At 43.6% G+C, this 72089-nt stretch overlaps 1 protein-coding gene across 2 annotated transcripts; it reads right to left on the bottom strand.

Moving 5' to 3' along the window:
• Positions 1-21129: 21129 nt before the first annotated feature.
• Positions 21130-61099, bottom strand: LOC140466991 (ankyrin repeat and SOCS box protein 13-like). Of its 2 annotated transcripts, XM_072562944.1 has the most exons (6): positions 60968-61099; positions 46428-46615; positions 33802-33952; positions 31865-31999; positions 30883-31074; positions 21130-25294 (listed from the first exon to the last, which is right to left on the bottom strand). In XM_072562944.1, the coding sequence occupies exons 1-6, from the start codon at positions 61008-61010 to the stop codon at positions 25167-25169; spliced, it is 837 nt and encodes a 278-aa protein (XP_072419045.1). In that variant the 5' UTR covers positions 61011-61099; the 3' UTR covers positions 21130-25166. The 2 variants fall into 2 exon arrangements, with proteins under 2 accessions (XP_072419045.1, XP_072419048.1); XM_072562947.1 differs by lacking the exon at positions 30883-31074.
• Between the last annotated feature and the right edge of the window lie 10990 nt (positions 61100-72089).

The raw sequence follows: 72089 nt of genomic DNA, 5'->3' as shown, positions 1-72089 counted from the left end.
GATTTTGTAGAGTTTCAGCTCTTTCCCTTTTGTTTGAGATCTTGAAAATTCTCAGTTTTTTCCTCTTTAAACATCTGGGAAGTAGAGTTAAACTGACAGGGATTGCAGTGACATAGTGGTCACGTCATTGGACCAGTGATATAGAACTGAAAATGTGTTGCTGGAAAAGCGCAGCAGGTCAGGCAGCATCCAAGGAGCAGGAGAATCGACGTTTCGGGCATGAGCCCTTCTTCAGCTCTGATCTCCAGCATCTGCAGTCCTCACTTTCTCCTAGTGAGCTAGAACCACAGCCTCATGTTCTGGGGGCATGGAGTCAAGTCTCATTGTGGAGGTGGTGAAATTTGAAGTTGATAAAAATCTAGAATAGAAATTGCCATCAAAGTCCCATCTGGTTCACTAATGTTCTTTAGGGAAGGGTATTCTGCCACTCTTACCTGGTCTGGTCTACATGTGACTCCAGATCCAAAGCAATGTTGTTGACACTCTGTTGATCCTCTGGACAATAAATGCTGGCCTATCCAGTGACACCCTCAGCTCAGAGCTAGCAGGAAAGATGGGTCAAATGGCCTCCTTGTCTGCTGTATCGTCCTAGTGGTGAACATCCTTTCCAGAAGATGCTCACTCTGCCTACTCACAAACTTGTGACAGGACAAAACAGATGGACTACCCAGTCCCTGTAACCCAAACAAGGTGGAGAAACAAAGAAGGGAGCAAAATAGCATCGTAACCTGTTGAAGTCAGAATGTTCATTATTTCCGTTATCAATTAATGTATTATAAGAGCAGCAACTTGCACAATGCAAATATTTCCAAAACTGGACGTAGAAGGAGTGAAATTAATTTCTAAGAACTGACGAGCTGGGAGCAGAGTAGACCACTTGGCCCCTTCACTCTGTTCTGCCATTCAATTAAATCAGTTAATCTGTTAAAAAAATCACACAACACCAGGTTATGGTCCAACAGGTTTATTTGGAAGCACTAGCTTTCGGAGTGCTGCTCCTTCACCAGGTGGTGAAGAGGCGACCACCTGATGAAGGAGCAGCGCTCCGAAAGCTAGTGCTTCCAAATAAACCTATTGGACTATAACCTGGTGTTGTGTGATTTTTAACTTTGTACACCCCAGTCCAACATCGGCGTCTCCATATCACAGTTTATCTGATTAGGGATTCGATTGCACTTTCCTGCCTATACCTCATGACTACTGTAGATCAGAAATCTTGCGGTACCTTTAGCGAGTTGCATATCTCTGCTTCTGACATCAATTCCCTGGGACAGGGGCCAATCATATTGCTTAATCAAAGCTCCAGGTGAAATCATATATATGATCTCTTCCCAAATTCAGGGCAAAATCAACCAGCATTCATCATCATAGAATCCCCACAAAGTGGAAGCAGGCCATTCAACCCATCAAGTCCACACTATCAAAAAGCATTCCACCCAGACACACTCCAGTAACTCTGCATTCCCCATGGCTAATCCACCTAGCCTGCATATCCCTGGATACTATGGGCAATTTGGCATAGCCAATTCACCTAACCTACATATCGTTGGACTGTGGGAGGAAATCCATACAGGCACAGGTAGAATATCCAAACTCCATACAAACAGTTGTCCAATACTGTAATCAAACCCAGGTGCTGGCACTGTGAGGCAACAGTGCTAGCCATTGAGCCACTGTGTCATCCTTTGCCCATCTAGAAGCTGATGGTGAGAGATTGAATGGCTTGCTCGACCTTTTCAGAGGGTAGTTAAGAGTCAACCATGTCCCTGTGAGCCTGGAGCAACAGCTAGGTCAGAGCAGGCAATGACACAAGGCAATTTCCTTTCCCACAGAACACTAATAAATGAATTGAATTTCTGTGACATCTCTGGAAGTTTTACAATTCCTGTTATTAGCTTTCTATTCCAAATTTGTCCCCTATCTGGAGTCAATTTCCCATCTGCTGTGATACAAACCTATTTCTCTGAATCATTCACCCAAACTTAAGGATTACATGTTCAGTAACATCATTAGTATTACTTTATTGTAAACATATTGCTCTGTCATGTTTGCGAAGTAAGATCACGTGTTCTGCTTAAAATAGTTAAGACATTGTCTTAATGGAAATGGATGTGGGACCAAAGAGGAGGAGAGGTAATCTAATCGCTGAGTTGATTACCAGATGTTGAGTTTGCTGATGCCTGGGACAGAGCGAGGAATGCTTTAACTTTGACAATTCCATTCCATGACGTGGCACAGTAGCTCAGTGGTTAGCACTACCTCCTCAGAGCACCAGGGACTCAGGTTTCACTCCATCCTCGGGCAACAGTCTGTGTGGAGTTTGCACCTTCTCCCCATGTCTGTGAGGGTTTTCTCTGGTTTGTGTAAGCTAGGTGATTAAGAGTTACAGGTATGGGGTATGGGTCTGGGTGGAATGCTCTTTGGAAGGTTAGTGTGGGCTGAATGGCCTGCTTCCACACTGTAGGGATTGTATGATTCCATGAGAGCTCTGCCTGAAGTCAGTCAGGATTGTGGCTGCTCCTGTTTGACCCTGAATCGTTTTGCAGGGGGGGTGTGTTGCCAGGGCAGGACAAGTCAGCAAGCCCCAAGTCTACCTCATGAGTGAAACCTTGTGCTGTTGGTATCATTCTGAACTATGCTCGAGGTATGTAGCTAACTGAGCAAACAGGCTCCCTACCTTAATATTTTTCAAGATTTCATTTGTGAACTGGCTTCAGGCATTTGTCTGTAATCCAGTTCCCTCAACCTGATAGGATCGCAGACGCACAAAGAACCCAAGTCTAGGACATGAGCCAGCTTCACTAATGGAAAGTTAAAGAGATAGTCTCCCACATGCTAAACAAAGCAGTCCAATCTTGAGGTAGTTTTGGCTGCACACAATAATGCTTATGGAAGTGATTTGTGGAAAATGTGCTTTGGAACACACGCAATTTGTTTTGAACACAAATATGAATTAATGGGGATACTCCCAGGCTGTTCCAACCAGCTAGCACAAGCTTGGATGTTTCAATGTCAGCCTGACGTAAGCTAACTATTGATGAGACATTGCTGTATTTATCCACGCAGCCCGTTGTAGGCAATGGGTTTATCTCAGCAATAATCATTCTGTACACAGTATAAGGAGTGTTAAATGTTCCTATCAACATTGACAATAAGTTACACTTACAGAATCATTGCATGGCAAAACACCCTGAAGTCAGTTAATTCGTTTTGCTGGATGGTTGATTTACAATGTAGAGTAGTACCAATAGCCTGGGTTCAATACCCTCACCAGCTGAGATTCTCATACAGGTCCCAACTTTTCAACCTCACCTGAGGTGCAGTGATCCTCAGGTTAAACCATGACCAGTTGTCTCTCTCTCTCTCTCTTTAAGGAAAGAGCAGCTCTATGGTCTGTTCAGCCTATGGTGACTTTCCCATACCTGTTTTGGCACTTGCCCATACTTTCCAACTGATTGATGCAAACCTTTTTAAAGGTCATCTTTCCCATCTCTTCCCCCATCCATCTTTGTCTTGACCAATGATGGATTAACTTAATATCTTTATTAATTGTTTAGCTCTGACCTTTAATTTCCATGTTACTGCAAGAGTAACTGCCTCACTAATTCTTACTGAGAAAACAAAGAAAATATAAAATAATCAGAAAATAGACCTTTGTCCTTTTGAATTTGATTGTGTGATGGTACTTTTCAAAGCCCACACAAAATGAATGTCTTTTTGACCAATTTTGGAATCCTTATGGAAAACAGTACAGCAAGCTTGGAGTGTTTAAAGGTGGAAAAGCAGGTTGTGAGTAACAATAGGAGAGGTGATTGAAGGTGCACTGGTAAAGGGACTTTAAGGCAGAACGATTTGCACTTACATTCAACTGTTCATGACCACCGGCAATCTCAAAGTATTTTACAGCTAAGGAAGAACTTCTGAAGGCGATTAATCTAGCTAAACAGGAGATGTGGCAGCCAATTTACACACAGTTAAAAATCACACAACACCAGGTTATAGTCTAACAGGTTTAATTGGAAGCACTAGCTTTCGGAGCACTGTTCCTTCATCAGGTGGTTGTCCAATTTACACACAGTAAGCTTCCACAAACAGCATTGTGAATAACAACCAGAGAATCTGATTTGTGATGTTAGTTGGGGGATAAATATTAGCCTGAACAATGAGAAGAACTAACCCTGCTCTCTATGGGATCTTTTACAGTCACTGGAACAGATCAGTGCAGCCTTGGTTTCATATCTGCCTGAAAGAAAACGGGATGAGGGGTCAGCTGGAGGGGTTTAGGAAGATTTTCAGAAAGCAAGACCCAAATGGTTGAATGCTTCCTGCACTCCTGATGGTGAAAAATAGGGAGGGAAAGGCATACCAGTCAGAGGGTGGGGTGTGAGTGGTGTGTTGTAGGAGAATGGGATGGTTTCGGTGGAGAAGGTGGTTAGTTGCATTTGTGACAGAGCACAAGATACATGGGTGAGGGAGAGTGGCAAAGTCACCCCCCAAAAAAGTCCTGAAATTGTCCTGGCACATCATTAATTGGGGACAACCAATCAGAGAGAGGAGTGAGGAGAGACAGTGGACGAGGGAGCTGCTCTCCACTCAGACTGACTTTCTCTCTCTCTTGCTCGTCCCCCCACTCTGGCTCCACTAATCACAGATTTCCTCTCTCTCGCTCTTTTGCTGCTCCTCCCCAGAAACAGGTCGCTCAATTGGAGGAGTGGCAAGGGCTGAAGAGAGTGAATCTGTGATTGGATGGAGTGTTGCTATGGTTAGTCCCGAGGCCCACCATAAAGCAATGCTTCTGGAAGCTGGAGTGAGAGGCAAGGAGGCATGGGAGCAGGTCAGAACTGGGGGGGTGGTGAGGGGCATTGGTGCTAGGGGGAAACTGAGGGTGGGAGAAGAGGGATTGATTAACACGGGCTGCCATGTGGCTTTAGACAAAGAATCTGCAATGCTTTTAAACAATACATAGATGGCATGGTGGTTAGCACAGTGACCTCACAGCACCAAGGACCCAGGTTTGATTCCATCCTTGGGTGACATTGTGCTATTAAATGGGTCGAGGACAGAGGTCAGTCTTGAGGAGCCAATTGACAGATTCTTGCTGTCATGTTAGTATCATGTGAACCCTTCCAGGAATTAGACAATAGACAATAGATGCAGGAGTAGGCCATTCTGCCCTTCGAGCCTGCACCGCCATTCAATATGATCATGGCTGATCATTCCTAATTAGTATCCTGTTCCAGCCTTATCTCCATACCCCTTGACTCCACTATCTTTAAGAGCTCTATCCAATTCTTTCTTAAAAGAATCCAGAGACTGGGCCTCCACTGCCCTCTGGGGCAGAGCATTCCACACAGCCACCACTCTCTGTGTGAAGTAGTTTCTCCTCATCTCTGTCCTAAATGGTCTACCCCGTATTTTTAAGTTGTGTCCTCTGGTTCGGCACTCCCCCATCAACGGAAATATGTTCCCTCCTGCCAGAGTGTCCAGTCCTTTCATAAGCCTATACGTTTCAATCAGATCCCCTCTCAGTCTTCTAAACTCAAGGGTATACAAGCCCAGTCGCTTCAGTCTTTCCGTGTAAGGCAATCCTGCCATTCCAGGAATTGACCTCGTGAACCTACGCTGCACTCCCTCAATAGCCAGAATGTCTTTCCTCAAATTTGGAGACCAGAACTGTACACAGTACTCCAGGTGTGGTCTCACCAGGGCCCTGTACAGCTGCAGAAGCACCTCTTTGCTTCTATACTCAATCCCTCTTGTTATGAAGGCCAGCATGCTATTAGCCTTCTTCACGACCTGCTGTACCTGCATGCTTGCCTTCATTGACTGGTGGACAAGAACACCCAGATCTCTCTGAACAGCCCCTTTACCTAATTTGATACCATTGAGGTAGTAATCTGCCTTCCTGTTCTTGCCACCAAAGTGGATAACCAGACATTTATCCACATTAAACTGCATCTGCCATGCATCTGCCCACTCACCTAACTTGTCCAGGTCACCCTGTAATCCCCTAACATCCTCATCACATTTCACCCTACCACCTAGCTTTGTGTCATCAGCAAATTTGCTAATGTTAATTGCTGATACCATCTTCTATATCATTTACATATATTGTAAAAAGCTGCGGTCCCAGCACGGATCCCTGCGGTACCCCACTGGTCACTGCCTGCCATTTCGAAATGGAGCCGTTAATCACTACCCTTTGTTTCCTGTTAGCCAACCAATTCTCTATCCAATCTAGTACTTTGCCCCCAATCCCGTGCGCCCTAATTTTACTCTAATTGTGGGGGCAGAAAATACTTAAGCCTAAACTTGCATGTAAAATCCCAACTACTCAGGCCCAATGTGAGAAGCAAAAGCTTTGTCCTTCATTTAAAACTCAGCCTAGTGGATACCACCAGGTATGGCAGCACAGTGGCTCAGTGGTTAGCACTGCTGCCTCACAGCACCAGGGACCCAGGTTTGATTCCAGACCTGGATGACTGTCTGTGTGGAGTTTGCACATTCTCCCCATGTCTATGTGGGTTTCCTCCGGGTGCTGTGGTTTCCTCCCACAATCCAAGGATGTGCAAGTTAGGGTAGGTTGGCCATAGTGTCCAGGGCTGTGCAGACTAGGTGGATTGACCATGGGAAATGCAGGGTTACAGGGATTGGGTGTAGGGGTGGGTTTGGGTGGGATGCTCTTGGGAGGGTCAGTGCACACATGATGGGCCAAATGGCCCTGAAGGCATTCTATTCTATTCTACCCTAAATCCATGCACATGTAGAGATCCAAGCCCTCTGTGGCTCTTGAGTTTTCAAGAATGCTGAGCTCAAATTTAACTTCTTAGGTGAAGAATTCAAATTAACTCCAAACGATAGCTTTACAGCACCAGCTTAGGGGTCTTGATGGTCATATTGTAAAGTCATCGCATCTTGACACTGCACAGGGACGCAAAGCTTACCAAAGACATTCATGAATGAACCGTCAAGGGGAACTGGCTGAACAAATCTTCTCTAACAAGAAGCGTATCGACAAATTGTTTACGCTGAGGAAAAACGTTGCTGACCCTGAACCAAGGGAACTTCTGATTATTGCTAGTAGTTCTACACACGATTATATTGATTAACCCAGTGTGGTTGTCGGGGTTGGGGTGGGATGGTGGGGGCTGATTGCAATGTGTATGTGATCCCATCTTGGAAACAGAGAACGGGCATTTATTTATTATAATTTTTTTAAAGTTCAATGTTTTAAAAACATTGCATTCATAGATTCAAGTTAAACAATTTATTGATGCGGCAGTATCCGCATTATCCTGGTTTTCTAGATATCCCTAATAAAAATATGAAAACAATAGCACCATCTATCAAGGGAGTTAGCAAAAGTGAATAAAATAGACCCTGAAAATCCAAAAGGTCTCCTTGAGAACATCTCACCAAGAGCCCGTGGATAAAAATAGATTTTGACCTCCACTCTGTGCACTTCTACACATTCCACACTTGTTCTGGTATTTTCCCTCTTCACAGATAAGGTGGGGTTTGATAAAACTTGACCTACTCTTGGGAAATAAGGCAGGGCAAACTTGTGAGGAGATCTCAGCTATTTGTTAGAATAATAGGGTAGTTATGGTCGGGGATTTTAACTTTCCAAACATCGACTGGGACTGCCATAGTGTTAAAGGTTTAGATGGAGAGGAATTTCTTAAGTGTGTACAAGACAATTTTCTGATTCAGTATGTGGATGTACCTACTACAGAAGATGCAAAACTTGACCCACTCTTGGGAAATAAGGCAGGGCAGGTGACTGAGCTGTCAGTGGGGGAGCACTTTAGGGCCAGCGACCATAATTCTATTCGTTTTAAAATAGTGATGGAAAAGGATAGACCAGATCTAAAAGTTGAAGTTCTAAATTGGAAAAAAACCAATTTTGACGGGATTAGGCAAGAATTTTCGAAAGCTGATTGGAGGCAGATGTTCGCAGGTTTGTGAGCCCATTCAGTATTCTAACAACATTAGATTAGATTAGATTACTTACAGCATGGAAACAGGCCTTTCGGCCCAACAAGTCCACACTTGCGAAGCGCAACCCACCCATACCCCTACATTTACCCCTTACCTAGCACTACGGGCAATTTAGCATGGCCAATTCACCTGACCTACACATCTTTGGAGTGTGGGAGGAAACCAGAGCACCCGAAGGAAACCCACCCAGACACGGGGAGAATGTGCAAACTCCACACAGTCAGTCGGGAATTGACCCCAGGTCTCTGGCGCTGTGAGGCAGCATTGCTAACCAAGTAGGGTAGAAACTGTTTCGAAACTGGCTGGTGCATGTATTCAGGCTTCTGTACCTTCTCCCTGATGGTAGAGGTTGTAGAAAAGTATTGCCAGGATGGGATGGATCTTTGTGAATGCTGGCGGCCTTTCCTTGACAGCGGGCCTGGTAGATGGATTCTATAGATGGGAGGTTGGCCTTTGTGATTGTCCGGGCCGAGTTCACCACTCTCTGTAACTGTCTCCGATCTTAAATGGTACAGTTGCCATACCAGGTAGTGATACATCCAGACAGAATGCTTTCGATGGCGCACATATAAAAATTGGCAAGGATATTCACCATCATGCCAAATATCCTCAGCTGCCTGAGGAAGAAGAGACATTGTTGGGCCTTTGTAACCAGTGCGTCCACATGAAGAGTCCAAGAAAGCTTGTTGTGGATGACCACTCCCAGGAGCTTGACACTCTCCACTCGTTTCACCTCTGTGCTGTTAATGTGTAGGAGGGCCACGAGTAACATCCCGTCGAAAGTCAATAATGAGTTCCTTGGTTTTGCTGGCATTGAGATCTAGGTTGTTCTCAGTGCACCATTTTTTCAGGTCTTCCACCTCCTGTCTGTAGTCTGTTTCATCACCATCTGAGATTTGACCGACTATGGTGATGTCATCAGTAAACTTGTGAATGGCATTAGTTTGGTATTTGGTGATGCAGTCATGGGAATAAGTGAGTACAGCGGGGGGCTGAGTACGCACCCCTGGGGGAGCTCCAGTGTTGAGTGCTAGTGAGGATGAAATATTGTCCCCTTTCTTCACTGATTGTGGCCTGTGGGTCAGGAAACTGCAGATCCAGTTGCAGAGTGTGGGGCTTAGTCTGAGATCACTAAGAGAAGCAGGCCATTCAGCCCCTCGAAGCTGCCTCTTCATTCAATACGGTTACGGCTGATGTTAACTGAGTAACCGATCAGTGTTTTGCAGTATATTTATTCCTCACACCCTCTCTACTCCTGTCTACCAACTCAGTACAGTCCAGTAGTGCCCACAAAGCAATGTTGTGCAACATTTCTTCACTCTACGGGTTTAATCAGTTTAACTGCTGACCAAACTTCAAGTGATGGATTTTTTTCCCCCCAAATCCCCTTCTCATTCGCCTTAAATTCCCTTGAAACAAAGTCAGAAATCACTGCAGATCTGGCAGCATCTGTGGAGAGAAAGCAGAGTTAACGTTTCAGGTCCAGTGACCCTTCTCCAGAATTCGTTTTTTACTTCCTTTGACCAGACTTTGTACATTACTGCACCAATCTTACTGCGCCTGGCAGCTTATAGCTATCGAGTGACGTTAGGAAATTGGACTGTAGGAGGCATCACAATTACTCAAACTTGGGCTTCAGCCGAGGTGCACACACACAGGCACACACATACAAGCATACACACAAACACGCATACACATACACACACATGCATACATACATGCACTCATACACACAAACACACATACACACACTCATGCATGCATACACACAAACACGCACACACACACTCATACACGCATGCACACATACACACAAACACGCATACACACACACACACGCACACGTGCTTGCAATCAGGAGCACAAATTTTTGCTACTGATCTTCTCTTTCCTCCTCTCTTATAAACTACCTGATGTGAAATCAGGTGGTTCAGCTAAGGCTGGGAATCTTATCTGGGATCTTACTGAACAGAGATCTCACACTGCTGCTGCGTGTAATAAAAATGAAGCATTGTGTGACTGTGTGACTGTGCACGAACACTTTGTTAAATCTCACCAATGGAGTTCCTCCTTTTGCCTGTCCAGATAAAGCAATGAGACTAAACAGAACAGGTCAATCTGATAAAATGTGAGTGAAAGATAAGGCCCACATTAGGCTCGCTTGTTTGTCAGATTTCAATGAAAAGCTATTATTGTGTCAGTGAAACAGTCTGTAAGGGATTCTTCACCCTCATAAAAATATTTAAATGGAGACTCCCCTTTGGTTGAGAGTCAATTGCCCATAGCCCTCCACAGAACCCAACCTTTGTCTCTTAAAACTGCAGGTGGACAATTTGAGTTGGGGTGAATTTAGGTGTGAGATTTATTTACCACTTTACTTCCACATGAACCTTTTTTGGGCGGGGTTAACACTCCCCACTGTAAGGTTGTGATTATTTATGTTACATTGGCTTAATGCCAAGGTTGGGTCTACAGATCAGAAAGATTCCAGTATTAATGCCTTCCCTAAGTTAGTTGATTTCAGGTTATGTAGGGAGACAGCAAAACATTGAACAGGTTGCCAGCTCCTCATCGCCATCCAGTGGATACTGCTGGTAAATCCACATGTGTGGACCAGTAATTGGAGCAAATCCTAAATGACTTCGGTTTGTGCAGTGTGCAAACCCTCAGCAGACTGTCAGGAAGGTTCACAACATCATGTACACAGCACATGGAGTCTTTAAACATGAATTCTCCGAAAAGCAAATTACACATATTGGCAACTGTGAAATTATGGTGCACCTTCAAGCATTTCAGGAGAGGGTTGAAAAGCAGACAAGAAATGAACAGAAAGTGTTTGATGGGACAGTGCCAAAGGAGCTTTACTTTCGGTTTAAAAGAGTAGAGAGAGCTTTCCTCTGTATCCAACCCTGTGCCGTCCTTGCCCTGGGAGTGTTTGATGGCAACAGTGTGGAAGGAGCTTTACCTTCTATTTAAAATAGAAATTAGTAGAACTGTGTTTGTAGGCTGCCCTCAGTTGATTGTCAGCTGTAATCTCACTGGTACATTTGTCCAACTCAACTACAACATATAAGTCTGGAACCACATACAGCTCAATAAGGATTCATGTTCAGCTTCAGACCTTGAGTAAAGTTTTGAATCAATCTTATTTATGCAACTATTAATATGTCCATCTTCTGTTTTGGGCATTCGTTGCATCTTTAAAACTTTTTTTAGCCAACATAACACCTTCAGGTTTTTTGCTTTAAATACAATGACATTGCTACTAATTGCTAAAATGTGAATATAGAAGAACTCGGGGCAGGTGTAGGCAATTCAGCTCCTTGAGCCTGTTTTGCCATTTAATATGATCATGGCTGATCTCATTTTGGTCTCAATTTTAGCAACAAAACGCATGCAATATAAACATTTACAAACAAAAGATACATGCATCTATGTAATTCCATTCATCATCAGTGATATTTGAGCAGCAGACTGCATTTCCTCATGAACTGACAGGCTAGATTAGAGGCCACCACCACTGCAGGTTGTGTGTGGAGTGCACTTCATTGGCTGAATGACCCATAATTGCAAGAAAATGTTTCTGTCACATTGGATGACATAAACAATCTGTTTGCAACACTTTTGTATGATATTATCAAATGCCTACAATATGGAAGTAGGCCATTTGGCCCATCAAATCCGCATCAACCCTCCAAAGAGGGTCTCACCCAGACGTCCCTCCCCTCCGACCCTACCCCTGTCACTCTGCATTTCCTGTTGCTAATCCACCTACCTATACATCTTTGGAGTGTGGGAGGAAGCCCACATAGACACAGGGAGAATGTGCAAACTCCACACAGTCTGAGGGTGAGCGAGGCAGCGATGCTAACCACTGTGCCATCTGGTGAGCCTCAATAATAAGCACTCACTCTCCACATATTTCCATTCATAAGCAGGATGTTATGCATCTGTGCCTCATCATTTCAAAGTCACACCTCAGAACAGATGCCTAGAAGACTGATGTTTTTAATCAGCACGTCTAGAGATGTCATGAAACAGCTCTGGAGCAGGTGGGACTTGAGCCCAATTCTCCTGGTCCAGAGTTAAGGACATAACCATTATGCCACAGCCCATGTATATGATATCATAGTACTCCTGATTGTAACCACATGTAGACCTGAGTTGGATGCAGTTGTGATGGCTCCTATAGGCAAATTGCACTTAAAAGCTTTTGGCTGGTGGTGATACTTACTAGTCCTTGTTACTTGATTACAACCTCCAACAGCCTTCAAATCCGATGACGGTAAATTACTTTCACAGAGAGGGTACACAGAATTATGATCATACTTCCTTCATTTCTAGATTTTCACATCACGTTTTTAAAAAAATATATTTATATTGAATAAGATTTTTAAAAATATTACAACAAATGCGAAACAATCCAAAGGAAAAACACAAAAAATTTTTAAAAACCCAAAATGCCCTCATGTACAAATGTGTAAATATGTATAAAAATACATTAAAAAAACCCCAACTTAACTAAATAAATAAAAACTAACAACAGACTAATAAATAATATTAATACAGCTCAACAAAACAAAACACTAACTCTCAAATATAGAGAGCATTAGTTTTCACCTGTTCATACGTTCACAGTTCTCCCTCTCTGGAAATTGGACTCATAAAGCACAATTGTTACAGCTATATAAAAGTCCTTATTAAAGTGACAGACAAATCTGTGTCTAGGCATTCCAAAAAGGACCACCATGTCTTATAGAAATTCTCAGTTTTGTGGTGTACCATACTTGTAAGAAAATCCAAGGGGATATGCTCCATAACAATCTTACGCCAACCGACAGGCCCTGGGGATTTTCACACACCCAACCTAACAAGATATTCTTTCTTGCGCAGGAAGTGAGGATGTTGAAAAGTTTTTTCTTATGTGCCTCTACAGGGTACACACTGGGCAAGCCAAGAATAGAGATCGGGTCCTTTTCCACCCTTACACCCAAAGTCCCCTCCACTGCACCCAACATAGTGCTCCAGTATGTTTGAAGCCTACCACAGGACCAGAGACAATGGGTAAGAGTGCCTGATCCAGAGCCAAGTGGACCCTGTGGAGAATCTTCAACTGGAAAGCATGGGTCCTATTGCAAATTGACATCTTTCTTGCGTTTTCCCAACTATCTTCCCAACCCTCTGAGGAGACCTCAATGCCTGGCTCTCCCCCCACACCCTGCAGAATCAATCAAACTCATCTGATCAGTTGTTGATATAAAGTGCTGACAGAAAGTGTACTCTTAGCACTGAGCACCCTCTCCTCAATGTCGGATTTGTAGGTATCAGTCAGAAGTGTAGCCTTTTTTGAATAAAATCTCTAAAAAAAAATGCAAGAGGTCCCTGTTAGATAGCTTGTGTTTCCATGCTAACTGATCAAAAGACATCATTGTGTCTCCCTCAAATAAATCACCCATGCGAGACACACCCCTAGCTGCCCAATGTTTGAATCCTGAATCCATCATCGCCGGTTGAAAACCCAGCATACCCACAGTCGATGTAAGAAAAGATGTTTTGCCAATATTGCCTTCCCTCTGCCAAATTACCCTCCATGCTTTAACAGTATTGATAACCATTGGATTATGGCAATATTCCCTAATTGTCCTCATTTTGACCAAAAACATCAAACAAGTAAGGGGGCACCTTGCCTGAGAGGTTTCGATATCTAACCATATTGAAAGAGGGTCCCCACAAGCCCAATCACTCACGCAAGATAAAAGCGAGCTTAGTTGATAATTTTTAATGTCTGTGAGATCCACTCCCCCCAGTCTGTGAAGCAATTGCAGTTTAGCTAAATTAATAAGGAGCCACTTACGATGCCAAATAAAAGTGCTGAACCAGCTATTTAGTCTCCGGAACGTTTGCTTCTCAAAAACCGGGGGAGCATCTGTATAGGATACAACAAGCGGGGGAGAACATTCATTTAATAAGGACTATCTGACCTAACCACGAGTCCAGAAGCATCTCCCATCTTTGAAAGTCTTGTTTGATTTTGTCGAATAATTGAACAAAATTAGCTTTAAACAACCAATCAAGAACTGGTGTAATGAATATGCCCAAACACATAAAACCCCACCATGACTACTTAAATGGGAATCGAAATTTGCCCTCAAGACCTACCACCTTCGTAAGACCACCCATAGGTATAGCCTCTGATTTTGCAAAATTAATCTTGTACCCCGAATAATTACCAAACAAGCTGATGCATTGTACCAAGCGAGGAACCGAAACTGCTGGATTTGACAAAAAAATGAAGACATTGTCCGCGTACAACAAAATCTTATGTAATTTTGACCCCATTTCTGGAGCCGATATATTGGGATCCCTACGAATTAGATTAGATTAGATTACTTACAGTGTGGAAACAGGCCCTTCGGCCCAACAAGTCCACACCGCCCCGCCGAAGCGTAACCCACCCGTACCCCTACATCTACATCTACATCTACCCCTTACCTAATTTAGCATGGCCAATTCACCTGACCTGCACATCTTTGGACTGTGGGAGGAAACCGGAGCACCCGGAGGAAACCCACGCAGACACGGGGAGAACGTGCAAACTCCACACAGTCAGTCACCTGAGGCGGGAATTGAACCCGGGTCTCAGGTGCTGTGAGGCAGCAGTGCTAACCACTGTGCCACCGTGCCGCCGTGTCTTCCACCAATGGTTCAATCACCAAGGTGAAAAGCAATAATAAAAGGGGACAACCCTGCTGGCTGACCCCAAAAATATTTAAATTGCTTGATCGTACCCCATTGGTGATGACCGCAGCGAGACGGTCACTGCAGAGAACCTTTATCCATCTTATAAAGGTTTCGCCCAAGCCAAACCGCTCGAGAGTATAAGAAAGATACAGCCACTCAACTCGATCAAATGCCTTCTCTGCCTCTAGAGGAATCACTAATCTCTGTATTGACTGTTGTTGATACACTTGAATTACATTAAGCAGCCTCCTAACATTATTGGAGTATCTGCAGCTCTTTATGAAGCCCGTCTGGTCCTCTTTAACCATAGAAGGCAACACAGTCTCCAGCCTTAACGTAAAAGTCTTAGAGAGGATTTTAAAGTCAACATGTAAGATTGAAGTGGGCCTGTAAGAAGCACAGTCCTCCAGGACCTTCCCTTTTCAAAGAATAAGCGAAATATTGGTCTCTCTTGGAGATGGTGGGAGACCATCATGACTGTACAAGTCATTGAACATGTTGAGCATCGGGCCTGAAAATATGTTTATAAATTCCTTATAGAGTTCGCTGGGAAGTCTGTCCGGACCAGGTGCCTTTCCACTCTGAAGCTGCTTCACAGCCTCCTGCACCTATTGCTCTGATGAGGGGACATTGAGAAAAGACCTTTGCTCAGGAGTCACATCCAGGAGATCCAGATCCTTGAAAAAGGATACCATCTTGGCCCGCCCCTCCTCATAACCCTCAGACTGGTATAATTCAGAGTAAAATCTCTGGAATGCCGCATTAATTTTTTTGGAATCACACGTTAAGTTCCCAGACCCTTCGCTAATTGACATGATGGCTTGAGGGGCACTCTTTTTCCTGACAAGATATGTTAAGTGGTATGAAGATGTGGATGTACTATAAGAGAGCTAAAAGCAGCAGAACTACCGGATGCAGCACCAAGTGTTCTCAATAAGGCAGCAATGTTACACTTGCTCGAACAACTCAGTTAGCTGGTTGCCTGCAGCCAAAACAAATTTGAATTTGGCCAATCAGTTTAAGTTATATCCCGAGAAATATCAAACTCCAATCAAGTTTGAATTGAGTATATTGACAATCTTAAGAGCCCGTGACACAATCCAATGCTTTGCGGGTATAAGACTGGGGAAAATTGAACAGTTGAGAGGAGAACAGCCAAACCCAGCATATAAATAGATTGCCTGAAAAAATAACTCTCTTAAAAAGGTACCTTTTTGATCAGTAACCGGTGATGAAGAAATTCCTAAGAAGAAGAAAAGAAGACACAGGAAGATCTGAATAGATGAACGAAAGCTTTCTGGTTTTGAGATAAGTCTTGTTTTGTAAATCTTAATTAGGAGTTTTATCGGACTAGTATTATAGAAGAGAAGGTAACAGATAGGTTAGAGTAAGGAATGGTAAATAGTTGTTAGCTAATTATTCTCTGTTATATTTTAAGAAATAAAGTTGTTAATTTTTACTTTAAATAGTCCTTGGCCACTTGAAATTTGACAGATGACTACACAGAATAAATCTTTTCTGTGTTGTTGGTTTTAAATTAAGCAGGAGGGTTTACCCCATGTCATAACATTAAGTACTTGCCTGGTTTGTCACCATGCTCATACAACCTTTGCTTTGTGAATGTAAGCTCCTTCTTTGCTGTCTGTGTGAGGACAGAATTCAATGCAGACCGCAGTACTGTAATCCTCTGTAGCTTGGCCGATGAGGGCCTGTCAAAATAAGTCTTCTCGGCTGCCTTCAACCGTGCTTCAAGGAGACATTGCTGCTCACCCTTCTGCCGCTTCCTACTGGCAGAGTAGGAAATAATAGACTCTGGCAGTTCCCCAAAGGGCAGATGGACTACTAACCAAGTCTGAGTTAATGTCTAGGAAAGCTCGAAATTCCCTACAGAAATACTCCATAAAACCGTGATCCTTGAGGATAAAGGGATCTATTCGTCAGTGCCTCAAACCCCCTGTAACGTCCTTAATCTTAACCAACAGGTACACTGGAGCATGATCAGAGATGGTAATGTTACCAATCGTACAAGATGCCACCAAGTATAGGGTTTCCACGGGGGTCAGAAAAAAAAACAATCTTGGTGTGAGATCTGTGTGGATTGGAAAAATATGTAAAATCCCTGCCTCTAGGGTGATATGCCTCCAGATGTCCACCAACCCTAACTCCACACACAGGCCCACTTATTGTTTAGTTTGTACAGAGGGTATCGGGGGCCTTTGGGCAACCTGTCTACTATGGGATCCATAAGACAATTAAAATCTCCCCCTATAATGATATGCCGCGACTCGAGACTGATCAGTTTAGAGAATGCATCGCCAGAAATTTGAGGGGATGGGCCGGAGGCTATAGACTTTTAAAACATTATATTCTTCCCTTTTTATCAGGGCTTTGAGAATTACAAACCTCCTTTGAGAATTACAAACTTTAACACACTCTAGTAACTTAAATGGGTGATTTCTCCAACCAATATAGGCACTTTCCTACTTCTGGTATTAAAAGAGGAAAAGTAAACTCAATCAAAACCATTCTGCTGTAGTTTCAAATGCTCCCTATCATCCAAGTGTGTCTCCTGTAACAAAGCAATATCCACTTTTTACTTTCTACAACTTGAGAGTACCTGTTTCCTCTTAATTGGTGAGTAACTCCCCTTGATGTTCCAGGTACACTATTTAATCAAGTCATTAGCCATAACCTTCTGGAGTAACATTTAGATTCCAGAGAGGAGGAACTCAAACCACAAATCACCGAGCCTTAGTGTCACAAGATTGTTTGAACATAAAAACTACATAAACTAAACCCACTACAGTTAACAAGCCGACAAAGCTATTAAAGAATATATGCAACAAAAACCAAAAAAAACCAAATAAAACGCCAACAGCGCTGAATAGGGGAACTCACCCCCTGCCCAAAGGAGGCATCTACATATCCCAAAACACAACTTCCCATCCTGCTGCCAATTCTGCAGCCAGGGCATTTAAATACCTGAACTGGGCATAAACTGCCCGTAAGTAGGCATCCAGCCATCCCAACCATTTTCCCTCCTCTTAGCTCGAGCCACATTGCAAACACAAGCAGCAAAGAAAGAAAATACACAATGGAATGACAATGTGAACAAAGAATTTTTTTTTAAAATGGTAAGTACCCACCCAGCCTTTGGTATAACTTAACTTAGAAATTGAAAGCGCGCATCCCAACCACCCCTGAGCATAGTTTAGACCAGATTATTACTAGTAAAGGGAAAAGGAAGCCCCAATCTGACTTCCTCTTTTTTTTAAGGAAAAACAGAGACATACCCAAACAACATGACTATTTGTAAATGCTAAATTGGTCAGATTAAGGTAATTTGTCCACAAAGTCTTTTGCCTTCTCCGACGTGTCAAAGAGATGTCCAGATCATCTGAGGTGATCGAAACACTGCCGGATACCTCAGTGAGTACTGAATCCTGAGCTCCCTCAATCTTCTCTTGATGCCATCATAGGAATTCCTTTTCCAGATCACCGCTGCTGAGAAGTCCTGGAAGAACATGATCTTATAGGTCTTTTAAACTAGGGCCTTTGGTCCTTCCCCTGGATTCTGGAAGCTTCCACGATTCCCTCCTTATCTCTATCATGATGAAACTGCACCAAGATAGGATGAGGATGTTGACCCAGACCTGACCTCCACACCGTGACCTGGTGAGCCCTCTCAATCTTCAAGCCTCACATTCCAGCTTCCACCTTAAGGAACTTTGGCAACCAGTCATCAATAAATTTCACTGGTCGCTCGCCTTCCAGCAGGCCGACGATCTGAATATTTTTTCTCCTGACCCTGTTTTCGAGGTCATCAACCTGGTCAAGCAAATTACAGACCTGCATCTCCAGGACCTAGGTCCTACCCTTGGAGAAATCAGTATCAGCTTCCACCACTGTGACCCTGCTTTCTACTTAATTCATTCTTTACTCCAGGTCTCCCAGCTGCTGTTCATGCTTCTGCAGCAGGATAGAGTTTGGGGCCAGATTCTCCTTTGTTTGCTTGGCCAACATCTCGCTAGATTTTGTGAGCTCCTTCACCAGGACCTGGTAGGAAACCGTGTCTGAGAATCCTGCAGGCTGGGCCAGGGCCAGGCCTCAGACATACCTTCTCCCTTCAGTTGCTCTCTGACCGTTTCCTGGGCCTCCACAACCTTACCAGAATCCCAGGATCTGGTGGAAGTCTGGGTAGGGCAGGCTAGGACTCCATCCCACTTGTGATGCAGGGTGGAGCTCTGCAACGCAATCTTCCTACATACCGCCATCTTGGATTCCCCCTTCACATCAGATTTAGCCAAGCCTGATATGTCAACTCTCTCCCTATTTGTGTCTCTCATGTTCTGGCATCTGTGGTAATGGATCCTATTTTTTATTTCTTCTTTTGCTGCAACATCGCTAACTGGTTCCTGACTGCCTTTGAGAAAGTGGCGGTGATCTGTTTGCTTGAATCACTACAGTCTATGGGAGGTAAGGGCATCCAAACTGCTCTCAAGAAAGGTTCCAGGATTCGGATCCAGTGACAGTGAACGAGTGTCGGTACAATTTCATGCTCAGATGGTGAGCTTGCAGCTGGTAGTGTATCAATACATCCTTCATCCTTCTTGTCCCTGGCTTTGAAGTTGCATTTTTACTTTTATCCAAACTACAACCCCCTCAGATGTACGAGCAACAGCAAAATCAAGTGGGGAAGAGAAGACCAAGTCAGCTTTCTTTCTGCAGTAATTCCAACCCAAGGATTCCTGCTGTTGACCAACATCATTAGATACAGGTTAAGCAATAATTAGTTTAATTGGCAGTTGGCACGGTCGTGCACTATATAAGCATTGCTTACCTACCCTCCAACAGTCTCTGCTCTTCAAAACAGTTATTGGAATTAAAGAGCATTGAAGAGCAACTAGCATTGAAGAGCAATGAGACATATCTGCTGTGTGATGATGCTCCTTTAACAAGGTTACTCTGCCCTTGGGTTTTTTCAAGAGGGGTTGTAAAAGGCAGAGGTTCCGATTTGTCTGGGTTTTGGGATATTCGCTAATGGCTAACAGATACTGTCAAAGGCAACAATCAGGGAAAAGGCTTTTAGGTTTTTTAAAAGCAGTTGTACAGCGAAAGGGGAGTGGCCAGTTCTCCCAGTTCAGGGATTTTTCTGGTTTGGTGTAGTCTTAGCAGTTAGTTTTAGCTGGGGACAGAGAAGCTACTGCAGTGTAAAGAGGTTCCATGCTCCAGCACATGATCCCTGGCTGATCCTCTCTCTCTCTGACATCTCTCCTGTAAGAACCTGGTTTGAATTTACATTTTTGCCAAGGGTTGTGTTTATGGGATGCTGCAGGACATTGGAAAAGCTCTTTATTAAGTTGCGGGTGATATCACGTCTGTCAGTTTTTTCCAAATCATGGTTATTATAAATTCTGTTTTCTTTTGTTTGTGTTTCCATTGGTTTGCGTTGCCTTCAGTGATGTGTAAATAAATTCTGTTGTACTTGACCAGTTGCATCACTCCTGGGATATCCAGCTTACATCTGCCTGAAACTCAAAAAGTTAGGCTCTGGGCTTCCTTAAAATGTTTTGAGGGGTCTGGTCTGGCCTGGTCCATAACAGTTGTAACCAAGATTTATCTTTCAACTGATGCCAAAAGCAGTGAGTCCCTTTATGATGAGCCTCTGCTGATTACGAGACTTGTGGTTTATGTTGCCATCAGGCTTACAGTTATGTTCGGCCCAACAGAGAGATGGCTATCCTTGCTGATGCTGGCATTTCCAGCCAGTAACAGTTTCCCCTAAAGTGACTGCTGACCAACTCTCAACTTCTACAAACTCTTTCCTTACACTATTGTTCATAATACTACTGCCTGGATGTAAATCTCTCTCAAGTACAGGGTATAGGATGACACTGGTATCTGTGGAATAGTTTACCGCAGCCCGAACATATTATCAGGAACCTTCTGGAACTAGTTCAGAAGGTAAATTTCCAGTTTAAATGGATGGGCTCACACCTATCCGTAGTTTCTGGTTTCTGTGGTAGGTCTTGGAATGTATTTGCCGGGGGTGGGGGGGGAAGCTACTGTATACCATCCTTTCATTTTCATCTCTTTTACATGTCTCAAGTCACTGTAACATCATGGTATGCACCACTCTCATTACAATATCTATTTGCCTTATATGACATAAAAACAAAAAAACTGTAGATACTGGTTGTCAAACGAAACCAGTAATGGCTGGAGGAACTCAGCAGGTCTGGCAGTTTTTGCACGTTATATGTCAGTTTCATCTGATTTTCCATAGATGCAGTGAATGGTTTTTACCTTCACTGGGATGTGTGTACCTGAAGAATTGACACTTAGGTTAGCATCTCGTGTATAAAGAACTAGACATGAGCAACTTGCTACTGCAAGATTCAACAGATATTTATTACAGCCATTGGTATCTACATATATTACAGTTACAGACAGTTTCATGTCTGGGCTAGTGCTGAGCAATTCAGTTAAAATTTGTAGCACAACTCCTTCAGAGTGTCATTCTGCAAGTGGATCCAGTAAGATGGAGACGGAGACCTTTCTACTCTCAGGTCACATGCCATGCTATGGTGATGACATAATGAGCATGTCTCTTAGATACAAGGCATGCTAGCTGAGACACAACATAGCCAGCCTAAGTAGACAACTAGCACCTGAAGATTCAAAGGCAGCACTGTCCTTTTAGAAATAGTCTACTTCAGGTACAACTTACTTCGTGCCTAGAAATGGCAGGAAATTACAAAGCAGACAAAGAATTAGTTTGTCAGTTTCTAACATTTATGAGATGTCCTCTCAGTAGATTGCAACCCTCTATCGAAACATAGAGACCTGACTTTTTGGACAGGCCAGATTTTCATTTCTCGGAATGAGTGTGCAACAGAGTTCCTGGTGTAGCATCCTCTGACCGAATTTCCGGGGAAATTGAAGCTTTTACTGGACAGTTCCCCTATGCCTGGAATCCTCTGAAAGTATCCATTAAAATCAGAGGTCTTCTAAAGTCAAGTAAATGGTTACTCAGGACAACAACTGTCAAAGTGGTAATTTGTAATGCTGGACCTCAATTTACAGAACATACTGCTGGGAAAAAGGAGGCGTGACAAGGGCCCTGTCAGAATGGAAAGGGCACCTTCACATTCCTGAAGGAGCCAGGGTTGGGATCTTCCATCAGCAATAGGGAGTACTTCTGCTTTTGTTATATAAAAAAAATGGAATGGAAATCTTCCCAAGATTATCACTCGTCAGAGAATCCAGCTCAGAATGTGACCAGGACAAGGCAGGAATAAATGTACACAGCTTATCAAAGATTGGAGTTACAGTGACAGTGACTGACATCTTATTAGATTCCCTACAGTGTGGAAACAGGCCCTTCAGCCCGACCAGTCCACACCGACCCTCCGAAGAGTAACCCACCCAGACCCATTTCCCACTGACTAATACACCTAACACTATGGGCAATTTAGCATGACCAATCCACCTGACCTGCACATCTTTGGACTGTGGGAGGAAACCCATGCAGACATGGGGAGAATGTGCAAACTCCACACAGACAGTCACCCAAGGCTGGAATCGAACCCAGGGCCCTGGTGCTGTGAGGCAGCAGTGCTAACCATTGAGCCACTGTGCTGCCCCAAATTGTATTACAGATTGCAATTTTATATTCCCTGTCACACAAAACAAACCACACAAGCACCAGCCAGGGATTCCAAAGCAAGGAAACAAAATGCGTCCTTAAATGCTTTAAATACTTTCATTTCAGTTTGGAAAGTGTTCATCTGGAATTCCGGTAAGCCCAAATATTTTTGAAAAATGGTTTAATATGGGGCAGCACAATAGCTCAGTGGTTAGCACTGCAGCCTCTCAGCGCCAGGGACCTGTGTTCGCTTCCAGTCTCGGGTGACCATCTGTGTGGAGTTTGCACATTCTCCCAGTGTCTGCGTGGGTTTCCTCCGGGTGCTCCGGTTTCCTCCCACAGTCCAAAGATTTGCAGGTCAGGTGGATTGGCCACACTAAATTGCCCGTAGTGTTTAGGTGCATTAGTTAGAGGAAATGCAGAGAAATAAGGAAATGGTTCAGGGTGAGTTCTCGGCTCTCTTTGGAGGGTCAGTGTGGACTTGCTGGGCTGAAGGGTCTGTTTCCACACTGTAGGGATTTTAAGTATTGAATGGAAATGGAGTGGGAGGGGGTTGGTGTTTAGTTAACTGTTGTTATGATCATGACTACATAACACAAAAGTTTTATTAGGACTTTATTTCAACTGCCCTGGAGCTGACTTGTCCTCATTTTTCACAACATTAATCACAAACCTTCCTTCAGCAACCAGAAAGATTAAAAGATTGGTGGCGTGGAAACAACATACTGCAGGTGCTGGCAATCTGGAAACAGAAAATGCTGGAAATATTCGTCAGGTCTGGTAGCGTCTGTGGAGGGATAAATAAAGAACACTCCGCAAATTTAAGATACTGGAGATGCCAGAAATAGTTTCTGATGAAAGATCACAGCTCCAAAATATTTACCCTCCACATGTTGCTGAACCTTCTGTTTTCATTTAAAAATACTCTACGTAATATTGTACAGTTGTAAAAAATCTTACTCCACATCATGTAAGCCACTCTGACTCTCATCAGTCCTGTGAAACCACCAGTGAATATCCAACAGGAAATGACTGCAGATTACCATTGTGCGTTTACAAACCAGAATGGCCAGATGCTCCAGGAACACATTGAGGTTAATGGGCAGCAATACAACTATGCTCAAATGGTTCCGAATGGGATCGTCAGCCAAAACGAGCATTGATACAATTACCCTTGAGCTAAGCGGCTTGCTCATCCTTTTGTTTTTAAATTCATTCTTGGGATAAGGTCATCTCTGACTAGGCCTACATCTATTGCCCAGCCCCAATTACCCAGAGGGCAGATAATAGTTTACCACATTGCTGTGGGACTGGAATCTGAACTTTTGGATGCTGACTGATGGCAGTGCAATGCTAATGCCACTGGCTAGTAATCCAGAACCTCAGGCTAACGTTCTGTGGATACAGGCTCGAATCAAACCCTGGCAGATGGTGAAACTCAAAAAATGGAATTGAAAAACAAATCTCGAATAATGGCAACCATGCAAACACTGCAGATTGTTGTAAACACCCCATCAGGTTCATCAATGCCCTTTAGGGAGGAACTCCAGTTTATACTGCAGTTAGCTGGATGGCTGGTTTGTAATGCATTGCGGTGCCAACAGCGTGGGTTCAATTCCTGCACTGGTTGAGGTCACTATGAAGATTCCAGCTTCTCAACTCTGCCTCTTGCTTGAGGCATAGTCACCCTCAGGTTAACCCACCACCAGTCTTGTCTCTCTAATGAGACATGGGACTACGGTGACTCCAAGCAGAGAATGTGATACAGAAAACAAAACCCTGGGAAATCTATTATATTAGCAAGCTTTGAGAAGGTTGGTAACTCAGGTTGAGGTTCTGGATGTAGGTTTGCTTGTTAAGCTGAAGGTTCATTTTCAAATGTTTCATCACCCTACTAGGTAACATCTTCAACAAGCCTCCGAATGAAGCACTGGTGATGTAGCCTGCTTTCTATTTATATGTTGGAGTTTCCTAGGGTAGGTGATGTCATTTCCTGTGGTAACATCATTTCCTATAGCGATGTCATTTCCTGTTCTTTTTCTCAAGGGGTGGTAAATGGGATCTAAGTCAATGTGTTTGTTGATAGAGTTCTGGTTGGAATGCCACACTTCTAGGAATTCTCATGCATGTCTGTGTTTGGCTTGACCTTGGATGGATGTGTTGTCCCAGTCAAAATGGTGTCCTTCCTCATCCGTATGTAAGGATACTAGTGAGAGTGGGTCATTTCGTTTAGTGGCTAGTTGATGTTCATATATCCTGGTGGCTAGTTTTCTGCCTGTTTGTCCAATAGCGTGCAAAATACCGTGCAAGAACTGTAACAAACACTACATTGGACAAATGGGCAGAAACTAGCCACCAATAAGCTTAGGGTTGCTGCTGTAAACACTGTTGCTGTCAAACTTGCCTCGTTTCACACTTCCTGATGGAACACAGTGGTGTCCAACAGACAATCTGTATTCATACATGGGAGATTTCCATGGAGGTAAGCTTAAAAACAACCGAATTGTATAGATGGGGTTTAAATTTATCCCTGGGAACAAGTGGGTTAACAGGATGTTCTGTTGCCATCAGGAAAAGTTCAGCAACCTTCATAGCTGACAGTCACCATTTGCACTTGGAGGGAAATGTTGGAGGTTATTACCCAGTTTAATATATTTTGTAGTCTTCTGCTTCTTGTTGGCAGCAAATGTAAGTGTATTAAATGTGTTCATAAAAATCATCAATTGGGTGTTTACATAAATACATCAGATGTCCGTTAATATTTTGAGTTTCAGCTTCAATCATAGCAGAGATAGTTGATGAGTCTTGGAGCAATGTTCAACTGGTGAATCACATGCAATCTTTGAGGACCAAGAGCTTTCCTTAAGACCATTCTGCAGTGGTGTGATAAACTCAGCGGCATTCCTAAAGTAAAATAAAAATTTGTTTAAGAACAATTGCTAAAAGACAGATTGACAGACATGCATCATCCTCTCAAAATCCACAATATTTGGTAAGAACAAGAGTTAGAGTCATAGAGATGTACAGCATGGAAACAGACCCTTCGGTCCAACCCACCCATGCCAACCAGATATCCCAACCCAATCTAGTCCCACATGCCAGCACCTGGCCCATATCCCTCCAAACCCTTCCTATTCATATACCCATCCAAATGCCTCTTAAATGTTGCAATTGTACCAGCCTCCATCATATCCTCTGGCAGCTCATTCCACACACGTACCACCCTCTGCGTGAAAAAGTTGTCCCTTAGGTCTCTTTTATATCTTTCCCTTCTCACCCTTAACCTATGCCTCTATTTCTGGACCCCCCGACCCCAGGGAAGACTTTATCTATTTATCCTATCCATGCCCCTCATACTTTTGTAAACCTCTAAGGTCACCCATCAGCCTCTGACGCTCCAGGGAAAACAGCCCCAGCCTGTTCAGCCTCTCCGTGTAGCTCAAAATCATCCAACCCTGGCAACATCCTTGGAAATCTTTTCTGAACCCTTTCAAGTTTCACAACATCCCTCTGATAGGAAGGAGACCAGAATTGCATGCAATATTCCAATAGTGGCCTAACCAATGTCTTGTAGAGCCATAACATGACCTCCCAACTCCAGTACACAATACTCTGACCAATAAAGGAAAGCATACCAAACACCTTCTTCACTATCCTATCTACCTGCGACTCCACTTTCAAGGAGCTATGAACCTGCACTCCAAGGACCTTACCATTAAGTGTATAAGTCCTGCTAAGATTTGCTTTCCCAAAATGCAGCACCTCGCATTTATCTGAATTAAACTCCATCTGCCACTTCTCAGTCCATTGGCCCATCTGGTCCAGATCCTGTTGTAATCTGAGGTAACCATCTTCATTATTCACTACACCTCTAATTTTGGTGTCATCTGCAAACTTACTAACTGTACCTCTTATGCTCGCATCCAAATCATTTATGTAAATGACAAAAAGTAGAGAGCCCAGCACCGATCCTTGTGGCACTCCACTGGTCACAGGCCTCCAGTCTGAAAAACAACCCTCCGCCACCACCCTCTGTCTTCTACCTTTGAACCAGTCCTGGATCCAAATGGCTAGTTCTCCCTGTATTCCATGAGATCTAACCTTGTTGAATGCCTTATTGAAGTTACATATAGATCACATCTACTGCTCTGCCCTCATCAATCTTCTTTATTACTTCTTCAAAAAACTCAGTCAAGTTTGTGAGACATGATTTCCCACGCACAAAGCCACGTTGACTATCCCTAATCAGTTCTTGTCTTTCCAAATACATGTGCATTCTGTCTCTCAGGATTCCCTCCAACAACTTGCCCGCCACTGAGGTCAGGCTGACCGGTCTATAGTTCCCTGGCTTGTCTTTACCGCCCTTCTGAAACAGTGGCACCACATTGGCCAATCTCCAGTCTTTCGGCACCTCACCTGTGACTATCGATGATACAAAAGTCTCAGCAAGAAGCCCAAAATCACTTCTCTAGCTTCCCACAGAGTTCTCAGGTACACCTGATCAGGTCCTGGGGATTTATCCACCTTTAACCATTCCAAGACATCCAGCACTTCCTCCTCTGTAATCTGGACATTTTGCAAGATGTCACCATCTATTTCGCTACAGTAAATACTGATGCAAAATATTCATTTAGTATCTCCCCCATTTCCTGTGGCTCCACACAAAGGCTGCCTTGCTGATCTTTGAGGGGCCCTATTCTCTCCCTTGTAACCCTTTTGTCCTTAATGTATTTGTAAAAACCCTTTGGATTCTCCTTAATTCTATTTGCCAAAGCTATCTCATGTCCCCGTTTTGCTGTCCTAATTTCCCTCTTAAGTATACTCCTACTGTCTTTATACACTTCTAAGGATTCACTCGATCTATCCTGTCTATACTTTACATATGCTTCCTTCTTTTTCTTAAGCAAACCCTCAATTTCTTTAGTCATCCAGCATTCCCTATACCTACCAGCCTTCCCTTTCACCTGGACAGGAATATACTTTCTCTGGATTCTTGTTATCTCATTTCTGAAGGCTTCCCATTTTCTATCCCTCCATTTACCTGCGAACATCTGCCTCCAATCAGCTTTCGAAAGTTCTTGTCTAATACCGTCAAAATTGGCATTTCTCCAATTTAGAACGTCAACTTTTAGATCTGGTCTATCCTTTTCCATCCCTATTTTAAAACGAATAGAATTATGGTCACTGGCCCCAAAGTGGTCCCCCACTGACACCTCAGTCACCTGCCCTGCCTTATTTCCCAAGAGTAGGTCAAGTTTTGCACCTTCTCTAGTAGGTACATCCACATACTGAATCAGAAAATTGTCTTGTACACAATTAACAAATTCCTCTCCATCTCAACCTTTAACACTATGGCAGTCCCAGTCGATGTTTGGAAAGTTAAAATCCCCGACCATAACTACCCTATTATTCTTACAAATAGCTGAGATCTCCTCACAAGTTTGTTCTCAACTTCCCTCTGACTATTGGGGGGTCTATAATACAATCCCAATAAAGGCGATTATCTCTTTCTTATTTCTCAGTTCCACCCAAGTAACTTCCCTGCATGTATTTCCGGGAATATCCTCCCTCAGCACAGCTGTAATGCTATCCTTTATCAAAAATGCCACTCCCCCTCCTCTCTTGCCTCCCTTTCTATCCTTCCTATAGCATTTGTATCCTGGAACATTAAGCTGCCAGTCCTGCCCATCCCTGAGTCATGTTTCTGTAATTGCTATGATATCCCAGTCCTGTTCCTAACCATGCCCTGGGTTCATCTGCCTTCCCCGTTAGGCCCCTTACATTGAAATAAATGCAGTTTAATTTATTAGTCCTACCTTGTCCCTGCCTGCCCTGACTGTTTGACTCACTTCTGTTCTCAGCTGTACCCGTCTCAGATCGATCTCTTTCCTCACTCTCTCCCTGGGTCCCACCCTCCCCCACCCCCCCCCACCACCCACCACCGCCCCCCCCCCCCCAACCTTATTAGTTTAAATCCTCCCAAGCATTTCTCGCAAATCTCCCCGCCAGTATATTAGTCCCCTTCCAATTTAGGTGCAATCCGACCTTCTTGTACAGGTCACTTCTACCCCAAAAGAGATTCCAATGATCCAAAAAGGTGAATCCTTCTCCCAGCTCCTCAACCATGCATTCATCTGCTCTATGTTCCTATTCCTGCCCCCACTAGCTCATAGCATTGGGAGTAATACAGCTATTACTACCCTTGAGGACCTCCTTTTTAAATTTCTGCCTAACTCTTTGTAATCGCCCTTCAGAATCTCAACCTTTTCCCTTCCTACGTTGTTGGTTTCAATGTGGACAATGACCTCCTGCTGGCCCCTCTCCCCCGTGAGAACATTCTGCACCCTCTCCGAGACATCCTTGATCCTGGCACCAGGGAAAGAACACACCATTCTGCTTTTTCTCTGCTAGCCACAGAAAGGTCTGTCTGTACCTCAGACTACAGAATCCCCTAACGCAATTGATCTCTTGGAACCCGATATACCCCTCATTGCACTAGAGCCAGTCTCAATACCAGAAACTTGGTTGTTCGTGCTACGTTCCCCTGAGAATCCATCACCCCCTACATTTTCCAAAACAGCATACCTGTTTGCAATGGGTATATCCACAAAAGACTCCTGTACTAGGTGCCTACCTCTCTTACACTTTCCTGGAGTTAACCCATCTAGGTGACTGTATCTGAGACATTCCCCCCTTCCTATAACTGCCATCCATCACATACTGTTGCTGTTGCAAATTCCTCACCGCTTCTATCTATCTGTCTCTCTACCCAATCCATTCAATCGCATAGCATCCAATAGCATTTATGGCAGATATAATCCGCAGTAACCCTTAAACTCTCTTTAAACTCCCATAATCGACAAGTAGTACATATCACTGCAAAGGCCATTTTTGCTCCTTCGCAATCTACAGATCCAGAAAATAACACCATCTTATTCCTCTACAAACACTGCATCAGGTTAAATTAATAGTAAAATTTAAACTTATATTTTAAGTTTAATCAAGAGACTTATCTCCAAAAACATATAATCAAGAAAGAACCTACTGTACGCACTAATACAGCCTTTCTCTTGGACAGACTTAAAACAACAATTAAATTATCTGATTCTGTGCTGTGAACTTCGCCCAACAGTTCCTCCAAGATTAGTTGTGAACCTCACTGTTTGTTAATTTTCCCAGATGCACTCCGATGTCCAGCAACACACAAATTCAAACAGCAAAGGTGGTAACTGTGCAGGTTCTCTCTTTCCTGCACTGTCCTCACCATGTTCTCCCTTTTAAAACTGCTGCTGTTTTGACTGTTTTGTAACTTTGGAAAAAAAATGTTGACAAACAGGATCCAGCAATCTCTCGGATTTGTTCATTTGAAAAAATTGCATGTTCTACCTCAGTACCCTATTCATTACGTTTCACTTCCAACAAATCATAAAATGCAACAAAACCGATCAACAAACAAGCAGAAATTACACTAAACAACATTAAATACTTAGCATGTTCTGATACCTCAAATTAAGGGACCAAGATTTCTCTATTTCCTCTTCTGGACACAGTGTGGCAGTATGTTCACATATTACAATAACCACTGAACTTGTATAGACCTGATTCAACCAAAGGGTTGTATCTTATTGGAAGGGGGTGGATCAGAAGGCCGGTGACATATTGGCTGACAGCTGGTTTGCCCCCAACTTCTACATCAGTCTTTTAAGATTATGCCAGAATGGGGCTAGTGGGTAGCTGATTTGAATTAGAATCATAGAATTCCTACAGTGCGGAAGAGACTATTCTGCCAATCAGGTCTGCACCAACCCTCTGGAGAGCATCACACCCAAACCTAGCCCCTTACCCAATCCTACACATCACTGGACATGATGAATAATTAAGGCCAATCCGTCTAACCTACACGACTTTGGACCATGGGAGGAAACTGCAGCACCCAGTAGAAACCCACACCAACATGGGGAGAATGTGCAAACCCCACGCAGGCTTTAGAGGGTGAGGACTGGTCATGCCATTTGATTAGCAACGAGACACCCAGACTATGTCACCGGGACAGGAGTTCAAATCCACTATGGCATCTAGTGGGATTTCAATTCAAATAGTGAGTGTGGAATTGAAAGCTGACAATGACCATTAAATTATCAAATGTCTTTCAAACCCATCTGGTTCACTGAAGTCCTTTAGGGAAGGAAACTGCCATCCTTACCTGGTCTGGCCTACATGTGACTCCAGACTCACAGCAATGTGGTTGACTCAAACTGACCTCAGGGCAATTCGAGATGGTTAGTAAATGGTACCCCGGGCGATGACACCCACATCCCATGAATGAATATAAAATGTCCAATATCAATGAAAGGATTTAAAAAAAAACTCCCAGCCCAAGTCAGTTCTTGGGATCTTCCCAGATCTGAGAGACTGGGTCTACACTGAGCAGTGTATTCAGTCATCACTTTCAAAATCCATGGCACATCGTTTCTTTGAATAAATATTCTTACTCTGGTAGTACTCCAGACACGCTGAGGAAGGTGATCCAGATTGCGTATAGTCCAAAGGCAGCCTCCCTCGGTTGTCCTGTGCATAAACATTCGCTCCATAGTCAATGAGCACTTTGATCAAATCCACATTCTTGGACTTGGCAGCGAGGTGAAGTGCAGTTTCGTGGAGTTTAGCACTATTCACATTCGCTCCTGAAACAGAACAACCACATTCGGAAACAGAAGGCCAATGGAGGGATATGGGCCGGGCGCTGGCAGGTGGGACTAGATTGGGTTGGGATATCTGGTCGGCATGGACGGGTTGGACCGAAGGGTCTGTTTCCATGCTGTACATCTCTATGACTCTATGACTATGACAAGCCTGCGTTTGAATTGGGCATCCTCTGGCTGTCAACTGGCCGAAAGCGGTTTCGCATATTCCATAATATTAGAATCAACGCAACTGGACTATCAAAGAGACAGATCATGAAGGACACAGTGCTCAGAACAGAGAGATTCAATTTGCTTTGAGGGAAGGACTGCTTTCCAGAATTTGCAATTCCAATAGTTCCCCGTGACAGAACAGGGAAGGAGGCCCTTTCATGTCCAACCTGCTCTACCACCAGCCAGAAGTTACATAGATAAAGCCCAGGGGACTATAAGGTTGCGTTTTCATTAGAGACACATACAACTGGTGGTGGTTTAATCCCAAAAGGTGACTACACATCAAGGTGAGGGGAGAGGTTGAGGAGGAGAGTCCTTCATGGTGACCTCAGTGTGGGAATCAGACCCACGCTGTTGGTGTCACTCTGCACCGCAAAACTAGCCTTCCAGCCAACTGAGCTAACCGGGCCCAAATCAGGAATGAGAGACACATGGTATGCGGAAATGGGAAGCATGCGCGACATCTTAAGCGGCACCAAAATTAACCTCCAAGGAATCTCTAAATTTCCAACATGTTCATGGGAACCACCTCCATCAGGGCTCACAGAAAAATACGCACCTGCATTGAGCAGCAGCTTTGCGCAGTCCACATGTGGTCTTGCACAAGCCACATGTAACGGGGTCCCAAAGTGGCAGTCGTAAGACTCCAGGTTTGCTCCGACATCGATGAGCAGTTTCATGCACTCTACACTTCCTGAAAAGGAAAACAAAGAGGCTGTAGGAATCAAAAACAAAATAGTCTTTTAGGTCTCCTCCACCCCAACCTCCATTGTCCTTTCTACAGCTGATAGCACAATTGCATTTGTTCAGGGTGGACTTCTGTCGAAACTGGCCCCTCTCTGTATCAGACAGTCTTATATGATTGCTACTCCGCGCTGCTGACACTGTCTGTCTCAGAGGTCAGTAACTCGCGTCACGGAGTATCATCAGTGAGAGCGATTATATTGTGGTGCTGCCTCTCCCACTGACATCCAGTGCACTCATCAGCCTCCAACAACGCCCCAGTACAGAACACAATCAGCAGAGACCCTCCCGTTGTGCTAATGAGGAAGATGACATTTAGCTTCAACAATTTCCAATGACACACAATTTTTAAAGGCACAATCAGACAACCCATGAAAAAAAATGTAAAAAGAAATTTCAGGGAAGATGAGGTGCCACGCTATTGGTGGAACTGCCAAATTTATACCATATTTTGGACAGAGCCAGGAAAGTGCTGAATGATCACAGCATAATGATGGTTTTGAACAAGGAGTCATTGTCATAAAAACAGGAGATAGTGTCAGCTGTTTCTAACGTCATCCCATTCTTCCATAATCACCTCTAATTGTGTTCCTTCAATACTGGCCACTTCCCCATTCCCACTTTAAATCACTCCATTGCTGCTGTGAAGTAATCCCGAAATTCCCTCTGTAACCCTCTGTGCCGTTACCTCTCTCTCCTCCAGGAATAAGCCCCTTAAAATTTATGTCTTTGAGAAAGCTTTCATTAATCTGTCTCATCTCCGACTCGGTGGTCAAATGTTGTCTGACACCATTTAGCACTTTGTGACATTGACGCTGCATTTGCTGCCACATGGGATGCACTTACCACCCTTGCAGCCACAATGTCAATGACTAGCACTGCCAGCGATACAGCTGCCTACAGGAAGGAACATTGTCCTCAATGTGTGCGAGTGCTGTCCTGACCTCCCACTGCCACATGTACCATCTCATTTGGCGTTCTGCTCACTTCCTATCTGCGGCCCTTCTTGTCCACCCTCGTTACTCTCTACCCTCACTGCCTTACATACTTCTACCCTCACTGCCCTGCTCCCCAAGGTACTGTCTTTGCTGGGGGGGGGGGCGGGGGGGGAGGGCGTTGAGGTGGAGGTGTGCCAGTAAGGGATGATGATGGAGGAATATTGAGAGTGAGAAATAGTGAGCAAGACGAGTTGGGGGGGGGGGGGGGTGTGGATGGGGAGGGAAGAAGGAACGGACTGGGTATGGGTATGGGGCAGAGGGAGGAGGGATGTACTCGGTGTGGGCGGGGGAAAGGGGGCCGGGGGAGGAGGGTCAAGCCCGATGTGGGGGTTGCAGTGCGGGTGGAGGGGAAAGCTGGGTTTGGGGGGGTGGGGGTGGTGAGGAGAGGGTAGGAGAGGTGTTCGGAGGGAGAAATGACAAGCTGGATGTTGGGGGGGGAAGGGATGGGTGGCCTGGCCTGTTGGATGGGGAAGGAGTGGGTGAGAGATGTGCAAAGGGAAGAGGTACTAACTGAGTGTGGGGTGGGGGTAGGGGGCAGCATGGAAAAGGAGGGGAGGGGTGACTAACTGGGTAGCAAGTGAGGCAATGACATCAGCAGCAGCAAATTCCAATTCTGGTGCGTCAAAGATACTACATAAATGCAAACCATTGTTGTTGCTACTGACAGGTACAAAGTGTCTCCATTGCATGAAATACATTTGAGTTCCTGATTAAGCAAAAAAAAGGTCTGCAATTTGCAACTCTTTGACCTTACCGATCATACAAGCCTCATGCAGTGGTGATGCTGCAAACAGCATGGGGTTCACACTTGCTCCGTGGCTCAGTAATAACTTCACACATTCAATGCTCCCAGCAGCACAGGCATCACAAAGTGGGGTGCTCCCATCAATATTCCTGGCATCAACCTGAGGCACAGATTGGAAGTGAACAGATTCCTTTTTACACTGTTTTTTTAAAAACCATATCGAAAGGACAGTCAATTGCAACAAATAGAAGAAAAACGGATTTAAACATGCAAACCATTTTGGTCACAATAACACTCCAGATCAAATTTGTAATTCAAGGAAGGGAGGTAGGTTGTTATAACAATGGAGAGCGTTGGAACTTTAGAGTATTAAACAGTAGTAGCAAGAATAAGGCTCTGTTTGTCTGCACGTTCAACAATTTGCTTGGTGACATGATGGTTATACAATATCAATGAAGTTAAACACAGCAAGATTTTAAGCAGACATTGTCTATTTTTAAAATAGCAGATTAACAAAACGGAGACTAGGCAAACTCAGGAACTTCCTTCAAGGAGTGGTATTCTGAATGATTTGGTTATTTACGGCTCACGTTCCCAGGAGTTCTTTGCTCAGGATGTTTCTAGATTTTAACTGATGCTATCCCCAGTCATTTCTCATTCACTGCTGAGGGCACCATATTAATATACAAAGCACATTTTGAGTTTGTACTCAGTGAGGAAATGCCCTGAAGCAAAATACATGTGAACAGTACTTGCTGTTCGTAAGTGCAGAACATATTGAATATTGGAGGTTTATTAACAGACTGCAGAAATGATAGAAAACCATCTCATTCTATTGATAGCCTCCAGTATTAACAAACCCAGTCTTAGCATCTTGGGGCAGGCTTCGGAGAGAGGGCCTTACATCTCACATCTGTATGCTGTTCTCGAGCATGGAACATTACAGCGCAGTACAGGCCCTTCGATGTTGCGCTGACCTATGAAACCAATCTGAAGCCCATCTAACTACCTTCTCTGCATAATATTTTGAAACAATATAAATAAAGTTATTGGTCAGACATGTTCCCGTCTTCAGCTTTCACGAATCTACCTTTTAAAGGGTTAAGGATCATCTCTGCAGATTACAGTTGGTAACATCGCTGAACAGATTCATTAAAAGATATGACATATCTCTGGAGTGGGTGGAACTTGAACCTGGGTCTCCTAGTCCAGAGACAGAGACACTGTCACTGCACCACAAGAGTCCCTCAGGGGTTCCAGTCAACTCATGAAACTCCAATGGATTTGTCTATAGATTACTAAACACACAAAGTAATAAACGATGCTCCTAAACTGATATTTTAACTGGTGACTTGAATCATTTGGTGGATAGTTTTTCAAATCAAAACAGAAGATAATTCAAGGAGAAAGTGAGGACTGCACATGCAGTTGATCAGAGATCAGAGTTCCAAACGTGTGGCGCTGCAAATGCACAACGGGTCAGGCAGCATCAGAGGGGCAGGAGAGTTGACGTTTCAGGCATAAGCCCTTCATAACAAATGTGGCCGGGGTGGGGGAGGAGGTGAGGGAAAGAAGGGAGCTGGGAAGGCAATAGGCAGATGCAGGTGTTGGTGGTGGTGGTGGTGGTGGGGGGGGGGGGGGGTGATGGTGATAGGCTTGGATCTGGGATGAGGTGGGGGGTGGAGGGGAGATGAGGAAACTGGTGAAATCGATGTTGATGCCATTTGGTTGGAGGGTCCCATGGCGGAAGATGAGACGCTCTTCCTATTGAAGGAGAGCAGGAGAGTTTTCCCTGGAGAGGTACCTAACATTTGTCACAATATTCAATTTCACAAACAGAATAGTGGGTCACTATCAGGAAGTGTTTGGTAAAGTCCCTGCTGGATATATACACAGTGATTGCTTCGTTTCCTGCATTATAACAGCGAGATGTACACCAAAGATCATAAAGTGTTGTGCAAGATGTAAGGCCCCCTTTCGGATGCCTGCCCCCAAGATGCTAAGGCCAGGTTTGTTGGTACTGGAGGGTATTAGTGAGAGGTGGTTTTCTATCATTAATGCAGTGTGTTAATAAAGCTTCATATTCTATATGTTTTGCACTTCTGAACAGCAAGGAGTAGTCATGACAGTTCCTGAGATCAAATCCCATATGTGTTTCGTGTCGCAACATGATACCCTCGTGTGAATGAAAAAACAACTGAAGATAGCATCAGTTAAATTCACTCTGCTACAAAATATTTACGGTGTACAAAGTTCATCACTCACAAATATCAGAAGCAGAGAAAAAGTTTCCTCCCATACACAGGCAAAATGAAACAACAGAGGATGATCCAAACCCAGCCATGTTAATACTACGAGAGCAATTTCACCCCCTCACAGCTGTCAGAATCTACAGGAGACATTGCTTTCAGTATGGGAAGACAATTTCTGCCACAATAATCTGAAACCGTCATAATATTGAAGATGGGAAGGAGTGTGAAGCAGGTGGAACAGACTCTCATTGCAACTCTTTCTTAATTTGTATTGGGATTCTCAACCCCTGTGTACCACAAACCTGCCTTCACTATAACATCGGCCGAGTGGAACCCTCATAAATAGGGAATTTGTTCACTGTGCAACAGTGATGCTGGGATAGGGCACACCAAAGCCATCCTGTGGGACCATAGATATCCTGATCAGACCGTTTCTTGCTGTACATTGCACAGACCCAGGGAAGGCCCAAAAGGAGTCACTCTTAATCCTGAGAAATTTCCAGTCTATCTCAGATTACCCTGGAAGCGCAAGATGTCTCAAGCATTTAGGGAACACGTGAAGCTACATTCAGTCCTCATTATATGATTAGCTACCTGTGGACCTGTGTACTCAGACTCCACCACCATACCCCCTCCAACTGTCTTCAAACAGATTATACGGTCCTTTGCAGTACAAACTGCTGTCCATGTTTTTTTCTCTGTTATCTATGGGAGGTCTGTTCTCCTATCCCTCAAAAGATACTGAGGACTGGGTGTAATTGCCTTACATTGCTGCTGTGTAGTGTTCACCACTAACAGGATACTGCCATCGAGCCAAAATGATGTTCTACCGATCACACACATGTGTAATGCATGAAAAGAATTTCGGAGCCTTTGTGATGCTAGGTATATCGGCTCTGTTCCCCAAAGTATCAAACAGCAGATCCCATCAGCTCTTCACAACAAGATATCGATCAACCTGAACCTGTAAAGCTTGCAGAATTTAATGTTAAATGTGATTGCGCTATTTGGATAACCATTTGCTGAGTGTGCAAGGGATTATGCGATCAATTTAAGATCAAAGTGTCTTAGAATCCCTACGGTGTGGAAACAGGCCCACAAATCCACACCAACCCTCCGAAGAGTGGCCCACCCAGACCCATTCCCCAAACCTATTACTCTACATTTACCCCTAACTAATGCACCCAACCTACACCTCCCTGAACAATATGGGCAATTTACCTAACATGCACATCTTTGTATTGTGGGAGGAAACTGGAGCACCTGGAGGATATACAGGAAGAATGTGCAAACTGCACACAGACAGTTGCCCGAGGCTGGAATTGAACCAGAGTCTTTGGTGCGGTGAGGCAACAGCGCTAACCACTGAGCCAAAGTACTTGCTTGCAAGTAGACAGAAAGAACACATACACACCTATTTTTTTCTGATCAACTTGTTTAGAGATATTATTACACACCTCCGGAGCAGGTGGGACTTAAACCCAGGCCTCTTGGTTCAGAGATAGGGGCACTATGACTGTGCCACAATGGAGTCTCCAAAGAACATACACACAATGCATCAGTCTCAACTCAAAACAGGTGACAGCCTTCAATGGTTCATTTATCAAATCAATAAAGGGCTCTTGTGGTGCAGAGGAAAAGTCCCTACCCTTGGACAGAGTGACCTGGGTTCAAGTCCCACCTGCTCCAGAGGTGTACATCATCTCTGAGCAGGTTAATTAGAAAAATAGGTTTAAAAAAGAACAAATCTATGAACCAACCAATCAGATTCAACCTGTATGGCTTAAAATTTAACAAACCTGGTGGCTCATTGTCAATCAATTCTTCCAAAGCCCACTTCCCAATGAATCAGTACTCCACTCTCTCACAGTATACAATACATTATAATTATCCTCTTGAATTTGTATTCTCGCAAAACATCCTGATTTGTGCACAAAGAAATCTTTGAGATAAAGCAATTTGCACCTCAATTTGAATTATTGACTAGAAGTTTAAAATGCTCATGTCAACTGTGTCTTCAAGATTGAAACTTACATAAAGGCCTATTTCTTGCCAGTATGTGAATGATGCTCATCATTATTAATGCATTTGTCAGCCTGCAACTTCGGTTAGGTAGATCTACGACCTGAAATGTGAGTGTGTATATGTTTGTGCCACCTCACCAATAACTTCAGTAAAACACCACCTCATAGTTGACCTTACCACTGTTTTTAATGAATATATGCATATGATGAATATGCAGATTAATTGTCTATTAAACACAAGCTATTAAGTCTATTTGATAACTGTGCAATGATGGCAATATTGTGAATGTGTGTCTATGTGTTGTCCAAAATATGAACAATTAAAACTGTGGAGTCCCATTTTCTCATGTGGGGTGAAGTGTCTTAGATTTCTCTTTTTTTTTGTGTAATCTCCCAAAATCTAAATTTAACTTTTCCTCTTTTTGCAATTGGGTGCTAAGTACTTCTCCTTCTCAATCACTCCTCTGTTTACTACTCACTTGACTAACCTCAACTTTTGTTCTGTAGTTCACTAAGGTCCCAGAGATCCTGTTGCCCTTACTGTGCTATTAAATGGGGTTAGGACACAGATCAGCCATAATCAGTCAGTCTTGAGGATTCAATTGACTGATTCTTGTTCTCATGTTCATATCAGTGAATTCTTTGAGAAATTGTGAGGGCAGAAAATATTTAAACCAAAACATGCACATAAACCTTACTCAGAGCAGTAGGGGCGTGGAACGCACTGCCTGCAACAGTTATAAACTCACCAATTACACAGGCATTTAAATGGTCATTGGATAGGCATGTGGACGAGAATAGAATAGTGTAGGATGGATAGATTTCAGATTGTTGCGCTGCCCCGTGAAACCAATGAGGGCCGCAGGGTCTGTACTATACTGAAATGTTCTATGTTCTAAAATTCCAGCAAATACAGCCCAATGCAAGAGGCAAAATATCAGTCCTTTATTTAAAAATCAACCTCGTGTATACTACAGCTCTGTCAGCACAGTGGTTAGCACTGCTGTCTCACAGCATCAGGGACCCAGGTCGGATTCCAGCCCGTGTCTGTGTGGAGTTGTATGTTCTCCCCGTGTCTGCGTGGGTTTCCTCTGGGTTGTCTGATTTCCTCCCAGTCCCACCATGCAGGACGGGTGGATTGGCAACACTAAATTGCCCATAGTGTCCAGGGGTGTGCAGGTTAGGTGGATTAACTGTGGGAAATGTGGGGTTACAGGATTAGGGGGCTGATCCGGGTAGGATTCATTTTGGAAGGCCAGTGCAGATTTGATGGGCTCAGCTGCCTCTTTCCACACTGTCGGGATTTTAAATCAGGTGTTTAGGTCCGAGTGCCTCCTCCTCAGGGAGGAACTGGCTGCGTCAGAAAGCTCCTAATTTTCCGAGTACTCTCCCAAATGGTTCCATAATGCTGTACGATGGGAAGTGTCTGAAGGATGGGACATTTCAAGGAAATAATTACAGACACAGGATATAACGGGTGGAAGACACAGCCACTGAACATGCGAACCAAGTATTAGCTAAAGTGCACCTGCCATATTTCTTTTAATAATGTGTGCATGGGATGTGGACATCACTGGCTGGGCCAGCATTAATTGCCTGTCCCGAATAAGAATTAGAATTAGACGAATTAGAATCCCTACAGTGTGGAAACAGGCCCTTCAGCCCAACAAATTCACACCGATCCTCTGAAGGGCAACCCTCCCAGACCCATTGCCCTAACCTATATTTACCCCTGACTTCATAACCTATACTATAGGCAATTTAGCATGGCCAATTCACCTAACCTGCACATCTTTGGATTATGGGAAGAAACCCACGCAGACACAGGGAGAATGTGTAAACTGCACACAGACAGTCCCCGGAGGCTAGAATCGAACCCTGGCCCCTGGCACTGTGAGGCAGCAGTGCTAACCACTGAGCCACCGTGCCACCCATAATCCAGAGGTCAAGTAAGAGTCAGAGAATCATATTTCTGTGGATCTAGAGTCATGTCAGCCAGACCAGGTAAGGATGGCAGATTTTCTTTCCAAAGGACATATTTGAACACTTTTATAACATATGTTTTATTCCAGATTTTTAAAAAAAATTGGAATCTAATATCAGCCTTGGACATGGTAAGGTTTGAACCCGTGTGCCCAGAATATTAGCCTGGGGTTCTGGATAACTAATCCAGTGACATTACCACACCTCGTACCTCCCTCAAATAAACACCATGCCCTGTTAATGTAGGCTTCCTATGAGCTAAACAAAAAAAAATACTTCAGCAAACTGGTTCAGCAAATCACACAAAAATCTTTCTAAACCTCTGGTTCATCTCCTGTGTGCTTTCTCCTATAAAGGTCTACATGTTGAACCCGAAAACCGCTCCCTGCGATTGATCAGTCCCACAAGAGGACAGGGGACACGTTCCTGTTCCTTATTGCAAAGCTTCCCCTCCCACTCCCATGAGGGGAGAAATGCAGCTAGTTTGACAAATGTCCCGGAATGTTGCAGCTGAGAGCACATTAAAGCTATTCTGCAACAGCTGCCAAACAACAACGATCAATTTCACACTCTGTGAACATGTAACTTAGTTCGCATGGCACTGGGTGCCAGGCCACAGCTGAAACTGAAGCCCTACGGAAGCCAGTGCAAAAACATGTTGACGAGAACAACCCTATTCACGTTTGTGGCCCTATTTATCCTCGTCAACATTTGATCCCACACTTGACACAAAAGCTCTGATCAGGCAACATTCCAATACCAATGGGATTATAAATGCCAAGATTCAAGAGCCAGGAACAAATTACTGCAGGTGCTGGATTCTGAACTGAAAACAAAAAACACTGGAGATCACAGCAAGTCAGGTAGTATCCATGGAGTGAGTGCAAGCCAACACTGAGTCTAGATGACTCTTCAGAGCTGACATGAAGTGTGGAGGGGACAGCATTTGTGCTATAGTGTTGGGGTAGAAAGGATGTGGATAGTTCAGATTAAATGATCAGAATGTGAGAATGGCAGAACAATGGTGTCTAACTGCCAGACTTGAAAGAACTTGAAAGTCCTGAAAAAGGGTTACACCCAAATAGTTGATTTCTTCACCTCCTGATGTGGCCTGGTTTGCTGTGTTCTTCCAGCCTCCTGCTTGTCTACATCAGACTTGAAAGAACGGATAGTCCCACTGAGGTGAGTGGGGGTGTGGGAAGAGGACACTGTGACAGAGAATGTAACAAGTCAGGCTAAAATAAAAGCATAGTTTTGCGCTTCTATTACCCCGCTACCACTGGCTCAGGCCATGATTTGAGTTTGTTGCTGAGTAAGAGTTGTTGATGTAATGTTCTTTCTCAACTTGCTAAAAGTGCTTCATGTTAAATGTGGAGATTTCTGACAGAGTGGGTTCAGATGGAGCAGGGGCAGGATTAGTGGAAAGCTGTGTGTCTATTTATAATTACCTAACAGTTTGAGTAAACTTTAATCCACGAACATTACCTCAGCTAAATCAAATCAAAACCCTCTAAAGTTTTTGACTTTGAAGGTTTTTTTTATTTGAAAAGCTGATGATGCCAGACATGTGGGATCTGTCCATTGGGAGCTACAATTTCCTGGGCAGTTCCTACAGAGTTTGCTGCATTGGGGATTCCTCAGGGTCCCATGTCACAACTCCAGCCGATTCTGCACCTACAACACTAACCTCTGGGCCATTAAGTTAAATTAGATAGTAGATTAGTAGATTATTTAGTGTGGAAACAGCCCCTTTGGCCCAACAAGTCCACACCGACCCTCCAATGAGCAACCCACCCAGACCCATTCCCCTACATTTACCCCTTGGGCTTGGGATAACTTTATAAGTCATTGTATAGAAACGAACAAGCAGCAGTGCTACAGCGGGTGCACAGAGAGGGGAGCCAGAAGGTAAGTGGAGACCAGTTTAAATTAACGTTTTTCTTTTCGCAGTCTGTGTTTTTTTTTCCCAATTAGGAGCGGGAACCCAGAAGTCGCCAGAGACTTCTGGGAAGATAAGAAATTTGTGTGGAGAAGGAACCCGAGACACTACACGTGTAGTGTCTCCCACCCTCCCTCCTCCTCTAACCTAAAAAAAAGGACTCAGTCAGCTGAACAGGTAAGCTACTTCGTGTTCTTGTTTTGGAGACTAAGTGTAGAGTTATGGCAGCGCAGGCAGTGGAATGTACCTCCTGCAGGATGTTTGAGGTAGGGGTGACCACCGATGCTCCTGCCGACTTCACCTGCAGGAAGTGCAGCCAGCTCCAGCTCCTCACAGAACGCGTTAGGGAACTGGAGCTGGAGTTGGATGAACTGAGAAGTATTCGAGACGCTGAGAGGGTGATAGATAGAAGTTACAGGGACATAGTTATGCCAGAGAACAGAGGTAGCTGGGTAACAGTTAGAGGCGGGAAGGGGAGGAAGCAGGCAGTACAGGGATCCCCTGTGGTCGTTCCCCTCAACAATAAGTATACTGCTTTGGATACTGTTTGGGGGTGGGGGGGAGCGGGAGACGGCCTAGCAGGGATAAGCTGCAGTGACCGGGTCTCTGGCACGAGGTCTGGCTCTGAGGCCCAGAAGGGAAAGGGGGAGAGGAGGAGAGTGCTAGTTTATAGGAGACTCTATAGTTAGAGGGACAGACAGGTGGTTCTGTGGACATGGGTGAGACTCTCGGTTGGTTTGTTGCCTCCCGGGTGCCAGGGTCCGAGACGTCTCGGACTGTGTCTTCAGAATTCTTACAAAGGGGGAGGGTGTGCAGCCAGAAGTCGTGGTTCACATTGACACCAACGACATAGGTAGGAAGAGGGGTGGGAAGGTCATTCAGGAGCTCAGGGAGTTAGGCTGGAAGCTAAAAGCTAGGACGGACAGAGTCATCATCTCTGGTTGTTGCCGGTGCCACGTGACAGTGAGGCAAGGAATAGGGAGAGAGTACAGTTGAACACGTGGCTGCAAGGATGGTGGAGGAGGGAGGGCTTCAGGTATTTGGACAATTGGACTGCATTCTGGGGAAGGTGGGACCTGTACAAGCAGGACGGGTTGCACCTGAACCAGAAGGGCACCAATATCCTGGGAGGTAGGTTTGCTAGCACTCTTCGGGGGGGTTTAAACTAATTTGGCAGGGGGATGGGATCCGGACTTGTAGTCCAGCAAGTAGGTTAGCTGTTTTTCAGGATGTCCAAGAATGTAGGGAGGCTGTGGAGAAGGTAGCACTGACAGGGAATACTTGCGGATACAGAGATGGGTTCAAGTGTGTATACTTCAACGCAAGGAGTATCAGAAATAAGGTGGGTGAACTTAAGGCGTGGATCGGTACTTGGGACTACGATGTTGTGACCATCATGGAAACATGGATAGAAGAGGGACAGGAATGGTTGTTGGAGGTTCCTGGTTAGATGTTTCAGTAAGATTAGGGAGGGTGGTACAAAAGGAGGGGGGGGGTGGCGTTGCTAATTAGAAATGGTATAACGGCTGCAGAAAGGTAGTTCGAGGGGGATCTGCCTTTGGAGGTAGTATGGGCTGAAGACAGAAATAGGAAAGGAGCAGTCACCTTGTTGGGTGTTTACTATAGGCCCCCCAATAGCAGCAGAGATGTGGAGAAACAGATTGGGAAACAGATTTTGGAAAGGTGCAGAAGCCACAGGGTGGTAGTCATGGGCGATTTCAACTTCCCAAATATTGATTGGAAGCTCTTTAGATCAAGTAGATTGAACGGGGCAGTATTTGTGCAGTGTGTCTAGGAAGCTTTTCTAACTCAGTATGTAGATTGTCCGACCAGAGGGCATATTGGATTTGGTACTTGGTAATGAACCGGGACAAGTGATGGGCTTGTTAGTGGGTGAGCATTTTTGTGATGGTGACCACAATTCTGTGACTTTCACCTTGGTTATGGAGAGAGATAGGTGCATGCAACAGGGTAGGTTTTACAATTGGGGCAAGGGTAAATACGATGCTGCAAGACAGGATCTGATGAGCATAAATTGGGAGCGTAGGAGTCAGGGAAGGATGTCATTGAAATGTGGAACTTTTTCAAGGAACAGATACGACGTTTCCTTGATATGTATGTACCTGTCAGGCAGGAAAGAGATGATCGTGTGAGGGTCGTTGACGAGGGAGGTTGAATGTCTAGTGAAGACGAAGAAGGAGGCTTACATAAGGTTGAGGAAATAAGGTTCAGACAGACTGTTGGAGGGATACAGGATAGCCAGGAGGGAGCTGAAGAAAGGGATTAGGAGAGCTAAGAGAGGGCATGAAAAATCTTTGGCGGGTAGGATCAAGGATAACCCTATGGCATTTTATGCGTATGTGAGAAACAGGAGAATGACGAGAACGAGGGTAGGTCCGATCAAGGACAGTAGTGGGAGACCGTGTATTGAGTCGAAAGAGATAGGAGAGGTCTTGCATGAGTACTTTTCTTCAGTATTTACAAATGAGAGGGACCGTATTGTTGAAGAGGAGAATATGAAATGGACTGGTAAGCTAGAGGAGATACTTGTTAGGAAGGAAGATGTGTTGGGCATTTTGAAAAACTTGAGGATAGACAAGTCCCCCGGGCCTGACGGGATATATCCTAGGATTATGTGGGAAGCAAGAGAGGAAATTGCAGAACCGTTGGCAATGATCTTTTCGTCTTCACTGTCTATGGGGGTGGTGTCAGGGGACTGGAGAGTGGCGAATGAAAGGGAATAGGGATAACCCCGGGAATTACAGGCCAGTTAGTCTTACTTCGGTGGTAGGCAAAGTAATGGAAAGGGTACTGAGGGATAGGATTTATGAGTATCTGGAAAGACACTGCTTGATTAGGGACAGCCAGCACGGATTTGTGAGGGGTAGGTCTTGCCTTACAAGTCTTATTGAATTCTTTGAGGAGGTGACCAAGCACGTGGACGTAGTGTACATGGATTTTAGTCAGGCATTTGATAAGGTTCCCCATGGTAGGCTTATGCGGAAAGTCAGGAGGCATGGGATAGTGGGAAGTTTGGCCACTTGGATAGAAAACTGGCTAACCGGTCGAAGTCAGAGAGTGGTGGTAGATGGTAAATATTCAGCATGGAGCCCAGTTACAAGTGGAGTTCCGCAGGGATCAGTTCTGGGTCCTCTGCTGTTTGTAATTTTTATTAATGACTTGGAAGAGGGAGTCGAAGGGTGGGTCAGTAAATTTGCAGACGATACGAAGATTGGTGGAGTTGTGGATAGTGAGGAGGGCTGTTGTCGGCTGCAAAGGGACTTAGATATGATGCAGAGCTGGGCTGAGGAGTGGCAGATGGAGTTCAACCCTGTCAAGTGTGAGGTTGTCCATTTTGGAAGGACAAATAAGAATGCGGAATACAGGGTTAACGGTAGAGTTCTTAGTAAGGTGGAGGAGCAGAGGGATCTTGGGGTCTATGTTCATAGCTCTTCGAAAGTTGCCACTCAGGTGGATAGAGTTTGTAAGAAGGCCTATAGTGTATTAGCGTTCATTAGCAGAGGGATTGAATTCAAGAGTCGTGAGGTGATGTTGCAGCTGTATAGGACTTTGGTCAGGCCACATTTGGAGTACTGTATGCAGTTCTGGTCGCCTCACTTTAGGAAAGATGTGGAAGCTTTGGAGAGGGTGCAGAGGAGATTTACCAGGATGTTGCCTGGAATGGAGAATAGGCCGTATGAGGATAGGTTGAGAGTGCTAGGCCTTTTCTCATTGGAACGGCGAAGGATGAGGGGTGACTTGATAGAGGTTTATAAGATGATCAGGGGAATAGATAGAGTAGACAGTCAGAAACTTTTTCCCCGGGTACAACAGAGTGTTACAAGGGGACATAAATTTAAGGTGAAGGGTGGAAGGTATAGGGGGGATGTCAGGGGTAGGTTCTTTACCCAGAGAGTGGTGGGGGCATGAAATGCGCTGCCCGTGGGAGTGGTAGAGTCAGAATCATTGGTGACCTTTAAGCGGCAATTGGATAGGTACATGGATAGGTGCTTAAGCTAGGACAAATGTTCAGCACAACATCGTGGGCCGAAGGGCCTGTTCTGTGCTGTATTGTGCTATGTGCAGCAACTGAAGCAGCATAGTAAGCTGGCGTGCATAGGTGACATTGCCAGCAATTGACTAGGGTATAGATGTGCAGAACACAAAAATAAGAGAAAAGAAATTGAAACGAAGAAGTGCAACCAGCCTCTGTTTGTGTTTCAAGACCTTCCCTTCTGAGTTTAGAGACTTTCTGTCTCCCTTACGAGCCAGGTATTCAAAACTCACCCAACTCTAACACTAAACTTGACAGAATCTTCTCTTCTACACGTGATGCCCTGCACAACAAGTCATGATACTGGTCAAAAACAAAACAGCCTGTTAGGGGAATAACACAAACAATACATGACCTTTAATGGAAAAGTACTCAGATTATACCTGTGCTCCTGCAGCAAGCAGCATTTGTACACATTGGATTTGCCCCCGCAGACTTGCCTCGTGCAATGGGGTTATGGAATCTACGGTAACTAAATTCACACAAGCTCCATTTTCAATCAGCTGTTTCAATTTCAGGATCTCGCCTTCTTTGACAGCTTCATGCACAGGTGTGCGCTCAGCCCAAAAACCTAGAAATGACAAAACTGAAATCAAGTCTCTTTTTAAAAAAATAGACTGGAATATAGCACTTATATTTCAGAAAACCAGATGGATAGATTTGAAACTTCACACACCTGAGCATTTATTTACAGAGTTGAACATTACAAGTTTGCAAGCCCTAACACAGTAAACACAGGTGGACTGCAAGAGTTTGCAAGAGACTGAAAGGAACACACAGACTAAGATGCTTTCTCTGTCACAGGCTGGATGTTTCTGCTACATTGTCGGAACACAAAGTTGTAGCCACTTGCCCAGTGACCAGTCAAGAAATGATTATTACGCTAAGTACATCTGATCACACAAAATTGGAGTGGGGTGAAAAAATATCAACCCAGGTCTGTTATTTGGAAAAAGCATCGCTGGACAGACATGACTGGAGCCAAAATGCATCTCCATCTTCTCCACTGGTTGGTAGCAGCTACAAGGTAGACTCAATGAATTCCGGTAACTCTTCTTTTTACTTTAAAGACTGGAACATTTTGCACATATTTTTTCCCCATTTTTAAGTCAACAATCCAAAAGAAAAATAAAGTGATTTTCACAGAATAAAATATTATATTGCCAGATAGTCTTCGTTTTGGACCACTAAGAATGTGTTTGTAAGAGATTTCCTTTTGTAAAGCAGGGGTTGGTGGCTTGAATCCACCAATTTAATTTTAGACATTTCCTTTCTCTCAAGCACGTTTCAACCTAACATCATTAATTTGTAATCACATTTATTCACTTGCACAGAGTGTTATCCCACAAGGTATGAATTCACTTGAATATTCATCTTCAAGTGTCATAGCACCATAAAAACAGACCCTTCAGTACAATTTGTCTATACTGACCAAGTTTCCCAACCTAAACTAGTCCCACCCACCTCTGTTTGGCTCATATCCCTCCAAACCTTTTCTATTCATGTATTTATCAAAACGTCTTTTAAAATGTCGTAATTGTACCTGCATCTACCACTTCCTCTGGCAGTTCATTCCACATGTGAACCATCCTCTGAAAGTGTTGTCCCCACCCAGGTGCCTTTTAAATCTTTCTCTTCTTACCTTAAAGATATGCCTCCTCGCTTTGAAATTCCCCATCTGATGGAAATGTCCTTTGCTCTTCACCTTATCTAGGTCCCTCATGATTTTACAAACCTCTATAAAAGATCCACCCATCCATCACCTATGATCCAGTCAAAAAAGTCCCATCTCCTATCTATTACCTTTACCTTTAGTTCGGTAACTAAAGTACTTTAAACAACCATTTTAAATCCAGAAGGAGCAGCTACGGAGTTACTTTTTCACGCAGAGGATGGAGCATGTATGGAACAAACTGCCAGAGGAAGTGGAGGAGGCTGGTACAATTAGAACATTTCAAAGGCATCTGGATAGGTATATAAAAACAGAAAGTTTAGCATGTGAAACTTCATGAATATTGACTGGCTTCATGAATTTTGGGATAGCCAAAGTTGGAAACTTACATGTGAATTTCTCCAGATCAAATACTTTTCATGGTTTAAGGGCAAATGATGTTCGCTTGAAACGTGCTTGAGAGAAAGGAAATGTCTAAAATTAAATTGGTGGATTCAAGCCACCAACTCCTGCTTTACAAAATGAAATCTCTTACAAACACATTCTTAGTGGTCCAAAACGAAGACTATCTGGCAAACCATGAAATTCTTCAAGTTAAGAAGTTTTATTGTAGTACTTAACTCCACCAAATCAAAACTAGTATCTAGTCTGAGTGCTGAACCAGATAAGCTGATTAATTAAACTACCTAATTAACTCGGTTTGCTCTTTAGATATCTCATCACTTCTCTGAGGACTTAGTTTGATTGATGAAGAGGGGAGCAATGTGCTACAAATACAATTATTGATTTAAAGTTATTCCAATCCTACTCTACTTACTATCTAAAGGAATAGATTGAAAATCCCCACGAGCCAGCCTCCCAATTTGATAAGTACCCCAATTTGACAGATTGGCCACCATCCTGAAATTGAACCAATATTTGAATTGGCAGCGTACTGTATGAGTTCAGGCACAAGGTGCTACTGAAGTTACTAAGTCCACTGCCTTACCCACACTATCCTCATTATATTCAATTCCCTACTTGTAATTCACCAGTTTCAAAAATTTCTTGTTCTAGCTTACAAATATCTCTTGGCTTTATCAAAACATCCCTCCTGCAGCCTTTGCAGTCTTTTCCAGGTGCTCACTTATAAAGGTACTTCGCCTCATTGCTTCCTTCCTCAAACTTGGATTCCTCCCTATGTACTGTTGCCAATTCATCCATGTTGGGACTTTGTTTCTCAATAGTCCTCTCAGCATGGTGTTTGGGTTAAAATATAGTCTTGAGCTGAAAACGTGTTGCTGGAAAAGCGCAGTAGGTCAGGCAGCATCCAAGGAACAGGAGAATTGACGTTTCGGGCATAAGCCCTTCTTCAGGAATGAGGAAAGTGTTTCCAGCAGGCTAAGATAAAAGGTAGGGAGGAGGGACTTAGGGGAGGTGCATTGGAAATGCGATAGGTGGAAGGAGGTCAAGGTGAGGGCGATAGGCCGGAGTGGGGGTGGGGGCGGAGAGGTCAGGAAGAAGATTGCAGGTTAGGAAGGCGGTGCTGAGTTCGAGGGATTTGATTGAGACAAGGTGGGAGGAGGGGAAATGAGGAAACTGGAGAAATCCGAGTTCATCCCTTGTGGTTGGAGGGTTCCTAGGCGGAAGATGAGGCGCTCTTCCTCCAACCGTCGTGTTGCTATGGTCTGGCGATGGAGGAGTCCAAGGACCTGCATGTCCTTGGTGGAGTGGGAGGGGGAGTTGAAGTGTTGAGCCATGGGGTGGTTGGGTTTGTTGGTCTGCGTGTCCCAGAGGTGTTCTCTGAAACATTCCGCAAGTAGGCGGCCTGTCTCCCCAATATAGAGGGGGCCACATCAGGGGCAGTGGATGCAATAGATGAGGTGTGTGGAGGTGCAGGTGAATTTGTGGCGGATATGGAAGTATCCCATGGGGCCTTGGAGGGAAGTAAGGGGGGAGGTGTGGGCGCAAGTTTTGCATTTCTTGCGGTTGCAGGGGAAGGTGCCGGGAGTGGAGGTTGGGTTGGTGGGGGGTGTGGACCTGACAAGGGAGTCACGGAGGGAGTGGTCTTTTTGGAATGCTGATAGGGGAGGGAAATATATCCCTGGTGGTGGGGTCTGTTTGGAGGTGGCGGAAATGACGGAGGATGATACGCTGTATATGGAGGTTGGTGGGGTGGTAGGTGAGGACCAGTGGGGTTCTGTCCTGGTGGCGGTTGGAGGGGCGGGGCTCAAGGGCGGAGGAGTGGGAAGTGGAGGAGATGCGGTGGAGAGAATCGTCAATCACGTCTGGGGGGGAAATTGCAGTCCTTTGAAGGAGGCGGCCATCTGGGCTGTACGGTATTGGAACTGGTCGGTTACATTTACTATAAACCGACTGACTCCCACAGTTACCTAGACTACACCTCCTCCCACCCTGCCCCCTGTAAAAACGCCATCCCATATTCCCAATTCCTTCATCTCCGCCGCATCTGCTCCCAGGAGGACCAGATTTCTCCTTAAAATATAGTCTTGGAAAGTGCGTGTGTGCGTGTATGCGTGTGAGAGCATCCATGTGCACGGGCAGGCATGCCTCAGGGATTGTGTGCATTACACGTGTTTATGAGAAGGAGACAGAATGAAAGAGATGACAAAGCAATTTAGATAAAAGTGAAAGTTGGAGCAAATTGAAAAGTAAAAGCACGCAAAGACATAATGCAGTGGCAAATAAAAAGTTCTTAAAAATTTTTTTGCTGGAATATGCCAGCAAGGTCTGCATTTGTTGACCGTCCCCTAATTTCCCTTGAACTGGTGGCTTGCTGGGATGTTGCAGAAGGCAGTGATGAATTAACGTCACATGCAGTTTAAACTGGGTAAGATTGGCAGGCTTCCTTCCTTTATGGATATTAGTGAACCAGATGGGTTTTTACAACAGAGGTAGTTTCATGCTGACACTAGTTTTCAATTCGAGGTTCATTCACTGAATTTAAATTTGGCGAGATTTGAACCCGTAACCCCACTGTATTAGCCTGGGTCAGCAGTGTTAGTCGAGTGAAATTACCGCCACCTCCCCTTGAAGTATTACAGACCCACTGAAAACAAGACAGAGTGCTACAGAGAGACACAGAGATGGACAGAAACAGTTCTTGAACTTGGCTTTTATACGTAAAAGCCACTTATGGGATGTGAACATCACTGGGTGGGCCAGCATTCATTGTCCACATGTCACTTCCCTAAAACTGAATGGCTTGCTAGGTCACTTCAGAGAACAATTAAGAGTCAAGCACATTGGAGTCATATGTAGGCCAGACAGGGATGGCAGATTTTTCTCCCGAGTGAACCAGCTGGATATTTACATCAACATAGTCAGCAACAGGCTAGGTCATAATTCCAGATTCTTAAACAGAATTCAGATTTCACCACCTACATGTTGGATTCAAACCCATCTCTAGAATGTTAGTCAGATTACTAGTCTAGTCATATCACCACTACATGTACCCAGCTGCGTCTCCAAAGATTGTGCCAGAATCTATGGTTCTTGTCATAACAAGCGAGACACACACAAAGGATTAGAATGGAGGCTTTGTAAAAGGGAATTTCAGGAATTAGCAAACAGGTTAAACAGAAAGATCTTAAGGGAAGTAATCAGAATTAATTCTGGTGCTACACAGTAACATATATACAATGAGATAAGGAGACAAGTGCCTGGCTGGTGAGATATCAGAGGTGGGAAGGGTTCAGATTTTTAAAAGATAGAGAAATGGAGAAATAAATTTAACGCTAATAATAATCAAAAGAAAAAAAATGATCAAACAGAGGAAACATTGAAAAAAAAAGAAAATGAGAAAGGATAAGGAGCATTTGAGACACCGAGCATGAGAGAGCAAGAAAGTGAGTGCACGCGCTCACTATGAACAGCTTTACTGCAAAGACAAAAATCAGAAATAAAGAGAATAAAGCAAATAGAGAGCCAGCTTAGACTCCTACAGCTCAGAAACAGACCCTTCAGCCCAACCTCCCATGCTGACCAAGTTTCTTAAACTGAACTTGTTCCATTTGCATGCATTTGGCCCACATCCCTCTAAACCTTTCCTGTCCATGTACCTCCCCAAAAGTCTTTTAAATATTGTAAATGTACCCGCCTCTATGACTTCCTCTGACAGCCCTCTCCATATACACACCACCTTGTGTGAAAAAGTTGCTCCCCACAATCCCTTTTAAATCTTTCCCCTCTCACTTTAACATTATGTCCTAAAAATAAAAAAAGCTGCTGATGGCAAGGGAGAGGGATGACAAAATTAGTGAAAAGTAACAGCAATTCAGTGAGAAAGACGGAGAAACAGTAAATTAGAAAGTGGAAAAGATAGAGCCGGTAGAAATAGAGCATATTGGGGGGGTGGGGAGGGGGAAAGAGAGTGAGAAAGAGAAAGAGAGAGCAAGGGAGAGAGAGAAACTGAAAGAGTAAGATAATGAAACAGAGTCAGAGTGAACATGCAAGGATGAAACTGAAAGTTGTGGCAGCAGGAATGGAAACAAGAAATCATGCCTGGCACAGAGAAAATGAAAGAAAAATAGAAGAGAGAATCTACAAGTGGCTGGCAAGAAGAGAGCCTGAATTACATATACTATGACAATAATACATTATCTTTCCTTTTGGCCACACTGCAGCTTGTACAGTGGTTACTACATCAATCACCCTCCAATGCCTCTCACTGTTGGTGGAATGGTCTCACTCAGTGCCATTCATTCATTCTAATTGACCATTACAACACTTCACTTTGGGAATCCACCTTCAAGACCTCTTCAGTGTCTATGTGCTGCCCTCTGTAATATGACAAGATAACATGTGCTTTAGCCTCTGCTTCTACATGTATGCCCAACAGACCAGAATCTACCTCTCCACTTGTGCTTGTAGATTGCTTCCCTTGTACCCAATCTTGGACAAGGTGCTGTATTTTCCAGCTACAGATTGGTAAGACAAAAAAGGTGATTGTCTTTTATACCACTAGAAACTTATTTTTTTTAAAATTTTTTTTCTTTTAACCCCACACTACCACCTAACTGCGGTAGTGCTTATTTTATCCCCAGCACCCATGGTGTGTGTGTGCAGGTGTGAGACAGTGAAAGACACAATGTGCACAAATCTTTATTCAATTTCCACCACCAGGAAGATAGGAAAAACACCCGAGTGGCTAGTGACAAGCACTGCCCTTCACATCAAAGGGCAATGCTGTGTGATCAAAACAGTGAAGGGGAGGGTAGGGACTAAATCAAAATAGAGTTGGAGAGGGAAATAATGCACTCCACTCCCTGCGGCGCCCACCTCTCCCTGAACAACTCCAGGGTGTTGGTGGACACCGCGTGCTCCTTCTCCAAGGACACCCGGGCTCTAACGTAACCGCGGAAGAGGGGCAGGCAGTCGGCCCTAACGACCCCCTCCACAGCCCGCTGCCTGGACCTGTTGATGGCCAGTTTGGCCAGGCCCAGGAGCAGACCCACGAGGAGGTCTTCGGACCTGCCCTCCCTCCTCCGTACCGGGTGCCCGAAGATCAGGAGCGTGGGACTGAAGTGCAGCCAGAAACAGAGGAGGAGGTTTTTAAGAAAATCAAAAAGGGAGTGCAAACGCCCACACCCAATATATACATGGTCCACGGACTCCACAGCGCCACAGAACAAGCAGTTGGGCTGGGAGTCCGTGAACCACCGCAATCTGCGGTTGCAGGGGACTGCTGCGTGCAGCACCCTCCACCCCAGATCCCCGAAAGAAAGGGGGAGGACTCCCGTGTAGAGAGCCCTCCACTGGGGATTCCCACCGCCCGGTGGCAAATGGGCACGCCAAGGCGTGTTCGGACGGTGGATGAGGGAGAAGAGGTGGACGGTGTGCAGCAGCAGTCTATACAGGGCCCTCCTTTTTATATCCTCGAAAGGAACAAAATTAAAATTCCGGAGGCGGCTCAGGTTCCCGCGGGAAGAAACTTATTTATTCCAGATTCCCCCACTTGCCAACACTTTTCAAGGCTGAAACAGACTGTGTATAACAGTGGTCTACTAAATTCACTGTGTTGAGCTGACTAATTTATTCATCACAAAGGCTGAAATAACTTCCACCTGCATACCTCCCACTGTCACACTATTTCCCTCTGAAACCCTGTTCTATTTTTCCAGCTTCAACTGTGCCAAAGTTCTCACAGCGATGTCCAATTTTTTTTTTAAAAACCCTCCATCATTAATTAATTCAAAATGATTTACTATTAATTTTTGCCACATATCAATCATTGTGACTCCTGGCTCCCCACAATGTCTCAAGGCAGGAAGTGGGGTAAGAGAATGCTGTCGTCTCAATGCAACAAAAGCTGCTGACAGTACAACCCACTCACTCTTGACCTCTGGTACAAAAGGAAAGTGTTAGAAATATTCACGGTGAGGACAGACTGGGGTGGGGCAGGAAGAGACCAAGAGGGGATACAGAAAATTAGAAAGAGAGAAAATGGACATCGAGTGAAGAGTTACAGTGAGAGATAATAAAAGAGAAAATCTGAAAAGTATTGCACAAATCTGAAAGTGAAACTGCAAGATGGAAAGTGAAAATAAAGTCAAAGACTGAAAGAACGAGAGCCAAACTTGAACACACTCAGTAACTGTTTTATAATCATATGAATCAGTGAACCCATTTTGTATTGCACAAATTAATTGCACTAGAGTGAATTAACTTACTTGTTAAAGGAAAAGTTTCACAGATTTCTGCTGAGAGATTCAAATCGGTACAAGTTTACCCCTTGAATTTCTATTATCTCCACACAAGTCCATTCACTCCATGAATCTGAATCTTTCAGAGTTAGATTACTTACTGTGTGGAAACAGGCCCTTCAGCCCAACAAGTCCACACCACCCCGCCGAAGCGCAACCCACCCATATCCCTACATCTACCCCTTACCTAACACTATGGGCAATTTAGCACGGCCAATTCACCTGGCCTGCACATCTTTGTGATTGTGGGAGGAAACCGGAGCACCCGGAGGAAACCCACGCAGACACGGGGAGAACATGCAAACTCCACACAGTCAGTTGCCTGAGGCGGGAATTGAACCCGGGTCTCTGGTGCTGTGAGGCAGCAGTGCTAACCACTGTGCCACCGTAATCCCGCTTTGGGTCAACACCAGCCCACCATCAATAAAGATTATATACACCCTTATTATCAAGTATTTATTTCTTTGCATCATTTATCTCCAGGACAAAACAGCAGAACAATCTGTTATTCAGGTTGACTTGCACCGAAATAGAAATTTAAACCTGTTTGCTTCTGCGCTGTTCTTAATGAGCTGTTCTTTGCCCCCTTTTAATTCTAAGGATGATTCAAGTCAAAAGGTTACCTAGATTTGATTCACACCTCCCCACCCAGCACACTCTACCCCACCTCCCCATCTCTTCACCACTAAGCCCATTTCCATCCCTCTCAATTGGATATTAATTTGATGTATTTTTGGCCTACAGGTGTCAGGTTTCAGTAATGAAAGTGTTACATCAGTAAAGCATCTTCCATGACTTTGGAATACTTTAATTTAGCCTCCAGATGTTAGATTTGGCTTGTGATCTCTCTCTTGCCTCTGGGTCAAAAAGGTTTGGAGTTCAAATCCCACACCACTGACACGAGCACATGATTTACACTAATCTTTCAATGCAGTACTGCTTCATTCCACATTTTGGACATTTTCCTAGTTAACCTGTTCATGACAGTTATTATACACTTCCGGGGTAGGTTGGACTTGAACCTGGGATTCTTCTTACAGAGATAATGGAAAGATATATTCCAGGGCTGCTCTCTCATTAGAGGCAGATGACTCATGGGGATTTAACCTGAGCAAGGGACAAGGTTGGGGGGGGGGGGAAAGAGACAAGGTGGGGGTGGGGGGGGAGACCCAAGGTTGTTGCGGGGGGGGGGGGGGGCACAGACTTAATGGCTGCCTTGGGGCTGCAATCACACTTCAGGGAAAATTCTCCCACTTTTCCTTTGTGTTCTAGCTTGCATTTATCCCTCAACAAACCTCACAAATCAGATTTGTCCAGCCATTATTGCAAATGCTGATTATGGGAACTTGCTTTACACAAACTGTTCTGCTTTGTTTCCTGCAGCAGTGACGTCAGTACCTGAGCTCATGACAGGCACTATACAAATGCAAGTTCTATCTTTCTGATGCCCAAACTGGCAAGACCAGATTCAATGTTTGTGGATAGATGGAGCAGTTATGCATTATTACTGCAGTAAGTTAACAAACTTCAAATGTTCAACTCTATTGTGTAACCCCTTTAGCAGGCAAACATATTTTGAACTCCTCAACAACACATGCCAGGCACAGAATTTGTTCAAGGTTACTCACTCACTCATTCTGTGAGTGCAGTGGAGTAAAAGGACTCATCCAATGAAATTTCTAAGGATTGCATCATTCTGGAATTACTCTGCAGTAGAACCATTTGATGACATACACAACAAGGCATTTATTATGCATAAAATCATAGATTGCAAAATTTGAAACAAAGTTTTCCTTTACATTAATGGAGTCCTTCATTACTTGAGCATTACCTACTGGCAGATCCTGCTGTGCATAAATTGGCTGTCTTGCTCCCCCACAACAGTGGCTATACTTCATAAAGTACTTAATTGACCACAAAGTACTTTCGGACATCATGAGGTTGAAAAAGGAGTTGCATCCTTAAAAGTTGGTTATTTGTTAGAAAATAAGGCTGTTAAGTGCACAATGTGCTTCATAAACAGCAATAAAATAATGAGCTGATCATATTTGGTTGAGGGATAGATGCCAGCTAAGACACCAGGGAGTCTCTGCTTTTTTGTCTTCAAAATAATGTCATGACATGTTTTCCCAAGGAGCATCTTCTGAATTGTGCTCAGCATCAAGCTTTGTCATGGATTTGAACAGGGTATCATTCTAGTCAACCCCAGTTCAGGTCTGCCCAATTTCCTCACTGTTCCATATGCCAGCACAAGTGAAATCTGCAGTGTCTCTGATGACCTAGAAGCACGTTGAGCTGAGCAGTGCAGCATTAGCTAATGACATCCGACAGCAAAATCATAATCAGCTTGTGATGAGGTCCAATTTCCTTCCCTAGAAAAATGTCATTGAACTTACTGGAAATAAAAGGAATTGCCACTAAAATTCAAGTTCTCTTTGGATTTCTATTTAATTTGATGGGAATTCAAATTTTCACACAGCAATAGCGATATTTCCATTGACATTCTCTGGGTTGCTTTTGCCTGATGAAGGGCTTTTGCCCGAAACATCAATTTTCCAGCTCCTCGGATGCTGCCTGACCTGCTGTGCTTTTCCAGCACATTCAAACCTCAAATTCTCTGGGTTGTTAGTTCAAGTCCAGCAGCATAACCACAATGCTACCCCAATATCTCTATTTCTTAGAGCAGTCTGAACAAGAACAAATGACAACAAACAATCTTTCTTCTACTGCCTTCCCTTTCATAGGACACTGACTTCTACTGAGACTTGGTTTCACAAGCAATGGCCAAGTGGTATTATCGCTGGACTGTTAGTGCAGAGACTTACATAATGTTCTGGGCACCCAGGTTCAAATCCCACCACGGCAGATGGTGGAATTTGAATTCAATAATAAAAAAATTAATGATGACCATGAAGCCATTGTCGATTGTTGTAAAAAAAAATTTGGTTCGCTATTGTCCTTTTGGGAAGGAAACGGCCATCCTTGCCTGGTCTGGCCTACATGTGACTCCAGACCCACAGCAACATCATTGACTCAATTACCCTCTGGGCAATTAGGGATGGGCAATAAATGCTGGTCTAGCCAGTGACACCCTCATCCTGTGAACGAATTAAAAATAAATGAGTGTTCACATTAAACCCAGCAGTCTACATCACCAAACTATCGGATTTGGATATATCACCTCCACCTGGTTTTATTCTGTGCGCACACACTTTGCACACTGGATATCAGTGTGAAGGGGATAATGAATCGTTCTACACTGAGGCCAGTTGCTGCAGGAAAAGTTAGTTTGTCACAGGTCAGACCAGCCCTGGGGCTTCCCTGATCTGTTTGACTCAATTCTATGCTTGTTGGTATATCAAGTGTACATTACCAAAAACATCTCAACCCCTTTCAATTAGAACTGCTGTACTCCACCTTCTTGAAGCAAGGAGGGAAACATTAAGTCTACCTTGTGCTAATTTCTCTGCAGCAGGTTCTTAGCATCTGGTAAGGTTGTATTTTTGTTTTTTCGAAAATGATGAAAAGACATGACAGAATGACAAAGGATGCAAATTACAAGGGGAATGTATCTTCTGCAAATGTCAGCATGGTAACCTCTCAATTCGCCTCCACTCTAACACAGTTTATCACACCATCCACCTAAAAGCACCTCGTTGGTTGTCCTGTTGACAGGGAACACACTCACCTGGTTCCATATAGAAAGGTAATCTGAAGAACACCTACATCTGCTTCCTTGCTCACTCCTGTACCAGTATCTCTCCAAGCCATCTATCCTTCTCTGTTCCTACTTCTCATCTGTCTTTGATGGCATCATCCAAAAACACCTCTATGTGGACATTGATGCCATCCAGCTCTACCTCACAACCAAGTGAGAGACAGGAAAGCCAATTTGCATACAGCAAGCTCTCACAAACTGCACTGAGGTAATGATCAAATCGTATACTTTTACTATTCACTCACTCATTCCATGTGCTCACTAGAGTAAAATGATTCATTCACCAAAACTTCTGAGGATTGCATCATTCTAAATTTCTCTGCAGTAGAATCATTTGATGGTGTATACAACAAAGCATTTACTATGCATAAAAATCATAGATTGCAAAATTTGAAACAAAATTTCCTCTACATTAATTGAGCCCTAATATCATGAAAATTATTTGGTTTTTAATCGAACAGTAGATTGATGAGAGAGATCCTGCTGCGCATAAATTGGCTGCCATGCTTCCCTACATTACAATAATGGCTACACATCATAACGTCCTCAATTAGCATAACATAACATCTTGAGGTTGTAAAAGGTTGGTTGATTGACATACCAGTTAGGACATCCAGGATAACTCCCCTGCTTTTGGGAATGGGAATAGACCATTCAGCCTCTTGAATCTATTCCAATGAGATCATTGGCTGGTCAGTTGTCTAACTCCATATATCTGCCTTTGGCCCACGTCCCACTGAATTGCCTTGCTTAAAGAAAGCCTCTGACTCAGATTTAAAACTAACTGACCTAACATAACTGCTGTTGTGGAAGAGAGTAGCAAATCTCTACACCCACTTTTTCTAAAGAATGGCCATGGGATCTTTTACATTTACTCGGAAGATAGATCAGGGTCGCATTAAATCTTTTAAAAATTCTGATTATAATATACTTTTGTACATCATTAATTATAAATTAGATTAAGTAGTTTGATTTTATGCAGGAAAAGGCTGCATTATGAACAGCAGACGATTTTGACTGTCACCGTCCCAAGCTTTTGAGGTATATGTTGGCCAAAGGAAAGTATTGTTTCTTAGTCGAGTAAGACCATTTATTAATGATTCAGGCGAGGTGATGGAGGTGAGTACAATTACATTTAAAAGGCATTGGATGTGTAAATTAATAGGAAGGGTTTAGAAGGATATGGACAATATGCTGGCTAACAGGAACTAGATAAGTTTAGGATATCAGTATGGACGAGTTGAACTGAAGGATCTGTTTGTGGATGAGTTAGATTGAAGGGTCTGTTTCACGCTGTATAACTGTGACTTATCTGAATTATGGAACTTGCAACAGTTGAGCCTTTCTTCAGCATTGTACTATGGTGTCAATCACACAAAAAGGATATATTAAAGATAATTTTATCTTCATCCAAAACACTGCCCAAGTTGTACTGAGTCCCAGTCACCTACTCATGCTTATTGATCAAAAAAGATAACAGGTTCACCAGCACCTTGAATTTCAAATTTTCACTTTCTGCGCTTAAAAACATTACTGGCACTGCCTCTCCCATCATCCCTACACCCTGTTCAATAACCTTGCCCAATCCTTCAAACATTCAGGAACTCTGCAATCCACCAACTCAGACCTCTTCTGTTCACCCGATTTCCATCCTTCCACAACTGAAGGTCTTGCTTCAGCTACCTGGAAACCAAGCATTGATATTCTTTCCTAAAATCTCTCCTTTTCTCTCCTGCACTTTGACCAGAACAACATACTTATTCAGCAGCAAAATGAAACATCACAAGGTGCTTCGTAGGAATGTTATAAAATAAAGTCTGACACAGGGGTGCATTAGGAGCAATCAGGTCAGATGACTTCTTTTGTCAAAATAGTAAGACACATTTTGGAGGAGGAAAATGAGGTAGAGAGATGTAGGAAGTGTATTCCAGAGATTACAATCCGAACAACTGAAGATACATTCATAACAGCTGTGCAGAAAAGAATGATGGATGCTCAAGAGGCTAAATATCTGAGGCTTGCAAGGAGGAGATTATAGAGGGAAGGAGCATAATCACCCAAAAACGAGATTGAAAATGTTAAAATCAAGGCGATTCTTGATCAGGAGTCAACCCAGGTCAGTGGACACAAGAGGGATGAGGAAAACTGGGTTTGCTGGGAATTAAGACAGAAGCAGAGTTTTGAATGTAGAATATGGGAGAAATAGCTAGGAATGTGTTTGAATAGTAAACCCTTGAGATAATAAAGGCACAAATAATGGTTTCAGTAGATGTGCTAAGGTATAAAGTTGTATTGTGGTAGAGAGGTAGGAACAGACAGTTTCAGGGTATGAATAGGAGATCAGAAAAATCTCAGGATCAAAATGTAACATTTAAGATACAAACAGACGGGCTTAATCTTGGGCAGCTGCCAATGGGAGGGATGGAGTCAACAGCTTGGAAAACAACTTGAGTTTCCGTAGAAGGCTCACTGGATCCAAAATGTCAACTCTGCCTCCTCTGCGCAGATGCTAACCTGGTAAGTTTTCCCAGTAATTACTGTCGCTTGGAAAAACAGGACTTAATCGCCTCCCCTGATATCTCCTCTGGAGCAATCACAGTGAGTGTTTTTGTTCTTATGCTGTTGTGAAGGGAATGGAGTTTGCATTTATGCAACACATCATTGCTATTCACTACATAAGCACAAGCTGTCATCGCGACAAAGCAGGGTAAACAGCCCGAATTAAAACCAAAATAATGCCGCTACAGCACAGGTATCCGTGCAGACAATCTCAGTCAGTAACCACAATAATTGGTTGCATGACCCTGATTCCAACACTCTGATACTCACTGATGTCTCCCATTCCTCTTTGCACTACGCGGCCACTTTCCATCTTCAGATCAGCTGGGCGCCATCACGTGACGTGGGCAACTCGCTACTTTGCAATTGCAACATTGTACGCGATCTGCGCATGCGGGAAACGGCTCGTTCTGCGAAATCCCTATACGGAAGCGGAAGTGTGTGTGTGACAGAGAGAGGGGGGGATGGTGTAAGCATGCAACATTTTAACGGGCGGAGTTGTGTTAATTAGTTTGTGAGGATTAGCGAGGGAAGGATTTACGTAGAGTCCGAGTAATGAGTCAGTGCTGCGTAAGTTCCTTCCTCCACCATCCAGTTGGAAAGATTTTATAGTAAGAATGCCAGAGAAGTTCATCATGTTCTTCTTGCCTCCATTTTAGTTACAGCCAGCTGGCATTGTTTCACAGTTATTAAGGAAAATCACAAATTATTTTTAAACAGCTGGATTTCACAACATTAAAATAGAAATATTGCAAACACTCAGCGGGTCAGATGCTATCTCTGGAGAAGAAATAGGATATGCGGGAAGAATTTGGCGCTTGCAACAATGAGAAACTATACCAGCAAATCGTAGAGACGTAGAAAATCGCAGCAAGTTGGAGGCCATTCAGTCCTTCGTGACTGCTCCGTCACTCAATATAACTATGACTGATCGTCCAGCTCAGACTACTGATTCAATTTTCTCCCCATATCGCTTGATCATAGAATGATAGAATCTCTACAGTGCAGAAAGAGGCTATTCAGTCCATCGAGTCTCAGAAGAGCATCCCACGTAGACCCATCCCAAGCCCACATGGGACTTTTAACCATAGTCAATCCATCCATCCTGCACATGCCGGCACAATACGGGGCATTTTTGTTTAGTGTGCTAATCCATCTAACCCGCACATTTTTGAACTGGATCCTTTTAGTATTCCATCTGACCTTTTCTTTGCCCACTCTCTTAAACTGTGCAAGTCATTCTGCAACACTACCCATTCCTCCACCTATCTTTGTGTCACCTGGAAACTTAGCGATAATGTCCTCAGTTCCTTCATCCAGATCATTAACGTATTATATGAATACCTGTGGCCCCAAGGCTGATCCCCATGTTACTCCACCAGTAATTGGTTGCCATCTTGAAAAGAATTCTCTGTCCCATTTTCCACCCTCTGCTAGTCAGCTAATCCTTTATCCATGCCAGTATTTAGCCTCTAACACAATGGGCTGTTATTCTTACTTAACAGCCTTCTATATGGCACCTTGTCAAATATCTTCAGGAAGTCCAAGTTGATCACATCCATTGACTCTCCTTTTTCTAACTTGCTCATTACCTCCTCAATGAATTCAAACAGATTTGTCAGGTATGACCTCCCCTTGATCATCAGGAGCATCTTCCCTGAGTTTACCTTATGTAGTTCTGTGAGAATTCTATAGGTTTCAATCTGACCCTTCCCTCATTTTTCTAAACCCCAATGAATATATTCCTAACCAACTCAGTTTCTCTTCAGATGTCTGTCCTGCCATCCCAGGAGTCAATCTGGCAAGCCTTTGTTGCACTTCTCCATAGCTAGAACATACTTCCTCAGGTGAGGAGACCAAACTTGTACATACATTACTCCAAGTGTGGTCTCACCAAGGCTTTCCTGCTTCTCTACAAGATTTCTTCCTGCAGTCCCTGAGAATAATCATTCCTGGAAATTAGTTTGAATATCAATTTCCCTGCTGAGCTGTTAAAATAACATATTCCAAAGAACAGTCACACTTAACTTAAATATTAACACTGTCTGTCTGTTCAGAAATGCTGTCAGACCTACGGTGTTTATTCAGCACATTCTTATTCCTGAAAAATTATGTTTTGCCAAATGAGGTGTAACTGCTTATTGTAAATATCAAATCAACACTAGACATGAACAACCTATCGGTCCTAATATTGTATTCATGGAGAAAGACAAATTTATACTTCATGATAAAAAATCCAGAATTTATTTTAATATGTTTTTTTTAAATATGCCTTTCTGATATTTTAGCATTAGAATTTTTAGAATTAGAGTTTATTGTCATGTGTATTCAAGTTCAAAAGTTCAGGAGTGTAGTGAAAAGTGTACGATATTGCCAACACATGGTACCTAATTACAAATCTTAAGTACAAAAGAGATTAGGTGCAAAAACAGAAAAATAAAGAAAGAAGCAAAAAGTTTAACATTACAGTTCTTCATAGTACAAACTGAGGAAAATAAAGATACAAAGTTAAAAGAAAGACATTATTCTTATATAGGATGTAGACATTGTTGGCAATACAACACTTGTGGCCCATCCCTAGTTGCCGTTGAACTGATTAGCGCTCTTAGCCATTTCAGAGGCCAAATAAGAGTCAACCACATTGTTGTAGGTCAAGGGTCATGCATAGGCCAATCCAGGTAAGGATGACAGTTTCCTTCTTTAAATGACATTAGTGAACTAGATGGGTTTTACTACATGGTTGCCATTAGACTAGCTTTTAATTCCAGAGTTTTTCATATTGAATTCAAATTTCCCCATGTGCAGGATTCAAATCTTTAGCCTGCATCTCTGGTTTACTATTTAAACAGACAAAGGAAGCAAATAGTAAGGACATGCAGGAGAGTGAGAGAACCTGCACAGTTACTGCCTTTGCTGTTTTAAATTCATGTGTCGCTGGACAGCGGAGTGTGTCTGGGAAAATTAACAGTGAAATTCACAACTAATCTTGGAGGAACCTGTTTGGGTGAAGTTCACAGCACAGAATCAGATAAGGTAATCATTGTTTTAAGTATGTCCAATAGAAAGGCTGCAGTAGTGAGTAGTGAGTTATATGTTTTTGGAGATATATCTCTTGATTAAATTTAAAATATAAGCCATAACTATTAATTTAACCTGGGGCAGTGTTTGTAGAGGAATATGATGGTAATATTTTCTGGGTCTGTAGATTGTGAAGGAGCAACAATGGCCTTTAGTAGAGTGATATGTATTTCTTGTCAGATGTGGGAGTTTAAAGAGAGTTTAAGCGTTACTGTGGATTATATCTGCCATAAATGCTGTTGGATGCGAATGCTATCAGATCGAATGGATCGGTTGGAGAGACAGTTAGAAGCGATGAGGAATTTGCAACAGTAACAGTGTGTGATGGATGGCAGGTATAGGAAGGGGGGAAAGTCTCAGATACAGTCACATAGATGGGTTAACTCCAGGAAAAGTAAGAGAGGTAGGCACCTAGTACAGGAGTCTTTTGTGGATATACCCATTGCAAACAGGTATGCTGTTTTGGAAAATGTAGGAGGTGATGGATTCTCAGAGGAATGTAGCACGAACAACCAAGTTTCTGATATTGAGACTGGCTCTAATGCAACGAGGGGTACGTCAGCTTCCAAGAGATCAATTGTGTTAGGGGATTCTGTAGTCTGAGGTACAGACAGACGTTTCTGTGGCCAGCAGAGAAAAAGCAGAATGGTGTGTTGTTTCCCTGGTGCCAGGATCAAGGATGACTCCGAGAGGGTGCACAATGTTCTCGTGGGGGAGAGGGTCCAGCAAGAGGTCATTGTCCACATTGGAACCAACGATATAGGAAAGGAAATGGTTGAGATTCTGAAGGAAAGATTACAGAGAGTTAGGCAGAAATTTAAAAAGGAGGTCCTCAAGGGTAGTAATATCTGAATTACTCCCAGTGCTACGAGCTAGTGAGGGCAGGAATAGGAGGATAAAGCAGATGAATGCATGGCTGAGGAGCTTGTTTATGGGAGAAGGATTCACATTTTTGGATCATTGGAATCTCTATTGGGATAGAAGTAACCTGTACAAGAAGGATGGATTGCACCTAAATTGGAAGGGGACTAATATACTGGCAGGGAAATTTGCTAGAGCTGCTCGGGAGGATTTAAACGAGTAAGGTGGGGTGGGACCAAGGGAGATAGTGAGGAAAGAGATCAATCTGAGACTGGTACAGTTGAGAACAGAAGTGAGTCAAACAGTCAGGGCAGACAGGGACAAGGTAGGACAAGTGGGCGGCACGGTGGCACAGTGGTTAGCACTGCTGCCTCACAGCGCCAGAGACACGGGTTCAATTCCCGCCTCAGGTGACTCTGTGTGGAGTTTGCACATTCTCCCCGCGTCTGCGTGGGTTTCCTCCAGGTGCTCTGGTTTCCTCCCACAATCCCAAAATGTGCAGGTTAGGTGAATTGGCCATGCTAAATTGCCAATAGTGTTAGGTGAAGGGGTAAATGTAGGAGATTGGGTCTGGGTGGGTTATGCTTCGGCGGGTCGGTGTGGACTTGTTGGGCCGAAGGGCCTGTTTCCACGCTGTAAATTTAATCTGATTAGATTAAACTGCATTAATTTCAATGCAAGGGGCCTAACAGGGAAGGCAGATGAACCCAGGGCATGGTTAGGGACATGGGACTGGGATAACATAGCAATTACAGAAACATGGCTCAGGGATCAGCAGGACTGGTAGCTTAATGTTCCAGGATAGAAAGGGAGACAAGAGAGGAGGGAGAGTGGCATTTTTGATAAGGGATAGCATTACAGCTGTGCTAAGGGAGGATATTCCCGGAAATACATGCAGGGAAGTTACTTGGGTGGAACTGAGAAATAAGAAAGAGATGATCACCTTATTGGGATTGTATTATAGACCCCCTAACAGTCAGAGGGAAATTGAGAAACAAACTTGTCAGGAGATCTCAGCTATCTGTAAGAATAATAGGGTGGTTATGGTCGGGGATTTTAACTTTCCAAACATAAACTGGGACTGCCATAGTATTAAAGGTTTAGATGGAGAGGAATTTGTTAAGTGCATACAAGACAATTTTCTGATTCAGTATGTGGATGTACCAACGAGAGAAGATGCAAAACTTGACCTACTCTTGGGAAATAAGGCAGGGCAGGTGACTGAGGTGTCAGTGGGGGAGCACTTTGGGGCCAGTGACCATAATTCTATTAGATTTAAAATAGTGATGGGAAAGGATAGATCAGATCTAAAAGTTGAAGCTCTAAATTGGAGAAAGGCCAATTTTGATGGTATTAGGCAAGAACTTTCGAAAGCTGATTGGGGGCAGATGTTCACAGGTAAAGGGACAGCTGGAAAATGGGAAGCTTTCAGAAATGAGATAACGAGAATCCAGAGAAAGTACATTCCTGTCAGGGTGAAAGGAAAGGCTGGTAGGTATAGGGAATGCTGGATGACTAAAGAAATTGAGGGTTTGGTTAAGGAGAAGAAGGAAGCATATGTAAAGTATAGACAGGATAGATCGAGTGAATCCTTAGAAGAGTATAAAGGAAGTAGGGGTATACTTAAGAGGGAAATCAGGAGGGCAAAAAGGGGACATAAGATAGCTTTGGCAAATAGAATTAAGTAGAATCCAAAGGGTTTTTACAAATACATTAAAGACAAAAGGGTAACTAGGGAGAGAATAGGGCCCCTGCTGAAAATGTGTTGCTGGAAAAGCGCAGCAGGGCTTAAACTAGCACTGGTTGTACGTCTCCAATAAAAGAGTAGCCCAAGTCATCCTTGCCGTTGAGGGACGGTGAAAGAAGTAGGAAAACAGTCCTATTCTAGGCACTGACTAGGATTGATTTGAGAGAGATGACCATACAAAGCCTGGGCAGAAGAGGCTCAGTCCTGGGTAACAAAAGTTCACTAACTAAGGAACAGGTTACAGTAACATTAGAATGGTTAACTTTATTATATTTGGTAAGAGATAGACCAGGTTAACCTAAGTTACATAATTGTTAACGGTAGAGGTGAGATCAACAGACTGGATCAACAAGAAGTGGCTAGTTTTTCCCTGATACAGTCACTTATATACTGCTGGGCAGAGCCAGACAAAGATTTTGGAGTTAACCCTTTCAGGCTAACTATGCTGTTTCTCTCTCCACAGATACTGTCAGACTTCCTGAGTTTCTCCAGCACTTTCTGTTGTTTTGTCATATACAACATTTTGATTTCGGAGAATTCTTCAACAAGATTGCATGCTTAGTTCACCTGATGATATCACCTCTGTTGGACACCTGGAGATCTCACCAGAATTGAAATCTCATCGGGAAAGGGAAAATTCATGGCAGACAGACCACTAGATCTCTGTGGACAACTTTTTATGAGGTCAGTGCCACTGATTACAAAATCTGGGCCAATGTTTCATTAGAACTGGAAAAAGTTGCAGATACCACAGATTTTAAGTAAGTTTAAAACAGAAATGGTAGAAAGGGTCATAGAGTCATGCAGCACAGAAACAGACCCTTCAGCTCAACTTCAGTCCTGAAGAAGGATTATACATGAAAGGTTGACTTCTCCAACTCCTGATGCTGCCTGGCTCAATGTATTCTTCCAGCCTCCTGCTTGTCAACTTCGGCCTAACTTGTCCATGCCGACCAGATTTCCTAAACTGAACTAATCTCATTTGCCTGCAGAAGAAATACAAAGGGAGGTCTGTAACAGGGTAGGAAGTAGAAGTCATTAAGTTATAACAGAGGTAATGAAGCAAGGCAAAAGGGGATGGCAATGGGGCAATAAAATTATTAAAAGACAAGTCTAGAGGAGCTGAAAACAACAAAAGCAGATTCATTAGCAGAACACTGGTCATGCTGCTTTCCAATGAGATGACAGCATAGTTATGATCTAAAGTCGTTGAGCTCAAGAGTTTGAGTCTGACAGCCTCTTAAGTGCTTAACCAAAAAGTATTGCTCTTCGTGCTTCCACTGAGCTTCACTTCAACAACATAGGAGTGTGAGGACAGAGAGGCTTGAGTGGGCCGGGGAGCTAAATAATATTATATACGTGTTATGAAGCAAAGGGCAGAATCATGTTGTAATACAAGATCTTGGGCAAGATTTGCTGTAAGGAGCGAGTTAACAGTGCTGCACAATTCATTCGTCCCACATATGGACTTTTGCATTAGAGGTTGGGATGATTAGAAACACATTTTGGTGCGGTGCCCACAACAGGGATGTAGTGTCATGTGTGAACATGGTAAGCAATTGGGGCTGTTCATAATCAAGCAGATTAAAGAACTGTTATTCAGCAGTGTTGTCTGAAGGAAGGTTGTGAGTTAGAATATTTAATTCAATGCTAAATCAAATACAGTTAGTACAAAAATATAGAGCAGGAAAGAAAGAATGGATTCAGAGGAAGATAAAAGTGACAGATAGAAAAATACTGTAATTTCTTTAAAAATATAAATCAATACTCATGTAGGAATCAAATAGACTATTTTTAACATTAAATTTATGGGTTCAACTCTTACATGGATACAACTTTTGAGGGGCTGAAATTCATGCTACAGTCCAAAATATTGTATCGTTAGCAGAAGCCCAATTGATTTCTAAACTAAAAAGAAAAACAAACAAATTACGGTAATTACCAGATAAAGACAACCAAGACAAAAATGAATTAGTAAACTTTTATTTATACACACAAAAAATAGAGTAGAAATATAATACGGCTTTAAATCACAATTGCATGTTTCATCCTAAATTAAACATGTCAAGTACAAAAGTTTACTAAAATCCTGCAAAATCATGCTGTTCAACACCTTCAGCACCGAATAAAGCTGCATAATCATCAGGATGAATTATATCATCATATGGATCCTCTTCCTCTTCGCTGTCCATAGTTAGCAGTAACACATCATCTTCTTCATCTATGTCATCCCACAGATAATTGTCCGCTTTACTGTCCAATGCATTCAAAACCCCACATTTCCTGAATGATTTGAAAATAGTGTCCGCTTTTATGTCCTTCCATGAATCGTCGATCCAGCCACAGATCAGCGTCAGTGATGGAGCTTGCACACCACCTCCTTTCGTATATGTTTTTTTCTCCATCACACATCCAGTTGTTCCACTTCATTCTCATCATGTCCTTCAATGGCTTATTGATACCAATATCTACTAGTTGAAAACCACTTGTAAGTCTGCCAGGAATGACAGCTATGTCAGTGTTATGTGATCACATGTTATCAACAACATTCTTCACTAGATGTGATCGAAACTGGTTTCAGATGAGCAAAATCTTTTTCTTGCATAATCCATCAGGTCATAAATTCCAAACTTCCTTTATTCATTTTCTACATCCACCTTCATCCATCCAGCCTTTTGGATGCATATGGATGATAATTCCTTTTGGAAATTTCTCCTTTGGCACAGTTTTTCTCTTAAAAACAGCCATTGGTTTTAACGTAGTGCCATCAGCCGTACAAGAAAGAACTGAAGTAAACCTACTTCTCTCACGGTCAATGGTTTTCACCAATGCTGTTTTCCTCCTTTTTGGTTCACGGTTCGATTCTCTGGCATGTCGAGAGTAATAGGCATTTTGTCCACGTATCCAATGTATGATGTGTTGTGGTCTTCCTTCCTTCTGCTGATTTCTGATTGCAAACTGGTGAAACTGTAATATCCTGTTTTCTGGTTCAGCAGGCAGCTTTTGTGCAATCTTAGTTCTCTGCGGAAGTACTAAGTAATGCCTTCTCATGAACTTTGTGCATTATCCAGCACTTAAAATCTGAAATTCCATTCTCCTTTGATTTGTTTCGTGCATGGATTTAGATGGCTTCACAACAAACACGTTTCCCATTTTGATGATTTTCAAGCACCCTCTCAGCAACTTTTGTCTCCAATTGTGGCCACTTGCTAGGGTTACCTCTGTTGGCACAGTTTCGCTTTAGCATGGTTAGAGTTGATTCAGTATATTTCTTCAGAGTCTCACGAGTTTCTCCGAAACAAAAAATTCTCTTGCTGTTATTTGTTTTCTCTGCAACTTTAATAACTTTCAGTTTAAAAGCTACTATATGTTTTTGTTTTTTTCTGTTTTGTTTTTACACAAAATGATGAGGAAATTTCCAAACCTCAACTAAGTATATGACTGTACTTCACGAAGTTGGTTGTCACCTGACTCTAGGAGAAAACGAGGACAGCAGATCCTGCAGATCAGAGTTGACAGTGTAGTACTGGAAAAGCACAGCAGGTCAGGCAGCATCTGAGGAACAGGAGGATCGATGTTTTGGGCATAAGCCCTTCATCAGGATATAAAAATGGCCATGATTTACCAAAAGTAGATTACAGGAGGCTGGAAGAACACAGCAAGCCAGGCAGCATCTGGAGGTGGAGAAGTTGACCCTTCTTCAGGGATGGAGGTGAGAGTAGGGGGAGCTGCAGGTAAAGGGGGTGGGGTTTGGGTTGGAATGATGGGGTAGTGATAGGTGAACAGAGGTGGTGGGTACGACCGGGTTGGTAACTGGAAGGAAGGGTTGGTAGGTGGAATGGAAGAGAGGAGGTGGGCTGGAAAGGGAGTTAGGGAATGGATGGGAAGGTTATTTGAAACTGAAGAATTCAGTATTGAGTCCTCTGGGCTGCCCAGATGGAAGACAAGGTGTTCTTTAAATCAGAGAAACCCTACAGTGTGGAAGCAGGCCATTTGGCCCAACAAGTCCACACCAACCCTTCGAAGAGAAACCCACCCAGACCAATTACCCTACTGTACTACTCTACATTTCTCCTGACTAATGCACCCAACCTACACCCTGAACACTATGGGTAATTCAGCATGGCCAATTCACATAACCTGCACACCTTTGGACTGTGGGAGGAAACTGGAACACCTGGAGGAAACCTACACAGACACAGAGAGCATGCTCAAACTCCACACAGACAGTTGCCCGAGGCTGGAATCGAACTCTTGTCCCTAGAGCTGTGAGGTGGCAGTGCTAACCACCGAGCCACCGTGCTGCCCCATGTTCTTTCTCCAATTTGTAGTCTGATTCACTGTGGCAATGAAGGAGGCTGAGGATGGACATGTTGAAGAGGGTATGGGAAGGAGATTTGAAATGGGTGGTAACTGGAAAGTTAGGCTAGCCCCTGCAGGTCCAGCTGAGATGCTCAGTAAAACATTCCCTAAGTTTGCGTTTTGTCTCCCCGACGTAGGGAACACCACATTGGGTGCACTGGATACAGTAAACTAGATTGTAGGAGAGGTAGGTGAACCTGTGTCTCACCTGGAAGGAGTGTTTGGGGCCCTGAATGGTGGTGAGGGAGGTAGTGTGCTGGTAGGTTTTGCATCTTTTATGGTTGTAGGGAAAGATACCAGGAGGTTGGTGGGGAGAGTGACATGAACTAAGGAGTGACAAAAGGAATAGTCCTTGCGGAAGGCAGAGAAGGGTGGGGAGGGGAAGATGTTCTGGGTGGTGGAGACGTATTGGAGTTGGCGGAAGTAGATGAGTTGCCAGAACACTGGAGGTTGGCTAATGTGGTACCACTATTTAAGAAAGGTGGTAAGGACAAACCGGGGAACTATAGACGAGTCAGCCTGATGTCGGTGGTGGGCAAGGTGTTGGAGGGAATCCTGAAGGATAGGATTAACACGTATTTTAAAAAGCAAGAGCTGATTAGGGATAGTCAACATGGCTTTGTGTGTGGGAAATCATGTCTCACAAACTTGATTGAGCTTTTTGAAGAAATAACAAAGTGGATTGATGGGGGCAGAGCGGTGGATGTGATCTATGTGGACTTCAGTAAGGCGTTTGACATGATTCCCCACAGGAGACTGGTTAGCAAGGTTAGATTTCATAGAATACAGGGAGAATTAGCCATTTGGACACAGTATTGGCTCGAAGGTGGAAGAAAGAGGGTGGTGGTGGAGGGTTTTTCAGACTGGAGGCCTGTGACTAGTGGAGTGTCACAAGGATCAGTGCTTGGTCCGCTACTTTTTGTCATTTATATAAATGATTTGGATGTGAACAGAGGAGGTATAGTTAGTATGTTTGCAGATGACCCCAAAATTGGAGCTGTAGTGGACAGCGAAGAAGGTTACTTCAGATTACAACGGGGTCTTGATCAGATGGGCCAATGGGCTGAGGAGTGGCAGATGGAGTTTAATTCAAATAAATGCAAAGTGCTGCATTTTGGGAAAGCAAATCTTAACAGGACTTATATACTTAATGGTAAGGTCTTAGAGAGTGTTGCTGAACAAAGAGACTTGGAGTGCAGGTTCATAGCTCCCTGAAAGTGGAGTCGCAGGCAGATAGGAGAGTGAAGAAGGTGTTTGGTATGCTTTCCTTAACTGGTCAAGAGTATTGAGTAATCAAGTTCTGGGGTCATGTTGCGGCTGTACAGGACATTGGTTAGGCCACTT

Source organism: Chiloscyllium punctatum, chromosome 44 (genome assembly GCF_047496795.1).
Source record: "Chiloscyllium punctatum isolate Juve2018m chromosome 44, sChiPun1.3, whole genome shotgun sequence".
NCBI classification, from domain to species: domain Eukaryota; kingdom Metazoa; phylum Chordata; class Chondrichthyes; order Orectolobiformes; family Hemiscylliidae; genus Chiloscyllium; species Chiloscyllium punctatum.
Note: the sequence above shows the minus strand (reverse complement) of the source record. Positions and strands in the feature narration are given on the sequence as shown.

Bases quoted from the DNA above. Each gene is read 5' to 3' on its own strand.
- LOC140466991 (XM_072562944.1), bottom strand. From the start codon at position 61,010: ATGGAAAGTGGCCGCGTAGTGCAAAGAGGAATGGGAGACATCA. The intron at 32,000-33,801 runs GTAAGGTCAAAG...TTTCCTTTTCAG, and splicing joins GCATGAGGCTTGTATGATCG to GAAGTGTAGAGTGCATGAAA. The intron at 25,295-30,882 runs GTAAGAATATTT...ATTTTACTTTAG, and splicing joins GTGTCTGGAGTACTACCAGA to GAATGCCGCTGAGTTTATCA.